At 54.1% G+C, this 61393-nt stretch overlaps 5 protein-coding genes and 1 long non-coding RNA gene across 20 annotated transcripts; 2 read left to right on the top strand and 4 right to left on the bottom strand.

Annotated features, from left to right (window-relative positions):
* Positions 1-9517: 9517 nt before the first annotated feature.
* On the bottom strand, positions 9518-14927 carry LOC147580531 (uncharacterized). The gene is made up of 2 exons (XR_015250915.1): positions 13444-14927; positions 9518-10325 (listed from the first exon to the last, which is right to left on the bottom strand). It is a non-coding gene; the product is annotated as an uncharacterized LOC147580531 (long non-coding RNA).
* A 419-nt stretch (positions 14928-15346) lies between these two features.
* RNF39 (ring finger protein 39) lies at positions 15347-20333 on the top strand. Its single transcript, XM_086706000.1, has 4 exons — positions 15347-15841; positions 17243-17265; positions 17458-17549; positions 19074-20333. Exons 1-4 carry the CDS (start codon positions 15479-15481, stop codon positions 19646-19648), a joined length of 1053 nt encoding a protein of 350 aa, XP_086562126.1. The 5' UTR covers positions 15347-15478; the 3' UTR covers positions 19649-20333.
* PPP1R11 (protein phosphatase 1 regulatory inhibitor subunit 11) lies at positions 20261-23681 on the bottom strand. Of its 4 annotated transcripts, none has more exons than XM_086706003.1 (3): positions 23579-23681; positions 22298-22406; positions 20261-21466 (listed from the first exon to the last, which is right to left on the bottom strand). In XM_086706003.1, exons 2-3 carry the CDS (start codon positions 22317-22319, stop codon positions 21264-21266), a joined length of 225 nt encoding a protein of 74 aa, XP_086562129.1. In that variant the 5' UTR covers positions 22320-22406; positions 23579-23681; the 3' UTR covers positions 20261-21263. The 4 variants fall into 4 exon arrangements, with proteins under 4 accessions (XP_086562129.1, XP_086562130.1, XP_025772860.1 ...); XM_086706004.1 differs by having other exon boundaries at positions 23624-23642; XM_025917075.2 differs by lacking the exon at positions 23579-23681 and adding an exon at positions 23337-23572.
* A 2133-nt stretch (positions 23682-25814) lies between these two features.
* POLR1H (RNA polymerase I subunit H) lies at positions 25815-28272 on the bottom strand. 2 transcript variants are annotated; one of them, XM_025917242.2, is made up of 4 exons: positions 27971-28272; positions 27772-27872; positions 27465-27574; positions 25815-26028 (listed from the first exon to the last, which is right to left on the bottom strand). In XM_025917242.2, exons 1-4 carry the CDS (start codon positions 28104-28106, stop codon positions 26004-26006), a joined length of 372 nt encoding a protein of 123 aa, XP_025773027.1. In that variant the 5' UTR covers positions 28107-28272; the 3' UTR covers positions 25815-26003. The 2 variants fall into 2 exon arrangements, with proteins under 2 accessions (XP_025773027.1, XP_086562133.1); XM_086706007.1 differs by lacking the exon at positions 25815-26028 and adding an exon at positions 26075-26244 and having other exon boundaries at positions 27971-28269.
* Positions 28273-28345: 73 nt separating this feature from the next.
* On the top strand, positions 28346-53659 carry ZFP57 (ZFP57 zinc finger protein). 9 transcript variants are annotated; one of them, XM_086705998.1, is made up of 6 exons: positions 28479-28830; positions 31263-31338; positions 46282-46725; positions 47572-47698; positions 48117-48200; positions 48847-53659. In XM_086705998.1, the coding sequence occupies exons 2-6, from the start codon at positions 31279-31281 to the stop codon at positions 50070-50072; spliced, it is 1941 nt and encodes a 646-aa protein (XP_086562124.1). In that variant the 5' UTR covers positions 28479-28830; positions 31263-31278; the 3' UTR covers positions 50073-53659. The 9 variants fall into 9 exon arrangements, 3 of the variants coding, with proteins under 3 accessions (XP_086562124.1, XP_086562125.1, XP_086562122.1); XM_086705999.1 differs by lacking the exon at positions 28479-28830 and adding an exon at positions 28837-28977; XM_086705996.1 differs by lacking the exon at positions 28479-28830 and adding an exon at positions 28984-31015.
* On the bottom strand, positions 50186-59407 carry MOG (myelin oligodendrocyte glycoprotein). 3 transcript variants are annotated; one of them, XM_086706002.1, is made up of 8 exons: positions 59177-59399; positions 57782-58129; positions 53882-53927; positions 52941-52961; positions 52705-52725; positions 51308-51424; positions 51083-51103; positions 50186-50805 (listed from the first exon to the last, which is right to left on the bottom strand). In XM_086706002.1, the coding sequence occupies exons 1-7, from the start codon at positions 59256-59258 to the stop codon at positions 51091-51093; spliced, it is 648 nt and encodes a 215-aa protein (XP_086562128.1). In that variant the 5' UTR covers positions 59259-59399; the 3' UTR covers positions 50186-50805; positions 51083-51090. The 3 variants fall into 3 exon arrangements, with proteins under 3 accessions (XP_086562128.1, XP_025772958.2, XP_086562127.1); XM_025917173.2 differs by having other exon boundaries at positions 53882-53995; positions 59177-59396; XM_086706001.1 differs by lacking the exons at positions 50186-50805; positions 51083-51103 and having other exon boundaries at positions 51286-51424; positions 59177-59407.
* Positions 59408-61393: the final 1986 nt, after the last annotated feature.

Below are 61393 nucleotides of genomic sequence, written 5' to 3' on the forward strand. Positions count from 1 at the left end.
CTATCCAGTTTGCAAATGAAGAGTATCTATGCTTTATTCTAGGATGACCCCCAGGATATATTAAGTGGAAAAAGAAACAAACTAGGCAGGGTGGAGGGGGGAAGATCCCTAGGTAGATGTAAATATACATATTTGTTTGCTTATACTTATTGATGAGGTTTTGGGTTGATGGAGGGTTCGTGGGGTTTGGAGCCAACAGCCAAGAAAGAATTGTTGAAAACGTCTTTACTGCAAAAAGGTGATTTTATTAAAGCGCGGGCCAGGACCCGCGGGCAGGGAGAGCTGCACTGGGGTCCTGTAGAAGGGCTGGTTATACGCCATGGACTTGGGGGAGGTAAAGTCAAAAGGGAAGTTTCCAAAGAGACTTTCACAAGCTCAAGACTTACCAGAGGCCTAGCTATGGTCAAGCTAAGGTTGTTTCTCCCTCTAGCAAAGCATCAACATTAAGATAGTAGGGGGTTCCTGGACTTCAGGCTGTGATGGGACTGCCTTTTCCTGGTAAACTGGTGGAGACTCTTACCAGTTTAATCATTTGTGTGTGTGTGTGTGTGTGTGTGTGTGTGTGTGTCCTTTCCTGTTCTTGGGTAGCTGGGAGTGTCCAAGGAATATCACATATGTCCCACCTTGGGGGTGGGGGGTGCTGTTAGCCTGCCCTCTGCCCTCAGCTCTCTCCATGATCCCTCATCACTTATTTTTTTTATATGTGGAAATATAATCGAAAGGCTAACAGTTGCCTGTGGGGGGAGGAAAGGGCAGGTGGAAGAGATGAAAGTCCGTCTTTTCCGTCTGTGCCTTGTCTTGTGCATTTGATTTTGGACCTCCCCCCCAACTGGCCTCCTAGATTTCACTCAAGTAAAATTGACTGTTGGGTGCCTGGGTGGCTCAGTCGGTTAAGCGTCCGACTCTTGGTTTTGGCTCAGGTCATGATCTCATGGATCGTGAGTTCAAGCCCCGCACCAGGTTTCACACTAACAGTGTGGAGTCTGCTTGGGATTCTTTCTCCACCCACCCCTCTGCCCCTCCCCCACTCACTCTTTCTGTCTCTCTAAAAAAATAAGTAAAATAATTTTAAAAACAAAACAAAACAAAAAAGATCGACTGTATGTGACAGTGCCCGCTCCCCATGCTGTGTGCTGTCTCCTTGACCAGCTCTTGTCCCTTCTCACAAGATTGTCCCCAGAAAGCCTTTCCTGACATCCCGCTAGGGTTGTTGACTGGACCGGCTCAGGGGCACCTCCTCGTGAGCATGTAGCAGCCCCCAGGCCTTACCTCAATCACCACACTATCTCCATGAATCACAACCATCTGAGAGGTTCCCCCAAAATCAGGACTCCCACTTTATTTGCCTCTTGTCCTTGGCACCTGGAACCATCTGTGGTGTGTGTGGGTGGCCCATAAATACTTGTTGAGTGAATGCATAACTGGTTTTGTCCCTTGTGACAGCACTTCTGGCCATCTTCGCCCACACGGCCTAGGTCCAGACCCTCAACGTGGATCCCAGAGGGCAAGAATGAAGAACAGAACCCAGGACGTTACCAATGTCCTCTCGCCAAAGACCTCCAGAAACACACCCGTAGTTAAACAAGCTGGGCTTATTTTTCCTAGCGGCAAGACAGAACACACAGCACAGGCAACTGGCCAGCATCTCTCCAGTGCAGGGGCCAAGGGCAGGCCGCCACTAGGTGGGCTGCTGAGGCACGAACGTTATCTTGAGTTAAAAGTCATCAAAACACAGCAAAATGCAGGAAAAACTCTCTTCCTGTCCTCACCTGCCTAAATTTACATGGGAAAGGAGAACTTGAGACTCCCCTTTATCTCAGAAACTTATCTGCTTGAGAAGGCAAACTTTGGTTTTCCAAATATCTACCGCCTTCCTGTGAGGTCCTTCCCCGCCTTGTATCCTCAGACCCTGACCCCCAACTTAGCTCACAGAAGCTCCATGTTGCCTCATCGTCGTTGGAGTTTGAATGTCTGTGTGGAAGCCCATTGCACACGATTGAATTTCGTTTTCTCCTGTTAATCTGTCTCGGGTCAGTTTGACTCAGTCCAGCCAGAGGACCTTCAAGGGCACAGGAGAGTCTTCCTCCTCAACAGGGCTGTGGGATCCAGGCTTTGTTGGGACTTGTCAGGCGGGGCTCCTCTCTTCCTCCTCAGTGGGGAGCAGGGAAAGGATGAATACGGGGCGGCTGGGGTGTGTGCGTGTCCGTGAGGAGTTCCTTTCAAGGTAAAATACCTTTCCAGTAGAGCAAGTCTCAAGTGAATCTGCAAAGTGTCTGACCCCCAACCCAGACCCTCTGCATTCAGCCGTCTTGGTCAGCACCACCACAGCCATGGGAGGGGACAGGGGACAGGGGAGGCCGTGAGCAGGGAGGCCAGCTGCCTTGGCTGCAGCCTGGGCAGGATTTTTGCTCTGCAGACGTCTCCCATTCTCCCAGGGCAGAAACTCTGCAGGCAGTCGGTCCTCTTGGCCAGAATGCTTTCTTTGTCATCCTGCCTGGTATCACAGCCTCCCAAATGACTCCCACGGCTACTCATTTGAGCCCCGAGGAAAACCTATTAGATATGAATTCTTTGTTGGTTTTGTGACAGTGGCCTCTGACCAGACAGGCTCAGCTCCCCGGCCCCCAAGAGCCTTGTTGTCTCTGCTCCCTGCCTTTTGGGGTGATGACCTCACCCTTGCCATCAGTTTCTGGGATCCAGTGACTCACTGCAGATGCCCGGCACCTGAGGTCTCTGGGGATGCTGTCTAAGGACACGGACCGTGACCTTTCGTCCTCCAGTCCAGAGCTTCTCCCTGTTAGCGATTCTTCTCTATCTGGGAGCACTCCCGCCTCCTTCAGATCAGCACTTCTGGTGACTGCCTCCTGCACTCTCCCTCTCTGCCAGAGCTGGGGTCTCTTCCGTTCGGGTTCCTGCCCCCCACCCAGCGCCAGGGCTCTCCTGCCCCCCTCCCCTGCCACCCCCAGCGCCAGGGCTCTCCTGCCCCCCTCCCCTGCTCCCCCCAGCGCCAGGGCTCTCCTGCCCCCCTCCCCTGCCCGCCCCAGCGCCAGGGCTCTCCTGCCCCCCTCCCCTGCTCCCCCCAGAGCCAGGGCTCTCCTGCCCCCCTCCCCTGCTCCCCCCAGCGCCAGGGCTCTCCTGCCCCCCTCCCCTGCCCGCCCCAGCTCCAGGGCTCTCCTGCCCCCCTCCCCTGCTCCCCCCAGAGCCAGGGCTCTCCTGCCCCCCTCCCCTGCTCCCCCCAGCGCCAGGGCTCTCCTGCCCCCCTCCCCTGCTCCCCCCAGCGCCAGGGCTCTCCTGCCCCCCTCCCCTGCTCCCCCCAGCGCCAGGGCTCTCCTGCCCCCCTCCCCTGCTCCCCCCAGAGCCAGGACTCTCCTGTCCCAGACCTTGTTCTCCTCCTCCTCTTCCTGGAGGGTTAGATCTGGGTTCTGCCAGTTGCACTTGCTTTAAGATCTTGAACAAATGACTTAAGTCTCTGGGCTTCTGTTCTTGCATCTGTAAACTGTGGGTAATGATAATTACTTTTTACTATGCTGTATGGATTCTTTTTCTGGTTTTGTTTCTTTACTGAACAAGCAATTAATGTATACATTCATTTATAAAGAATTTACACCAGACATGTAGAATGAAAGTCTCTTTCAGCCACTGTCTCCCTGAATCCGCGTTTGATGTGGTCCCTCAGGATATTTGTGCATTTACATAGCTATCTGTGTACATATGGAGATATGATGGAAATATGTGTGAGTACACGTATGTGTATTACTGAAATAGCCATAAAATGAGTATGGTGGAGATGATGAAGAGGTCTGTTTGTGGACCCGAGACAGGTCTGAGAGAGGTTGGTGGTTAACAATAAAGGCTGTCGTTTTTATTAAAACTAATCAATAGATAATGCTACAATTGCAAGACCATTTACAGCATTTACAGACACACAGGCAAACCCCACAAAGCAAAATCAACTAAGAGCTACAGTGGTGGAGATGGGGTGGGCTGCTAGTTTTTCTCCCTGGCCCCTCTAGTTAGTGGACTTTCTATGTGCATGTGTAACTTTGATTCACATCCTGAAAAATAACTGGTGTTCTGTGTTCCTGTTTTTCCCACCAGCCCCATGGAGACCCGCTGCCCACCCCTCCCTCAGAGCGTACCACACCCTCCCTTCCTCCCCCTTCCTCCAGTCCATTCCCACAGCCCAGCGGGTGCAGCCCCCCACCTCCCTGCCTCTCTCCCCCCTCCCACACTACCCCTGCAGCCAGACCACCTCTGAACCTCACCCAGGAGAGCCGGGCCAACATTAAGTTTAGAAGGACCAGCTCAGCATTCGTCTGAGCTGCAGCCCAGGGCAGAGGGCAGGACCCCCAGCCTCACTACACCCCGGATCTCAGCTTGCTGAGATGCCCGCGGGCTGCGGACACACCTCCTGGACCTTCCCAACTCCATGCTCCCTGCTCCCTCAACAAAATCCTCCCCGTGTGCGTGTGTCTTTAATACGGATCGCAGCTCAGAGCACAAAACAATTCTGCACTTGCTTGTCTTTTAAACATGGGTCTTAGAAATTATCTCGTGTCAAATAAGTCTTCCTTGTGTTTAACTGCTGCATGAATTAGATTTGGTAACGTATGCAAAAGCACTCTGCATGCTTCCCGGCACGTGGGAACACGAAGGGAATGTCTGCTTCCTTCCCTCGAGCTCCTATTCCTCCAGCACAAAGGACAGACACCCAGGACAGACGTTAGTCCTAAGGCCCCCTCCCCCCTCACTAAGTCCATCACAGCTTCACATTCACATCCCAGTTCACACAACCGGCTCCCTGGAGCTCTCGCACACACCCTCCTTGCTGGGTCTCACCCTGAAGCCCTCTCACACCCTGTCCTGCCACCCACTGGGGGAATATGTCCCTCCAAGACCAGACTCGTCACTTCCTGCGGGAATGCTGCCCCCACCCTCGCAGCACAGAACCCTGGGCAACCCCTTGGGCCCCCAGTGGCCCGGAGCAGGCGTCCGGGATCCCTGTCTCCACCCTGTCCAACACGTCCCCAGTGTAGGTGGTCCAGGTGGTCCGGGGTCCCTGCCTCCACCCCATCCCCCACCGTCCCGGTTCAGGTGGTCCGGGGTCCCTGCCTCCACCCGGTCCAACACGGTCGCCCACCGTCCCCAGTGTAGGTGGTCTAGGGTCCCTGTCTGCACCCCATCCCCCACTGTCCCCTGTGCTGGCGGTCCAGGGTCCCCCACTCTCCCCCACCGTCCCGGTGCAGGCGGTCCGAGGTCCCTGTCTCCACCCCGTCCCCCACCGTCCCTGTACAGGCGGTCCGGGTCTGTCCATCCAGTCTGGTGAGCCCTGCCGCGCCCTGATTCAGGGCCCACTTGTCTGCAGCTCCCGCCCTCTTAGGTGGGGTGAACCTGCACGCCTGGTTAAAACCCCTCCTGAGTCCCCCCTCCCTCCACCCCTCCCCCAGCCGGGCGCGGGACGTGGCGATGCAGGTGCGTGCGTCCTCCTCGCAGCCCGAGTGACGCTCAGCACCGGGAGGGGCTCCGGGAGGGGCTCCAGGAGGGGCCGCAGGACCGGGCCAGCTGCCCCCAGACCCGCGGGCGGGTGGTGCGTGCAGAGCCGGGTGGAGGGCTGCGGGGTGCGTCGAGGCTCCTCAGGAAGTCAGAGGGAGAGGCGCCTGCACTAATTGGTAGGCCGGGTGCCAGCAGCATGCCAGTGATGTTTTGGTGACAGGTCACCCGGGAAGAGGAGGGACAGCGTGTCACGTGGGGCCCCTCCGGCTCGGTTGGCTTTTCTGGGTCACCCTCTGCGGCTGCCTCCCTCCTGGTTTCCCCTGCCAGTTCCGCCGGGTGTCTCTGACTCATGGCCCCGGCCCCTACTCTCTGTGCCTCCATGTCCCTGGGGGTCAGCTGGGGGCAGAAGCACTGAGGCCCCGCCCTCTGGCCCAGTCTCTTCCTTGTGACACTGTCACACACGCTTCGGGAGTGGTTAGTGAGACCCAAGAATGAAGAGGCGGTGAAGACTGGTCTTCCTTGGCTCACGATGGCACGTGTTTACTGGGCGCTGACAGTTCACACTTGACCCCTGACGACCCAGCACGCAGCCCCGGCAGTGCCCTCAGTCAAGGGGCCCTTCCCTGCTCCCACATCCCACCTCCTGCCCCTCTGCCTCCACCCACACCAGCAGCCTCTTCCTGCCATCTGCCTCCTGAGCCAGGCTCGCCTCCCCTGGAGCCAGAGTCCTCGAGACCCTGCCCGCTCCTGCCCCCCCCACCTTGCCCCAGGGATCCCTCCTTCCAGCTCCAGCCACCAGGCCTTCAGGCTACATCCCACCCACGACAGTGTTGCCTCAGGGCCTTTGCCCCACCTCTCCCTCAATCGGCACCACTTTTCTCCTAGTGCCTGGCCAATCCCTTCACCTTCCTCAAATCCTTGCTCAAATACCACCCGCTGAAACTGTAACCTAGACCCACCTACACACTACTCCCTCCCTTCCTTCTCAGCTTCCTGTCAGGCATTTCCCATTTTTATCGACCTGTCTTCCCCATCAGAATGGAATCCCCATGAGGGCACATTCTTGTCTGCCTCATCCTCTCTGAGGCCCCAGCTCCCAACACAGTCTCTGAAACATTGTCGAGGCTTCATAAATATCTGTTGAATAAATGAATACAAATGATTTCCTTTGATCATTAAAACAAGTCTCTGACATCAATATAAATGTCTCCACTCTATAATCAGAAAACTGACAAGAAGTGAGTCAAATCTTGGAAATCCCACTGTTTCTGCATAGGGTGTGCATTCCTCCACACTGGGCAGGATCTTACCTAGTTTAGTCACAAAATGGGCAAAGATCCAAAATGAGGGGTCTGGACTGATGGGTTTCCCATCTGCTAGAGGATGTCTCCAACCTCCCTGGCTGCCTGAGTCCAGCCTTAGTCCTTCCTGGAACCAGGAAGAGATTTAATGGCTTACCGGTCCGCTGGGAGACTGTGGACCACACGGCCGTGGGAAAGCTCTCCGTTTCTGGCTTCTACACTCCGTCCACCGCACTGACTGAGCTTGATTCTGTCCAGGAAATGGGATGAGGACAAGCAGAGGGAGAGCAAGAATAGGAAAGCAGCTAAGGTGGAGGTGCGGACACGTAGGGAGGGAGAGAAGGACCAAGCAGGTAAGTGCAGGGGAGGGGGTGCTCTATAGAGAGACCCAGAGGAGGTGCCCTGGTGTCCCTCTGTCCTGGCCTCCTCTTCTGCAGTCCCATGTCAACACCCAAAGCTCACTTTGCATGAACCTAGTCCATTCCCAGAGCCAGGAACTCAACCTTGATTCCCCTGAGCCCCAGGGACCAGGATGGTGCTTCCATCTACAAAACACTTGAAGCTGGCCTGCTCCTTTCCGGGGTCACCGCCTGTCACCTAGATCATTGGAGCATGTTCTTTCTTCAGGACAACCAACCCACAAGACTCTGGGGGCCACCACCGGCTTGCAGAGGCCCTGGGTCACTCTTATTCCACACCTGTCTCGTTCAGCTCCTTCTAACTGGAGACCCTGTGTGGTCTGGTCTCTGCCTGAGTCTTCATCTACTGGCACTACCTTCACCTGAAGCTCACCTTATACCAGCTTTCCTGAAATCGGCCCCCATTGGCCCTTTCCTCAGAGTCTTTGTAAAGCTGTTCTCTGCCCCTGGAATGCCCTTCCCTCCTCTCTGTGCCTGACGAACTTCTATTCATCTCTCCGGTCTCCTCTTGAACGTTGGCTCCCCAGAGGGGCCTTCCTCAACACCCCCATCTAAACCAGAGCCCTGTGCCAGGTCTTTGTGGGCTCACCAGATTCAGCAAACAGAAACACAAGACATCTACTTAAATCTAAATCCCAGATAAATAATCAATCATTTTTTAGTATAAGTATTCCCCATACAGTATTTGGGAGATATTGATGCTAAGAGAATTCATTGTTTATCTGAAATTCATATTTAGCTGGACATCCCATATATATATACACATATACACACATATATATGTGTATATATATATATATATATATATATATTAATGTTTTTATTTATTTTTGAGACAGAGAGAGACAGAGCATGAGCAGGGGAGGGGCAGAGAGAGGGAGACACAGAATCCAAAGCAGGCTCCAGGCTCCGAGCTGTCAGCACAGAGCTTGATACAGGGCTCGAACTTAGGGACTGCGAGATCATGACTTGAGCTGAAATTGGACGCTTAACTGAGTCACCCAGGCGCCCCTGGACGTCCCATATTTTATCTGGCAACTCTAGATATGTGGAATGATGTCCCTCCCCTTCTATTTGGAGAGGTTGGAAAGTAAAACAAACTCTACTTCTCAGGAACTTTTGCAGCTAGGGTTTCCCCAGTTGGATGTAGTTGTATGACATTCAAGAGGCAAGAGTGAGGGAGGCCCCCCTCCTACAGCAGATGAGGTGGCCGAGCTCCAGCAGACACGTGGGAGTGGGGGCAGTGCTTCTGGGAGTGCTTCTGACTGACTGACCTTGAAACCAAGAGTCCAGCTAGAGCCTTGTGACCTTCCAGGCCTTTCCATGATTCTCTTATCACGTGGTTCCTTGTATTGAATCCCTTGCCGCCGACCAGACCAGACAGAGAGTAGTTTCTTCTCCCTGACCTGGTCCTCAGCACCTGCAGCTCCCTTCACGGCACTGTGTGGACATGCACATGACTGTCTGGTGTCTCTCTTGCTGTCCACAGGCTGTGGCCGTCATGCTGATTGTCATACATTGGTGTTAGTGTGCCTGGACCTCATCTCTCGCTCCTTCTACTCCTGGTCAAGCAGGGCCTCACCCTGAACATACAAGAGTGGTCAGTGAGCACCTCTTTATTTGAAATGAGTGTAGAAGAGACAGGCAGCAACCTTCCTGCACTCTTGAGGGATGGGGACTAGAAGGCTGGCCTGCTCGCACCCCAGCTACCCTGGATGAGCACAGTCACCCCTGTGGACCCCAGTTTTCTCATCTGCAATGTAAGCATTAGGCTACGTGGTGATAACGTCCCTGTCAGTTCTAACGCTCTACCCATCTGGGATTCTGTGACCTCAAAGTGTGAGAACAGAAGCCAGTTAGCTGCATCTGGTGCCCGGCACAGCATAGGAAATCGTCTGTTTGGAAGGCTTGATCTCACTGCGGGGGGTGGACATGGAAACGGATTCTCATCCCGAATGTGAGGGGGCAGAGGAGGACCAGACTTACAGCAGGAAGGGAGGTGAAGGCTGCTGGGTCTGTGAATGCACAGACCGACCCTGTAATCCTGGCTCTTAGAACACAGCCCAGCGCCTGTCACCTGCCAGGGCCTGTGCACCTCCTACCACACCACTGGTCACACTCAGAGCATTAAGAACTGCCCCCCTGCCCCCCAGCCTGGGGGCTCCCTCTCACCACCCAGAGCTTGGCTCACACATCACCCCTCGGAGAAGCGTTTTCTAACACCCTGTCAAAGTCGTGCACACCTCCTCCACTTAATTCGTCTTATATTACCCGCTTTATATTCTTCAAAGCACTTATCACATCTATAATTATCTTGCTCATTTATTTGTTTACTTGCTTATGGTTAGTCTTTCCCAACAGAATCTAATTTGCCAGAGGACAAGGGACCATGGCTGGCCTGCTCACCCTGTACCAGAGTTCCCAGCACAGTGCTGGACTCAGCAAGTGCTTGCTGGGAGCCCACCTGAATGAAGGAGCAAATGCATGGCCCCTAAGGGGACTCTGCTGGGGGCGGGGGGGGGGGGGGGGGGGGGGAGGGGGAGGGAGGCGGGGTGAGGAGGTCTGGGGACACACTGGAGGGAAGAATGAGTATGGAATGTTGTAGGGCAGTTTAAAGGGTGGATAAAGTGACATTGCTGTGGGGGGGGGGGGTGGTCAGAAGGACACAGAACAAATGAGCATCCAGGATAAAGGTGAGGGAGGAACCCCCCACACCCCCCCACCCCCCGCCACAGGCACCATTAGCCCTGAGCAGGGGCTTCAAGGAGGGGGACAGGAAAGAGAAAATCAAGTCTCAGAAGACAGGACATAACGCCTCAGGGAAAGAACACAGGGGTGGAGGCAGTGGGTCTGAATTTCAGCAGCTCTACCTGAAAGCAAATCCTTAACCCCAGGAATCTGAGTCATCCTCTCAGCTCAGAGCTGCTACAGAGCTACAGAGCGCGGGCTGGGAGGGTGCCGGCCTTGCAACTGGGGTCATGTCCATGAGTATCAGGTTGATCTGCTGGAAACTTCATCCTCTGTCTGCCTCGAGCCCCCTTCCCATCAGGGCTGTCTCCCCAGAGTATGTGCAGCAATTCTTGGGACGGCTGCACATTGTAAACAGCAGAGTCTTTAAAAAAAACAAAAAAACAAAAAACATAAGTCCTTATAGAAGCAACCGACATTGAAGAAAGTCTTGGACAACGGCACAGTGAGTGAGGCCTGAGAAAGAACTGTGCTTCCTTAATTAGGCTTCTTATCCCCTGAGATCTCTTTCTCCAGTTTTCTCCCCAAAGATGCTTCACGATTTTGGTTCAGGCTTTTCCATTTCTTTCCCACTCAACCCAACCTGCCCTTTGTTTACAAGTCACGGCCTCCAGGAGGCCTTCCTGAAATCATTCCCACTCATCCTACAATCTGTCAACATAATCCTCAGTCCACCTTTACAACTCAGTAATGACAGCTCTGGGTGGATGATGGGTACACCTTTGTGCACCGTCACACTCCCTAACTCGGCAGTGGTGGATTCTGGTGGATGAGGGACAAAGCTTCATCTGCCTTGTCACATTCCCTGAGGGCAAAGACCTGGACTGTCTGGTCCTCAATCTCCCAAACACCTCTCTCCGCCTTAACACCCCCTAAAGACTTGTGAACTCTTTGACCGGATGGGGATGTCATGGAAATGGAGGAGAGCCAGGCTGAAGAATAAACGAAATGAGAAAGAAGCAGAAGAGAAAGAAAGAAAGTAGCAGATGGGCTAAGGCCTGCCCCACCTCCACCACCTCCCAGAGCAGGTTCTCACTTTCCACAGTGAGAGGGGAGACCTCCTGGAAGCAGCTGGAAAGGGGTGGGGACTGGTATGAGGGAGGCGGGATCCAGTCGCGGTCAGTCGGCCCACAAAGCCAACCCAGCACATACCAAGGGTCACCTCCACCCATGTAGCTCTCTGGAGGTAGAATGAGCCCAGAACAGGGATCAGAGGGTTCAGGCAGAGTTGTTAGGGATTCTGGCAGGGGAGGGAGAAAGCCTTGAGAAGTGAGACATTTCCCGGCAATGCCCGTCTCCAAATGTCCACCCCTGCACTATGTGTCTGGAAGCCACTAGGTGTGGGCTCATGGGGAGCACCGGGTAGAGGCTGAGCAGAAGCACTGTTAGCAGGAGTCCCTGACGTTTGTTTCTAGAAGGCATGTGATGACTAGACCATGAGCTTCCGGAGCACAGGCTGAATGCCATGCCACATACTATGTGGGCGTCCCCCAGCACCATGCCTGGCCTCTGCCAGTGTGCAATGATTGCTGACCGAGGAGAGAAATATTGTGCACATTTAGAAGGTCTAAGCAGAGTTTGCCAGAAGACACTTCAGTTTGCCCAAGGGGTGGCAGGCAGTTCAATGGCTGGGTGTACAGTAAAACCTTGGTTTGCGAGTATAATTTGTTCACAATTATGCTTGTAATCCAAACACTTGCATATCAAAGTGAATTTCCCCATAAGAAATAATGGAAACTCAGGTGATTCGTTCCACAACCCATCATTCATATAAAAATGATTACAATATTGTAATATAATACAAAAAAAATCAAGAAAATATAAAGAAAAATAAACAAATTAACCTGCACTTCCCTTTGAAAACTTTCACGGCTGGTGTGAGGGAGGCAAGAGAGAGGAGGGTTCTTGTGTAGAAAGACTTTCACTATCACTGACAGAATCACTGCCACCTGTTGGCTCAACGGAATCTTTCTCTGCACGGGGGCCATTGTATACGCTCGCACGGATGTTGACTACAGTGCAGTGTCGATAAACTCTTGTCATATACTGTATTTAATGTAACTGGCGACGAGGCAGCAGAGGAAAGGGCCTATATCTGCAGGCAGCCTGACCTAGAATGAAGCAAAGCATTCCTAAGCTCACTTTTCTGGAAAAGCAAAGGACTGTCCACAGGTGCTTGGAAGTAACAAAAAATACACTAGTGCCAGTTACGGGCACCTTCCAACGTGCTGAAAAATCAGTGATTTCTGCCAAACACCTCGGCCTGAGACTGAGCATCCGAGCATGGGAGACGATCACCCACAACCCGGGGGGGGGGGGGGGCGCGGAGAGGGAGAGAGAGAGAGAGAGAACATTGGCTCAGTGTTGATCATGTGACATTCCACATCTCGTACTACTTGTATTGCAAGACATCACTCGTTTATCAAGTTAAAACTTATCAGAAATGTTTGCTTGTCTTGCAGAACAAGATACTCGCAGTCAAGGTTCTACTGTCTATTTATTGAGACTTGCTGAGTGCCAGGCACCTTTCCAGGTTCAGGGAAAGCATGGTGAACATAATAAAGGCTAGGTTCCATAATAAAGGCTAGTTCCTATAAAACTACCTTCTATTGAACAGAAACAGCTCGAAACAGATAAGCAGACCATTTCAGATGGTGATAAATACCACAAAGACAGTACATCTGGGTAAAGATGAGGAAAGCAACTTGAGATACAATGGGGGAAAGACATCCTCTCTTGAAGTGTTCCATGTGGCTTGAGCCCTGGATGACAAGACGGACACAGCCTCGTCCAGCTCTGGAGGAAGCGGGGCCCGAGCAAGTGCACACACCTGGCGGGGAGATCAGCCCGCGTATGCTCAGGGAGCAAACAATGTGAGCCCTGTGCCTAGCACAGCGAAATGGGGGCTGATTTGGGGAGGGTAGGTCCATCTGCACACTTCACCCTCATCACGTCACACTGTGGGGTCACCACGTGCCTAAACATTGGTATCTCCTGGAAAGCTTTCAAAACTCCTGATGCCTACCTCCTCCCCCCCATCCACAGAGATTCTGTACAGTTGACCTGCGGTGTCTCCTGGATATCGGGAACCTAAAAGCTGCCCAGATCATTCTCACGTGAACATGAACGGAACTGCAGAGCAGACCTTGCAGGCCGCAGCAGGCACTTGTGCTGTGAACGCCAGCTCTCTGAACACACTCGCGTGCCATTTCCCCACCTCTCCAGGCCCAGATCTGGAAAGGACCCAATGTCTGAAAGGCCCTGAGGAGGGGATGGAACCAAGAAGATGAAGCGATCCGAGGGAAGACAGAAAGAGAATGGGCAAGAACACCAAGAGACACAGGGAACTCTAGAACATGTGACAGATTGAAGGGGCGAAAACAAACAGGTGCAGAGAGTCCCCAAGGGTCAGAGATTTGTGGGACAGGGGAAGCAGAGCCTGCCGTAACAAATGATCACAAACGCAAATCGCGCACCCTTACCTCACAGTCCTGTAGTTCAGAAGTCGAAAGTGGGTCCTACTGGGTGAAAATCAAGCCATCCGCAGGACTGGAGGCCTCCTGGAGTCCATTGCCTTCCTTTTCCGGCTCCGAGGGGCCGTCCGCTTCCTCTGCACGCAGCCCCTTCCTCAGTGTTCAAAGTCAACAGTGTTAGGCTGAGTGCTTCTCACACGTCTCTCGCTGGTTGTTCTCTCCTGCTTCTGTCCTCCGCCTTTAAGGATGTTGTGGACCTTGAACCCCTGTGGATAATCTAGAGAAATCTCCCTGTTTCGAACCCAGTGATCAGCAACCATAAGTCCATCTGCAAACTTAATTCCCCTTTGTCCTGGAAGGTAACAGATTTACAGGTTCCAGGAATTAAGACGTGGACATCTTGGGGGACTGTGACTCCATCTTCCACAGCACGAAAGCCCGTTTTACAAAACAGGTTTGGGTCATATCTGTAGCTGTAGGTCTTATGAGCACTGAGCTGAGAGCTTTGTTCCAAGATAAATACACATGTGTTTATTTGTGAGGGTTTATCACGGTGTCCAATTTGAGTGTCTCCCTGGTAAGTGTGGAGCAGAGGTGGGGAGAAGGGTGCCTCAAGGGCTGCCCAATCTTTATTATGTTTGTCTTTGAGCTGCTGCTCCCCAAAGACCTACGGCTGCCGCATTGTTCTTATTGACAATAAAACTAATGACAGCGTCTTTTTGCGTGTTTTCTTTGAGTACGTCTCTGTGTCCCTGAGAAACCCTCGCTGTCCAACCCAGTGGTATTCAGTGTGTCTGAGACTGGGTACATCTGTGGCCTCTGCATTATGTGAACGCCTCTGTCCGTGGGGAATTTGGAAGTGATGGGTGAGCAGACAGGTCTGTACAACAGTGTGTGCGAGCACACTCGTGGACAGATGTTTACTTCCCCACAAACCCTGCAGGGCAGGCAGACAGACAGGCCTCCCGTGAGAGCGGCAGAGGAACTAGCAGGTGGAGGGCGTGGGAAGAGAGGAGAGGAGGGAAGAGCCAGGAGATGGATGAGAGGGGAGGGAGAGGAAAGATCAGAGGGAAGATTTTGGAAAGCAGAGGGGAGGTTTTGGGGATCTCAAATGAAACAGAGGCAGCGGGGCGTCACAGCTAGGGCACAGATCAGGGCTGGCTACGGCCCCGCTTCTGCTTATTCCCGGCCTTTGTGACCTTGGCAAGGCCAGCTCTCTGGGCCACTGTTTACCAAGAGACTTGAAATAGATGAACCCTAAGTACACCCCAAAGAAGGGTGAAAAGTGGAAATAAAAACCCACACCGGGAAAAACTGAAAGAAAGAACTAGAGACAGGTGGGGAGAGAGTAGAAGTAGGGGAGGCCCAGCCAGACGTAGAACTGACTCCCGGAGACCTGAGCGGGGGCGCCTGCTCCCCCCTCCCTTACCCCACAGCTTCAGAGGGTTCTTAAACCCTTAATAGGTAAGGCAGCAAGCAGGGAGGAAGGAAAGACTCACCAGCAGTGACAGCACACACCAGACCAAGGCCTGGATCCTCGCTCCCGCCTCCAACTCCGGGGAAGTGGGTGTGCCGGCCGCCTGGAGTGACTCACACCCCGGCGATGTGGGCGCACACGCCGAAAGCGAGCCCGGGCGCTCTGCCCACCGGCTCAGCACAGGCCCGGGGCGGATATGAGATTGGGGCGCCGGAGGGGTGACAAGGAGGCGACCCCCGCCCCCACGGTGCGGCCTTGCCCCCAGAGCGCCCCCTCCCGAGCACCCGCTCGCCCCGAGGACCCGGGCGCGCGCGTCCCCCGCCCTCCTCCCCCAGACCCGAGCTGGGAAGCTGGAGAACCAGGTGAGCTGTTGCGCAAGGCCCGGTGTTTACCTGCCGCGGGGGCCTCCTCCTCCCTATAAAGCCTGGCGCGGCGGGGAGGGCGGCGGAGGCCGCCACTGCTCGGAGAGGGGCCACAGCGCGCCCGAAGGTTCATGCGCCGGGCGGGGACAGGGCCCCGCGCTCGGCTCGCAGCAGGCGCGGCCCGCGGGCGGGGGTCGCGCTTCCCATGGAGGCGCCCGAGCTGGGCCCGGGGCTGGTGCAGCGTCTGGAGCAGCTGGCGACGTGCCCGCTGTGCGGGGGCCCCTTCGAGGACCCGGTGCTGCTGGCGTGCGAGCACAGCTTCTGCCGCGCGTGCCTGGCCCGCCGCTGGGGCGCCCCTCCGGCCGCCGGCGACCCGGCGCCCGCCCCCGCCTGCCCCCGCTGCGGCCAGCCGTGCCCCCGCCGCAGCCTGAGGTCTAACGTGCGGCTGGCGGTGGAGGTGCGCATCAGCCGGGGGCTGCGCGACAAGCTGGCCGAGGCGGGCGCCCGCGCGGGGAGGCGCAGGGGGGGCCGCATCCCCACCATGGGCTGCCTGGACCCGCGCGGAGAGGTGAGGCGGGGCCGGGGGCGCGCTGGGGCTGTGGGGGCCGAGGAACGGGGCGGGGTGACAGCAGTACGTGGGGAAGCAAGAAGGGAGCGGGGTCTCAGGCGCGCAGAGGAAAGGAGACTGGACGCGGAGCGCGGGAAATGCGGAGGGGCGGGGTCTGAGGGGAGGGGGACTGTGAGGTCTGGGGGGACGGCGGGGGTGGGAAACAGCCTGGGGGAGGGCGCGAGGGGGACGGCGGGGTCTTGGGAGGGGGACGGCGGGGTCTCAGGGGGAGGAGGACGGTGGGGTCTGGGGGAGGGATGGCGGGGGTGGGAAACAGCCTGGGGGAGGGCGCGAGGGGGAAGGCGGATCTTGGGAGGGGGACGGCGGGTGTCGGAACCAACCTGGGGTAGGACGCGGGAGGGGGGGGAGGAGGGATATGGTGGGGGGGCGGGGCGCGAGAAGCCGGAGCGGAGAGAAGGGCGGTCAGGGGCCATCAGTGGAGGAGGGCAGCGTTCGCCGTGCTGTTGGTGAGCGTCCTGCTCCACTCCTCCCAGGGCCCCTGGCCTGGAGAGGCGACGGCGGAGGCGGGGCCCGTGAGCCTGCAGCCCGGCCTCTGGCCGGGCCCCTCCCCTAACCCTAACCCTAGCCCTAACCCTAACCTTCCCTGCCCCTACTCCCTGCCCGACCCCCAGGCGTCCGGGACTCCTGACTGGCTTCTCCCCAGCAGCCTAGCCGGTCTCAGGTCTTGCTTCCACACTTTGAAGTCTACATAGACCTAATTAGTCCAGGTGTAATTGGCGTGATTAGGCAAATTGCCCCTCCCTTCGCCACCACACTGGGCCGCTCCAGTCATCCCCACTGGACAGTGAGGGGGGAGGGGAGTTCCTGGTGTTTGGAGGGCATCCAGCGCGGTGTCCCGAGCTGCTGGGCCTCCTGGGACACATTGGAGTCCAGCTGCCGCCTAGGCCAGGATAGAGACACAAAGCCAAGGGCCCAATAAATGCCACTGGGCTTTTATGGCAACAGGGGAAGCAGCTTTATTACAAGGCTTTTATACACCAACTCTTAGCCCCAGGGCTCGGGGGGTTTGGTCAGAGTGATGGAGGAGAGGGACACCCTCAGGAAGGTAAATTAGGAGACACAGAATGAGGCCAGGCGGGGAACTCTGAAGGGTGAAGGGGGCAAGTCCCAGGTGTGGATGAAGCTGGGGAAGGGGAGGAGGGCGGTGATGGAGGGGAAGGAGGGCCATGAAAGGACAAGGGAAGGCTGAGGAAAGGGGGAGCCCAGGGGTGAAGAGGTCACTGTGAGAGGTGCCGGGGCTCACCAACCGAGTCCCAGCTACCTGAGGGAGGGGAGGATAGGGAGGGCCGCCCAAGGATGAAGCCCAGAGCTCACATCCATGTTCTCTTCTGCCCATCCCAGGACACGAGGAAGACATGGAGGAGGTGAGTTCCGCTTTACTGCTCCTTCCTTTCTACCACCAGCTGCCACATCCGTCACCTTTTCCGTGGGCTCCTCTCTGTCCTCACTCACACACAGCTTTTCCGGGCCCCAGAGACGTCAGTGAGGTCGGGGTGGGGGCGTCAGAGGCAGAGGGTGTCTGCGGACTTCCTGACCCTTCTCCCTCATCTATCCAGACTTGACGCCCCAACACCCAAGGCATCTAACTCAGACGACGACGTCCCCGAAGATTATCCAGTGGTCAAAAACATGCTGCACAGACTGACGGGTAAGGGGGGAGGGAGGGATGCACTGAGTGACAGTCTTCCCTCTCAGACAAGATCGAGTCTCTTCTGGGGTCTGTGGGACTTCCCTGAGGCAGCACTAAGCAGCAGACGCTGAGGGGCTGGACCACAGAAACCCACCGTGTCAGCTCTGGGAGTCGAGGCTGGTGTTGGTGGGATGGGCTCCTTCCACGGCCCTGCCTCTCTCCCAGCCTTCCCCCTCAGATGTCCTCTCTGTTGTCTTCTCATTGTTTTCCTTCTGTGTTCATCCATCTCTGGGTCCAAACTTGCTCTTTTTGTAAAGACACCAGTCACATTGGGCCAGGGCCTGCCCTAATGACCTCGTTTTAACTTAATTACCTCTGTAGAGATTCTGTTTCCAACTAAGTTCACACTCTGAGGTCCTGAGAGTCTACAACATTTCTTTTCGGGAGGAACATAATTCGACCCTCAACGTCAATCCTCAGTTCTTCATATTCCAGCAATTCCCCCCTCTTATCTGTCGCGACCCTGGAAGGTCAGCTGCTTCCACCACTCTTGCTCTGTCTCTGCCCCTGGGGCTCTGGACCTTCTCTGCAGCCCCCCGGGGGGTGGGGGGTGGGGCCCCTGCCTTGCTACCAAAGCTGCCAGCCAAAGAGGAACCTGTCTGGCTCAGTCGATAGAGCCTGCAACGCTTTTGTTTTGTTTTGTTTTCAGTTTTGGGGGGGGAGGGGTAGAGGGGAAGAGAGAGAGAATATATCTCAAGCAGGCTCCACATTCAGTGCAGAGCCTGACGGATTCAGGGCTTGATCCCACGACCCTGGGATCATGACCTAAGCTGAAATCAAGAGTCAGCCACTCAACTGACTGAGCCATCACCCAGGCGCCCCCTCCCCCTCTTTTTTTTGAGCGTGCAACTCTTGATCTTCGGGTTGTGAGCTCTAGCCCCACATAGGGTCTAGACATTACCTACAAAAGAACTCTTTAAAAAAAAAAAAAAAAAAGCCTGCCAGGAAAGGTGCCCCACCCTCCTGTTACCTACCATACCCCATAACCCAGGATACTTCTAGCACCCCAATCCAGAAACCTTTCCTCAAAAGCAAACCATACACACAGGGCCGGGCTTGTTTCTCTCTCCTCCTCTGCCCCAGGCCACTCCCACTTTTGCCTGGGGTCCCAGCACCCCCTGCCAGTCCTCCTCCTCAGGGCCACCTTCCTTCCGCATCCTGCTGACCCAGTTCCCACGCCCCACCACCACCACAGTAGATGCGGTATCGGTCCTCACTCCTCCCTGGAAGTTGGATCAGCCCCACTCTTCTCCCAACCCCCAACCCAAGCAGCCTCTCCATGATCTTCGCCCTGTGCCGCCTTCGCCAGGCCGGCCAGGGCTTCTCCAGGACGGTTCTACGGAAGCGGCCCGTCCCTGCGGCAGTTGTCTCCTCCCGCTCTGGCCCCACAGCTGCCTCTGGAGCAGTTGGGAGGCCTCTTTGGTGCCCTCTGCTGCGCAGACCCCCCTGACCCTGACCCGGCCCCCCTCTTCCCCTCCGCAGCCGACCTGACCCTGGACCCGGGCACCGCACACCGCCAGCTGCTCATCTCAGCGGACCGCCGCAGCGTCCGGCTGGCCCCGCCGGGGACGCCCGCGCCCCCCGACGGCCCCGCGCGCTTCGACCAGCTCCCGGCGGTGCTGGGCGCGCAGGGCTTCGGGGCTGGCCGGCACTGCTGGGAGGTGGAGACCGCGGCCACCGCCGGGGACCAGGAGGACGGGGACCAGGACAGCGGCGAAGCCCGCTACGCCGTGGGCGCGGCCGGCGAGTCGGTGCGACGCAAGGGCCGCGTGGCGCTGTGCCCGGCGGGGGCCGTGTGGGCCGTGGAGGGCCGCGCCGGCCGCCTGTGGGCGCTCACGGAGCCCGAGCCCACCCCGGTGGGCGGCACGGGGCCCCCGCCGCGGCGCATCCGCGTGGACGTGGACTGGGAGCGCGGCCGAGTGGCCTTCTACGACGGGCGCTCGCTCGACCTGCTCTTCGCCTTCCAGGCGCCCGGGCCGCTGGGGCAGCGCGTCTTCCCGCTGCTCTGCACGCGTGACGCCCGCGCCCCGCTGCGCATCGTGCCGGGAGAGGGCTGAGCCGCCTCCCCCCGCCTGTGCCGGGAGCCGCCTCGTCCACACACACCCCCACCCAGCCACACTCTTTTCTCCCAAGCAGGAAGATCTTGGCTGGCCTCCGGCTTCCTGCCCCTCCCTCTGGGACGCTTGCCACCTGCCTCTCCACGGCTGCCTGCTACCCTGGACCTGAGCTGGGGAACAGGCCCTGCCCCCCAATACTGGGCAACGGTGGTGTCCACTACGCAGAGGCCCCGCTAGCCAAGCGTTCCCCTCCCACCCCTGCCTCTGCTGGTCTCAGAGGGCCCAGTGCCTTCTCCTCGGGCCACGGTTCCGACTTCCCTGCCCAATCTGGGGTTTATTCACCAGACTCTGGCCTGGGTCTCAGAGCCCTCCATGGAGCTCAATGCTGTTCTGGGGAGGGGGCAGGCCAGCTCTACTCCATGGTGACTGCTTCCTTTGCTCACAGCCTTGTCCCGTTAGGAACCTTCCTGACTCCCCCCCCCCTGCACACACAGTAAGCCAAGGCTGCTACCTCCCTTTCCTCTCCTCAGCAGGGGGGGTTGGCCCAAACACCCCAAAACCATCCCTGTACACAGCATCTCATCTTTCCCCATATGTATAAATGGGCCCATATTTAACACTTTTTGAGATGTTGGGTTATTTATTTTGTGCATCTGTGGCAATAAATGAGATCTCAGTGGTGGTATGATTTGACTCATCTCTGCAACTGTGCATGGCAAGAGGCCTAGGAAATGATCTCAAGATCCCAGTAAGGAGTGGGGAGGGCTGGGAGCTGGGCATCTGGGCTGGCAGAAACATCAAAGCCTAGGAAGGAAGGGGTAAGAGTGTAGTGTAGGGGACGTATCCCCCCCATCTCTTTGCTCCCTCCCTTTCGCTTCCTCTCCCAGGGACCCAGGTCCCTGGGACAAAGCTGGATCTGTCTCTGAAGCCACAAGATGCAGGAGAAGGCTGGCTCTAAGTGGCCAATCCCCAAGCCAGTTTTGTCAGATCCTGTATCACGTGAGAAGGGTGAGGAGAGGCCATCACTATGTCCTTTTCCATTAAAGGTGATAAAGCAAAGACCTCTCTCTCTCCCAGCCCCTCTGGAGGGCATGAGGGGGTAGGGTTGGGAGCCCACACATCCCACAGGCTTATATAAATACATTACTGGAAGAGCTCCAAGCCAGGATTAACAAGCATAGCTAGGGCAAGATTGCCCGGAATCTAACTGGGACCCTGGCAGTGAAAGCTGGGACTGCTGAAAACCCAATTTAAGTGTTTGGGACTCAAATAGAGAATGCAAGGGGCCAAGAGACCTGGATCCCAGGACAGGCAGTTTGGCAGTGAGAACAAAGGGAAGAGACTGGAATCAAGACGCCTGGATCCCAGGAGAACAGAGGATGAGGACCGGAAGGAGAAATGAGGGCTGGGAGAACCCAGAAGCCTGGGTTCTGGAATAGCAGCAAGTCAGAATTCCAGGATCTCTGTTCACCCTCCTCTCCTCCTCCCTCCGTCAGGCAGAGGAGAGGGCAGGAGGGGGCTGGAGAAGGGGTCAAACCACGGGTTTAGTCCCCAAATAGCCACATGAATACATTCAGGGCCAGACAGACACAGGAATGGTGGGGCAGAGAGGAATTTAGTGCTGCATTGGCCCTGGAGGAGGCTGGGAGGGGTCAGGAGGCTGGGGAGGGGTGCTGGGGCTCGGTCCTGGGGTTGCACGACGCCGTCCCTTGCGGTGGCCCCGTACACAGTGTGTATGACCACAGCCCTCTTCTTCTTCCTCATCGCTCTCAGTGGAGCTCTCGCCAAAGGCCCGAGGTTTCTCATAAATACAGCAGCCTGGATTTGGAGGGAGGAGCCCAGTAAAAAAGGGACAAAAGTTAAGATACAGTCAGTTCCTCACCCACCAGATCTCAGTAACAACTGCTTCCACCGTGCAAGACCCAGCTTCCCCAGGCCCACCCCCCGGGGACTCAGGCCCCCAAACCCTCCTCCTGTTGGCCAGGGTCTAAAGCCTCGCTTCTGCCCGCTGATGCCTCCTGATTTCAGGCCCTGGTCTGTCCCAGGACAAGCCCTCCCTCCTTTTTCCTCCAGTCTTAGCCTCATGTCCCCGATGCCTGGAATCACTGAGGCAGTGACAGGCCCCTGGGCAGGTGTGAACAGGTGTGAGAAGTAGACAGTGACAGGCTGTGGGCAGGTGTGAGAAGGTGGCAGATGGGCCTGTGGGTAGGTGTGAGCAGGTGGCAGACACGCCTGTGGGCATGTATGAGCAGGTGTGAGCAGGTGGCAGACAGGCCTGGGGGCAGGTGTGAGCAGGTGTAAGCAGGTGGCAGACAGGTCTGTGGGCAGATGTGAGCCGGTATGAGAAGGTGGCAGCAACAGGCCTGGGGGCAGGTGTGAGCAGGTGGCAGAGGGGCCTGTGGGTAGGTGTGAGCAGGTGGCAGTGACAGGCCCCTGGGCAGGTGTGAGCAGGTGTGAGCAGGTGGCAGACAGGTCTGTGGGCAGATGTGAGCTGGTATGAGAAGGTGGCAGCAACAGGCCTGGGGGCAGGTGTGAGCAGGTGGGGGGCAGGTGCGAGCAGGTGGCAGACAGGCCTGTGGGCAGGTGTGAGCAGGTGGCAGTGACAGGCCCCTGGGCAGGTGTGAGCAGATGGAAGAGGGAAACACTCACACTTTGATGAGCGGCGTCCCATGTGCTCGTTGTCCACAGTGTCACTCGTCCATTCTACCTTCTTCTCTGGCTTTCGTTTCCGTAATTTGATGGTCAGGCTCCGGTTCTCCTGGAAGGTTAAGAAGGACGGACAGACACAGCTAGCCCCCTCCTCCTGACCTGCCCAGCTCCCTCCCGGGGGCCCGGTTCAGTCAGTGCCCCAGACAGACCAACAGAGGAGCCGAGTGCAGGGAAAGGGCAACTGGAGCAGGTCTCTGACCTCAAGGAGACCCTTGGGCGGTTGCGACAACTGCTAGGACATGGGGAAGACACAGTTCCTGACCTAGGGAAGGTCCCAGCAAGTCTTCAAAGGAAAACATAATCCTCGCTGTTTCTCCATCTTCCTCCCCAAATCCTCCTCGGTGGTATTAGTACCTGAGCACGATCTCCTCAGTCCCCAGTACCTAACCCTTGACTCCCATAGAGAAAGAACCACGTCCTGATCTCTCCCATCCTCAAGCCCGGCGCTCCCCTCTTCTTACCTACCTACCTACCCCCTCGCACCCACGCGTCCCCCCATAACCCGGGGGTAACGACTACTACACCCTCTCTTTCTGAAAGCAACTCAACCCGTTCTCGCAGGCAGGCTACTTGTGTCTCTATTTCTCAACAGTTCTCCCATCTCGCCCTTCTTCCCGTGACCCCTGCACCTCCCTTCGCGCCCACCCCTTGCACAAACACGTGCTGGCAGCTGTGCTGGCGGCCAGCCTGCCTGCAGCCAAGCCTTCGCATGGAGCCCTTCGATCCCCCCGCCCCCCCCACCCCGACACCCCGAGCTCCGGTCCCTGGGTCTCCAGCCCCGCCCGCGCGCAGCAGCTCCTGCGCCCCGACTGTAACTCTCTGTCACGTGTCGCCTTAGTAGCCTCCGGCAGCATCTCCACCGCTGCCCAAAGCCCCAGTACTGGCGACTGTCCCCGGCCCAGGTATCCGACCCCACTCGGCCCACAGCCCTATCCCCTCCCTCCCGGTATCACCGCCCCCCCCCCCCCGCCTTTCTCACGGGCTCGGTTGTCACGGTAACCGTTGTCTCAGTGACGGTCTCACTCAGCCCGGCCCCTGCCTCGGCCATGGCTAAGGCTGAGGACAGGGAGGAGGGGAGGAAGGGGGACGACACGCCCTTCCTTTTCTCTGTGTCTCAGGGTTCTAAGCGGGCCGGGCCGGACTCAGGGTGGCAGCCACGATCCTCCACCTTCTTTTTTCCCCCTCCTCCTGGGCCTCCGTTTCCCCACCCCTGGGGAGAACCTGTCCAACCCCACTTCCGGCCCGCTGCTTCCGGGTGTGACGCACTCCGTAGTTCCCCTTCTCCCTTCCACGGCACTGCACGCGTCTAAGCGCAGGCGTCGCCGGATTAGTTCCGCCGTAACGTGACAGTGCGCAGGCGCCGCCAGCAGGAGCCACTGACTTGGCGGAAGAGGCGTCACTGCGGGTGTGGCGCGTGGGCGGCGGGGCGCAAGCGCTGCCGAGTAGCGCCAGGAGGGGCGGTCCGGAAGGGCAGAGCCCGTGGGGCGCCGCAGCGCGGGTGTGGGGATGCGGGATAGGGGTGCGGCCCCCGGTGCAGTGGGTGCGGATGCGGATGCTGCCCGGTGCAGTGGGGTTGGGGGTACGGGATGGGGGTGCAGGTGCAGGGGAGAACATCTGTCCTGGCGGTAGTAACCACCCCGCCTGAGCCGGTCTTCCGTTTCCTTGCCTCTGGGAATGGAGAATTGGGCCCCAGGAGCAGGGAGAAGCACTCGATCAGGAATGGGTTGTGGGATGGGGGGCACCTGAGTGGCTCAGTCCTGGAGCGCCAGACCCTTGATTACCAGTTGGGTCGTGATCCCAGGATCGTGGGATGGAGTCCTTCGTGGGGCTCCGCACTCACAGCGCAGACCTTGTGTGAACTTCTCTGTCTCTCAATATAAATAAACCTTAAAAAATAAAGTAAATAAAAGAATGGGTTCTGGCGGTCGCCCTGTGTGTGCAGGTGTTGGGGCAAGGTCCTTAATGGGGCCTTCAACTGGGATTGTTGCTGGCTCTGTGTTCGGCCTTACAGCTCCCAGCCTGATGGGGAAGCTGTAGGACTAACGTCTTAGACACTGAAAGATACTAATCTCTTCTGTGAAACTGAATTTACTTACTTCTTGCCAGCACGCTCTCTGGGGTGGAGGGGAGTACGATCAAGCACAGAAATGGTCGTAAGTTTGTGTGATGATAGAAACAGGTGCATGTTTCTAAGGAAGCAAAGAGGGGTAAAAGGAACTGGAAGGCGGCAAATGGCTTTTTGTTTGGTAGAGAGCTGTTTACAAATTCAGTGTGTGCGCTGAAGAAAACGCAGTTTTGCGTTGCTTGGGATGTAAGAGGAGTAAGGGATGTAAGGGGAGGCTTGGCAGGTAGGTGCGCTTTTGCAGGAGGTCCCGTATGTTGCTCAGAAACTTGGACCTTACCCAGTCGGTGTTATGGGCCAGGGGAGGCTTAAAATGGGGTAGATAAAACGGATTTGTTTCAGATTTCAGAAGTGGGGTGGGAAAGTTCGGATGCAGGGTGAAGTCTGCCCTGTGCATCCCTCCAAGTTGCTATGGGGGTCAAACAAGACAGGGTAGGGGCGCCTGGGTGGCTCAGTCGGCTAAGTGTCTGACTTCGGCTCAGGTCATGATCTCATGGTTGGTGAGTCTGAGCCCCAAATCAGGCTCTGTGCCGATAGCTCGGAGCCTGGAGCCTGCTTCTGATTCTGTGTCTCCCTCTCTCTGCCCCTCCCCTAGTCACACTGTTTCTCTCTCAAAAATAAACTTAAAAAAAAAATTAAAAACAAACAAGACAGGGTAAGTTTGCGAGCCCTGAACATACAAAGGCCACACAATTACAAGGTAATCATGGTTACTATCACCCTTTGATCACCATTTAAGCCAAGGAATGCAAAAATACAGATTTCCAGAGTAAATCTGAATATGTTGTGTTTGAACTACAAGTTTTTGGTTCAAACTGATAAAAATCAAGATACAACTCAGCATGTATAGTAAAGCCCATTAACAAAGACAGTATCTCTGTGCAGTGGGATTCACAAAAAAATACTCTTTTCTTTTTGCCTCTCTATATACGATTACGATGAATATGTATTACATTTATCTCAAGGGCAATAGCAAAACAATTTTCAAAGTGTCCATTGGTACCAAGTACATACTGTTATCCCTTGGTAACAGATGTTTTGTTGTCCAAATTCACATGTCAAGAGATCTGGTTAAGTTACCTGTTGAATATCCCACTCTCCCAACTCCTATGTTTGTTTCCCTAAACTCAGGAACCAAATACATTTAGTGATGGAAGACTTATAATTACTTTTTTATATTAGTCCCATTCTTGGCTCTTTTTTTTTCTTTCTTGTTCTAATTTATATTATTTTTTGTAGCTCATATACTCACTGAAAGAACAAATATATCTCTGTAAGTTCATTTAAATTCCTGTCAGAACAAGACATATTATAAATAACATACAGATGTCTGGCTTATATAAAAAAATATAACTTTAATAAGGAAAAATAGAGTAAGTGTACTCTGGGGACAATGACACATAATAATGTCCTATGGGAGCAAACCATTGCACCTAGGATGGACAAGGGATCTAAGAACCCAATATCCTTCACCTTCCAAGGAAGAGAAGAGGGAGGGATTGCTGAGTCGCCCAGAAAAAAAAATCAAGAGTCTTCTTTCTCCTGAAACCTATGGAGAAAGAAAGGAGTCATTATATTTGAGCAAAAGAAGAGGCTCCAGCATAAGACAAGACATTCAATTAAAAGATCAAAGGAGGAGGGACACCTGGGTGGCTCAGTTGGTTGAGCATCAGGCTCAGTTGACAGCGTGGAGCCTGCTTGGGACTCTGTCTCCCTCTCTCTCTGCCCCTCCTCTGCTCACACTCTCTCTTTCAAAAATAAACAACTAAAAAAAAAAAAGTTAACAAATGGGGCACCTGGCTGGCTGATTCCAGGTGCATGTCACTCTTGATCTCTGAGTTTGAGCCCCATATTGGGTGTAGAGGTCACTTAAAAATAAAATCTTAGGAGCACTTCCTAAGGTTGGGTGGTTCAATCGGTGGAGCATCTCTTCTTTTAAGTTTATTTGTTTAGTTTGAGAGAGAGCAAGGCGGGGGAGGGGCAGACAGAGAGAATCATAAGCAGGCTCTGCACACAGATCCCAACGTGGGGCTGGAAGTCTGGAACCCTGAGATCACGACCTAAGCCGAAATCAGAAGCGGGACGTATTAACTGGAGCATCTGACTCTTGATTTCGGCTGAGGGCATGATCTCAGGGTCATGGGATCAAGCCCTGTATTGGGCTCTGCGCGGAGCATGGAGCCTGCTTGAGATTCCCTCTGTCCCTCTGCCCCTCTCTCTCCCACTTGCGCTCTAAAATAAAATTTTAAAAATAAATAAATAAAGTATGATTTAGAAATTGGGAATTATTAATTATGACAGAAGATATTTGAAAAATAAGTAGAACTCAAAAAAAATTTTTAAGTAACAATAATTGGAATAAACTGAAGACAGAATTAGTGAACTGTAGGAGGCTGTAAGAATTAACCCAGAGGCAGCATGACGAGAAAAGGGATGGGAAAAAATGAAACACAGAAGGGGGCTTAATAAACTGATTAGAGCTCTAGAATGTGAAAGTTGAGAACATGGGGTAAAAGCGATATTTAGTGAGATAATGGCTGATAATTTTCCAAGGATGACGGAGGAAAATAATCCTGTTCTAGAAAGTCCAGCACAGGATCAAGAAAAGAAAGCACATCCTGATATACTCTGGTGAAACTACAGAACACCAAAGACGAAGGACTGAAGGCACACGCGATTAATGCTCAGAAAAGGAAAACTAACTCGAGTGTAGAGGAAATTCCAACATAACATGCGAGCAATACTCGCCTTCCAGTTTTCCTTTTGCTTTTACATATCTCAAAAGGGTTAGTTCACTGGCTATAAAAAGGCTAAGAGAAATGTAATTTTCAAAAATAAAACCCCACAAATCCCCCTATTACCTGAACTGAACAGAAATAAGGGACGGGAACAGAGAAACTAACGGTTTATCCCGCACAGGGAGCAAATCAGCGCATCAATGTGGTTAGCGAACAGAGAAGGGGCAGAAGGCAGCAGGACACGCACCTGCAGCTGGTGCAGGTGTAGAAGACGGTCTGCCCTTCGTCGGCTGAGCGCATCTGCCGGGTGTGGTAGGCCATTCCCTCGTGGCCGCATCGCGAGCAGCGCCGGTCCACCTGGCGGGTCAGCACGGGCGTGTCAGGGGGTCCTGGGGGGCCCACCCGGAACCAGAGCCCACGGTCCTCACACCACACGCTGCTGCTGCAGACACCCCGCTTCCCTCTCCGGGATCTGGGTCCCGATCTCTGCGCTCACGCCTGCATTTCCTCCCCGCGCTCCCTGCTGGGGCCAGTCCGCGACGTCGGTTACTTACCACGGGCCCCTGGAACTCAGGCCCCTCGTCCGCCGCCACGGGCACCGCCGTCCCCACCTTGTGGAACACAAACGTGGTCCTAACCACCTTCTGCTCGAAGTCTGCGCGCAGCGAGAACGGGTTATGGACATGGGCGGGGAGGGGGCGCTGACCCCACTCCCCGCGCCCGCAGGCTCCGGCCGCCGCGCCAGCCCCTCACCTCGCACGTCGACGGAAAAGCCACAGCGGATACAGGTGACCGTGTCCTCAACCCCGGGCAGGGGCAGGATGGAGCCGCAGTCCGGACAGAAGTCCAGGTCCGACTGGAAGTGGGAGCGGGAGCGCCCAGAGTCCATGAGCCACACGAGGTAGGGGTCTGTGCGCGCGCTAGCGGCCGGTCTCCCCGCCGGTCTCCCCGCCGGTCTCCCTGTCGGTCCCTGGACGTGGGCGGGCCTCGCCGGTGCCCTCCACCGAGCCCTCCTCCTCTCCGCCCGACCGCGACTGCGCAAAGCGTGTCGCGCAACGCGAGGCGAGCGCCATTGGTTGTGACGTCATACGTGAGCGCGACCGGCCTGTCCCCGCGACCCAGCTGCAGGCGCCATTTGCTGTGACGTCATAAGTGAGCGCGGCTGTGGCCGGAGGTTCCCGGAGCCGGATCAGGACATCTGCGGAGGACGTAGGGGCGCTGCCTTCCCCCTGGTTCTGCGGGTTCGGGAAACTGGGTAATGAGCATTGCGCCTCCGGTCGCTCCCTCCCTGAGGATCCAGTCCTGGGATAGTTGTTTTCTTGGATCAATCGTTGGGGCACTGCCCCTGAAAAACGAAGGAGCCTTCCCGAATACTTGATTTCTTGGGACTGTGCGGCCCTAGAGCCGGAATTTCCCTCTTGGGGCTGCGCTGAGGAGGAAAGCTCAGCTCGGAGTCCGGACCGTCAGGTTCCTGCGCTCCCGGGGCCTCCTGCCCCGCACGCCCGCCTCGGGGACTGCCCTGGGCCCGAGGAGGAGTGAGCGGGCTTCTTGAGGCGCAGGAGGTGCTGCGGGTGGATCTGGGGAAGCGGGACAGGTCCTGACACGCCTCCCAGGTGAGGCCACGGCCGTGGGTAGCGTTTCCCCATGCCGTAGGCTGACTTCGGGTCTGGGACCCACCTCCACCGGGGCCTCCGGCTCCTGTCCAGCCAACTGCGAATTGCCGGCGTCCACTGGGTAGACAGCAGACATTTCCGTAATACGTGAGTTAAAACACACAAGACCGAGCTGTTTTCATTCGTCTGTAACCTACAGTCTAAAGTAGAAACTCGTGATCCTGAAGGGACGGCCTCTCGTTGGCGGTCCTACTTCCCTCCCAGCCCACCAGCCCAGCCAAGCGGACGGCTGTGCCGAGTCCTTTACATACGGAGTGGTGGAGCCACCACTGTACCTTCTGGAGATGAGCTGTGATTCCCTCCTCGGGAAGGGCCCCGCTCCACCGTTTTCTGCAGTAATGGAAACACACAGTAGTGAAGGGATTGAAACTCGGAGCAAGCTACTGAGCAAGACAGGCCCCATAATTTCACTTACCTGGCTGTCACGTGGTCTTAAGGGGGTCTGGTGCTGAGCCCATTGTGTAGGCAGTTTCTATGTGTGTCCTTTGGAAATGGACATCGAAATGAGCTCTTCCCCTCTCTCTCTCCCTTTTCACTTTGACCAGTATTCAGTGCCCAACCACCGTGAGCTGAATACTGTCCTCATGTGTCAGCATTGTGAGGCGTGGCCCTTTCCCAACACAACCTCACTGATGAGGCACTTATGCCCAGTCTTTAGGCCAAGGCTGGGCTGCAAAGTTGCAGACTATTATCTGACCATCAGGAGCACAAAGGATTAGAATGCAGTCCGAGTACTGGGAGGGCAGAGTGAGAGTCAAGGACCAGCACAGGACACGGAAGTGCTTGTACACCTTAAGGGAGACTAGCAAGTGTCCCAGTGAAAAGGGAGATACGGCAGTATAGGGAATGTAAGAGAGGAATATGCCCATGTCATGTGATAGGGATGATCAACCAACAGATCATTTTGAGCACTTGGGATCACATACTCATGTTAGGTGCTGTGCTAGATTCTGTGTATGGAGAAATAAGTAAGGTGGTCATATTTTTAAAATATCAACATGGGTCATTGCAATGTATGTTACCTAAAAGTTAAATTAAAACAATATAAAAAGGTATTTATAGGCAAACAGGAATGTGCCTAAGAGGTCAGGGAGATCCAATGTTTGATACCAGATTCATTACAATAATATAACCACATTGTGTTTGTAGATATAAATTGTAGTTACACCCTTTAAGAGTCTAAATTTCAGCATGAAAATGTTAAAAATGATACAGGAATATGGGTGTCTCGGTGTAAACCCCAATTGGTTTTCAAATGAATCGTAGAAGTAGAAAATGTTAAGTGTTCAGAAGGCAAAAATCACTGTTACATAGAATCATCCAGAAAGACTTTATAGAGAGCCAGGGCTTGACCTGTGGAAGAGAGATGACTGCCATCTTATAGGGACTTACCATATGTCAAGCATTGTGCGAGGCTCTTCCATCTAAACCACCTTTGTTCTTTATGACCCCTGAGAAGCAGGTTTTTGTCTTACATCTCCATTTTATAGATGAGGAACCTGACTTAGAGATGGCTACTTGCCCTGAGTCACACACCTCAGAAGCCATGGAATTAGGGCTCAAACAGCTTGGGCAGGCTTCAGAGCCCATGCTCTTTACCATAAATAGCACAAACAGAGGCACAGAGGTGATGTGCCAGACACCCCCAGTGGCTCCACTACGACCTCATAGTGACTCAGACCAGGAATGACACATGAAACGTTGGCAGCCTTGTGTAGCCATCAGCCTGACCAATTACAAAAAGTCACCCCAAATTCCTATCCTAAGGGGGTTCAATGAGGAATGGTCTCATAATGGATCTGGGGTGAAGGATGAGTGGCAGTGTAAGGCCGGCAGGTGTGGAGGGGTGGGCAATCAGATGAGAACAGGGTTTCAGAACAAAAGGTTGGAAGGCAGAGATGCTGTATGTGCTGATAGAGGCGGAGAGGGCCCGGACCGAGAAACTGCGGAAAGAGAACAGACTCCTGACCCTGCGGTGTGGGACTGTCCCCAGAGAGGGCGGCTGGGACACTGAGCCGTCCAGCGGAGATGTGCCTGTGCAGCGCCTCACCAAGGAGCGGGTCTCTTCCCCCTCCCAGTCCCAGATTCGAGACTCAGAGTGGCTCACGTGGAATCCGCGGGACATGTGTGCCTTTTGTTTCTATGAGAAGATTTTATGCTCTTATTAAATTCTCCATCACAGGGATGCAGTGGTTTCCCATGGAGGACATGGCCCTGGAGTAGCCCTGCCTCTTAGCAGGTTTTCTCTTTCTGGGGGGACATGCCCTTGGCCTTGACCAAAACACTTCGGTTTTTTGGTTCAGTCAGTAAGTGAGTAGATATGTTCTGACACTGCTTACGTGCCAATCTACCTCTGCCTTTTTATCTTCCAGATTGTCCTGGGCTAAAATGTCTACAGACCCCAGGATTGCTACAGGTCAGCTGTCCCCACTGGAGAAGAAAATCTTGGTAAGTAATCTTCACGTCATATGGTTTGGAACTACTAGGAGAGGAGCCTTGGGTTTAAAACTCTGCCCAGGTAACCCCTGTCTACACTGGCAGATGTGTTTCACTATATCTATGCTTGCAAAACAAAATACTATGTTGAAAGCACCCAATACTATATTTTTAAAGCACTAGTTATTGATTTTGGTGGGGTAATTTAACTTTCAGAGCTCATGGGTTCACCTAGGAGTGATGGGAGTAGAAATCACAATTATTACACCCACGTATCTTTTCTGGCTGTCAGTAATGAGGGTATGCTCCTGTTTAAATGTGTTCAGAGTGAAAAGATGGTCCCATTATGAAATCCTCTACCTCACTTTGACAGAGTCTGGGTGGTGTGCATACAACAGCGACAAGACAACTGATAACTCAGAAATACCAGGAGGAGTACGAGACACTGTGTAGGGAGCAGGCTCTTTCTCATGACTACTGGCTTGCCAAAACAGAGTCTTACTATAATAAAAGAATAGTGGAGATGAGGGAACAAGAGACAGGGTGTGAAATGGAGAAGAAATTGAAGGGGGAAACAACCCAAAGCGTGGAGAGACAAAAACGGTATTATTTGGTTCCTGCGAGGGAGGGGGGACACATAGAAAGTCACATCCAGAGAGCAGGTCAGGTCAAAGAGGTTAAGAATAAGACATGTAGGCCATTACTACAGGCTCCTGGTGAAACCACCTTCCCCAGAATTGTGCCAGAGGAGCACAGCATCCTGAGCGCACAGAGGAGAAAGCAAGTGAGCCAGAGGGAGCAGGTACAAATTAAAGGTCACCAGGAACGCATGCTGCGGGGCAGAGAGCTGGGAAAACAGAGACTCAAGGAGGGAGTCTTGAGAAAAGGCCAGAACACGCCGCTGACCCATGGGAGGCACAGGAGAGCAAAGAGAGAGGTGAAGGAGTTTGAAAGCATCACTGCATATCCACTCCTGCAGCCATGCAGTAGAAGTCGGATCAAAGTGAATGTTCTCGTGGAAAAGAATAGAGAAGAAGGGAATACTGCCATAAAACCACATCAAAGAGAATTCCTAACTATGCCGCCCTTTTTGAGAAGCCAAGTGGGAAAAATAAAAGACTGTCGAGTTTCAGCGCTTTTAGAATAAAATCATGTCTCCGAAGTGGACTTTGTTTTTTGAACTATTTCCCATCTCTCCCCAGAGTTGGGTGAGATTGCATCTGTATCACATGGTTCTGGACTTGAAACCTGGCTGTTTTTAGTTGGCCTCTCTGCTCAGGTTGCTAATCCTCTGATGTTGTTTTTCTCCTGTGTTGGGTGGTTGGTCAATGATCTGAGTGAGGGGTTGTTCTCAGACACCTCCCACCTTGCCCCTGCCCCAGCCCTTGACGGGTGTCCTGATGAGACTGCTGAAGGTCAGTGTTGGGTCTTTGATTTCACATTCATAATTTTATCAGGGAGCCACTAATGGGACCCTACAGCTTTGTTTGTTTGAGGAACTTAATTCTGACAGCCTCCTATATGCCAGGTATTATTAGTTACTGGGAGTGAATGAAAAGAGGTCCCTGCCCTTGATTGGTTCACGAGTAATGGCATAGACCACTCCCCACTCACAACGTGGCCTGGGTGATGCTGGAGGCGTGCACAGGCTCTGTGCAAAGGAGGGCACCTGGCCAAGCCCAGCTGAGCAAGGAGGGAGCCCATGGGAGGGGAGTAGTTTCTCAGGTTGCCTCCAGCTGCACACGTGGCCATGAAAGCAACATCTTCCCAGCATTGGATCCACTCAGAGGTAAAGCAAACTCTCCCTCAAACAGATGTCCTCTAACACTCATTGATAACTCAGAAAACAAATTTATGCATTTAGTGGGAATTTCAGTAGCCAAGCAGAATGAAATTTATTGATTTCATTTTCAGTTCATTTTCTTCCCAGATACCTAAAAGTTGGGAAAGTAGGCGTTCAGAGGTGGTGAGTAGAGAATCAGAGACATGGAAAAGGCACACCGTGGGGAGTGTCACCCTTCGGCTGTGGGGGTCCTGATGCCCCCCTCCTGGGCCTGCCTCTTGCATCCCCCAGTGATGGGGCTGTCCTGCACTGCTGCTCCTCAGCATGATAGCCACCTCCCACCTGTGCCTGCTGCACACCGCCCTCGCCTTTTCTGGCCTTGCGTCACCATGTCCCAGTGGCAGACCCTCAGCCTTGTAACAGGGTGTATTGTCCAACTTAGAAACCCCAATCAGTAGGGCTAGGGTAAGCCCTTTGAGTTGAGTGGGACTGAAAAGCAACCTGGTACACAACTGTAGGGGCGCCTGGCTGGCTCAGTCAGTGGAGCAGGTGACTCTTGATCTCAGGGTCATGAGTTCGAGCCCCACGTTGGGTGTACAGATTACTTAAAAAAAAAAAAATCCAGGGACACCTCGTGGCTCAGTTGGTTGCTTAAGTGTCCAACTCTTGTTTTCAGTTCAGGTCAGGATCTCACACTTCATAGGATTGAGCCCCACGTTGGGCTCTGCGCTGACAGCGTGGAGACTGCTTGGGATTTTCTCTCTGCCCCTCCCCGTTCTCTCTCTCTCTCTCAAAATAAATAAACATTTAAAGAAATACATAACTGTAAGGGATTGTTTACCATGAAGGTTTTCAGCGCTAGCCACGGTGAGGTCGGCCTCCCTCTTTCTCCTCCAAATCTAGTGTAAAAGCAGCTGGTGATTGCAAGGCACTTTCACAGCTCATCCATCTCAGAGTAAAAGTCTGGTAAGAGGGTAAGTTTGGCCAGACCTGACTCCGTCATGTCTACCTCATAACTCACCTTTCATCTCCTTGAACGGTGTGTGAACAACCATCTTTACCCCAAGCAACCATGAATCATGAGTCACACTTAATGCTTTTCTTCTGTATTCTTTCGTCTTCTCAGTGCAAAGTGAATATACAAATGAAAATGTCTATGTCCAGGCACCCACTGCTGAGGCTGAGACCTGGAACCCCCTGTGCTCCCATTTACACCCCTCCCTCATCCCTAGAGGCAGTCACTGGCCTGAATTTTGTGGTAATTAACACCTTTCTGTAGTTTTCGTCATCTATGTATGTATTCCTAAGTGACATAATTGTGCATAGTTACCTGTTTATGGCATGTATATAGATGAAAATTATATAATTTACTTTTGTTCATTAATATTTTTTAATTCACCCATGTTGATGTGAAACACTATTTCATTTCCTTTCTTTTTTTCCTCTTTGAAGCACGTCTTTTAAAAATTTTTAACGTTTATTTATTTTTGAAAGAGACAGAGCATGAACAGGGAAGAGGCAGAGAGAGAGGGAGACACAGAATCTCAAGCAGGCGCCAGGCTCCGAGCTATCAGCACAGTGTCCCACGTGGTGCTCAAACTCACCAACTGCGAGATCATGACCTGAGCAGAAGTCAGATACCCGACGGACTGAGCCCCCAGGCGCCTCTGATTTGCATGACTTCCTGTAACATGTTCTCCTGGGTTTTCTCCAGCCTCACTGGTTTCCCTTCTGAGGCTCCTTGGTTGTCCTCCTCCCCTCCGCAGTCTCCTGGTGCTGGGGGGTGCGTCAGAGTGACTCATCTCCACGAGCCTCACGAGCTCTACATGGTCTGTTCCCTGAATCTCCACCATCTAAGTGTGTACTTCTTGGGTGGTTCATTCCATGACATGAATATACCACATCTTAATTACCTGCTGTATTGTTGAGGTCATTTCCAATTTTTGGTTTTGTGGGGGTTTTTCACGTTTATTTGAGAGAGAGTGAGTGGGGGAGGGGCAGAGAGAGAAGCTCAAGCAGCCTCCCCAAGGTCAGTGTGGAGCCCGACCTGGGCTCAGTTCCATGAACCAAGAGATCATGACTTGAGCTGAAATCAAGAGTCGGACGCTCAACCAAGTGAGCCACCCAGGCGCCCCTGTTTTTGTGTTTTTTATTCTACAAATAGTACTTCTGTAAACATTTTTGTTTAAGCGTGTTTCTGGGGCATAGTGTGCAGGAGTCTCCAGGGCATCTAGGTTGTGGGACCTTCACATGACAAGCCTGTTCCTGGGGCTTGTTTTCATTCCACTGGTTTTGTGCCCGCAGGCTTGTTCTGTAGAGTCTGTTCAAATATGTGTTGAAAGAAGGAAGGACATTTGTTAACTGCTGGAAACAGCTGTGTCCAAGAGGGCCAAGCCCCCAAATACAGGAACAGTTGATGATGTACCACTTTACCTTCTTAGGTCCTGTCCGTGCGTTAACATAGTCTTTCTTTGTTCTTACATTTTATTTGAGGTACTAAAATACCTTAATTTGTTTTTTAATACCCGTCAGTAACATTCATGATTTTATTTATCCCCTCTCCAGAACTATCTTTGATGCCTTCCAGACAAGGTCACCCCATTTTCTCTTCTCAAGGCACCTGGCATCATCATAAAGTTTCACTGAAGTCTGCATAAAAGGGTTCCCAGAGGAGGAGGACAGGGAGCTCACATCCCTGGAGACACTGGTCAGGACCTCTAGCAGTTCTCTGTTGTCTGTGGGACAGGAGTCCAGCTTTCCAGCCCTGAGCACTCCGTGGCTTCAGAGGAGATGCGAGACACTGGAGGCCCATTGACTGATTCATTCCACACGTGCTGAATCTTGTTAGTCCACACTGTGCTGACTGACTGATGGAAGGGTGGGTAGGGCAGGGTCCTCCTCATCGTGTGAGCTTGCAATCTCATGGTCCAGATGGGGATCGATAATCCTAGTACAGAAGTAATAAAGCTAATAGAAACATCTAAGTGCCTCAGAAACTGTGGAGAAGGACTGGCCCTTTGGACTAGAGCTAAAGAGCCCCTTCGTGAAGGTTTACAGCTTTACGGAATAGGTGGATGCTCGTGCTGAAGGGGAGAAGTTTGATAAGCAGGTGAGAAAGAGCACGTGGGCCCAGGGAACAGCAGGTGCACAGGACCCACACGTGAGTGGCTCTGGGTGAAGGCTAGGGCGGTGCCTGCAGCCAGGAAGAGCTTCCCTGTCTGGACAGGTGGGGATTGTGCAGCAGCAGTCCGGCTCAGTTGGGACGTGCGGAAGAACAAGGATGGGCAAAAGAACATGGAGATTACTGAATTAATACAATAGCATTAAGAATCTGCCATTCAGTGTTTGTGCTGATATCACTGGCATCCACCCTTCATTAAAATAGGCTTGGAGGGGCACCTGGGTGGCTCAGTCATTAGTTAAGCGTCCAACTTCTGCTCAGGTCATGATCTCACAGTTTGTGAGTTCCAGCCCCGTGTCGGGCTCTGTGTTGACAGCTCAGAGCCTAAAGCCTGATTCAGATTCTGTGTCTCTCTGCCTCTCCCCCGCCCCCAAAATAAATAAACATTTAAAAAATGGGCTTGGAAATTGAGGGGAAAAGTTGAGTTTTAACAAGATGAAAATGGATCAGGAAGTGCCACAAAGAATATAGCTGTTGGCACAAAAAGGCATGAGCGTACAGTTCTCATCCAGCCAGAACTATTCAAAGGAGAAGTCACCAGAAAACAGGCTGGAGCCAGGAAAAAAAAAAAAAAAAAAGTTGATAGGGATGTGTACTGGTACATCTCTGATGGTAACCAGCCCCACGTGGATCTAAAGTGCAGCTGGTTGAGAAGCCTCCCCAGTCCCTTGCACATGAGCCCCACTCCACTGTCATTATGGGGTGATCCCTTGCACAAAGGATGCAGGTGTCCCCTCCCAGCCGGGAGCATTGCTATGGAACCTACATCAGCTGACATGACATAAACAAAGAGTAAGCCCTGTTTTCCAAATGCTCCTGTCACACCACTTGGTTTTTACAAAAGACCTGCGTGAGCACTTGTTCTCCCTAACTGAAAAAAACCTGAAGAGGATTTTGGCCTTTATGAAAACAGTCACTACTTGTACTTACAGGCCTTTGCTAACAGGGAAGCAGCCTGATGCAAGCCTTCAGAAAGTGGCAGAAGCATGCATTTTGTTGGGAGAACAAGGAAGACCGGTGGAGTCAGATCTTGGGGAGGTGGCCTTTGATCACCGTACCCTCATGGTTTCTGAGTTGACAAGCAATTGCCGAGAGAGGGCCACTAAATAGTTTGTGAATGTTGGTATTTTCCAATACTTGGGTAAGTTTAGCCCAAGCAGCAGACTTGGTGGCTGTGTGCAGACGGTGTAGTTGCAAACTGTTAGGGTTCTCCACGTGATTACGTTTTTACAGTGATAATTTCTCTCCAAAACCAAAGACGCCCGACAAATGCATCAGATGGATTGATAAGTTGTATCTCAAGAAGATAAGAAAACCAGGAAACTTGTTACTGGAGGAGTACCCCCAGCTGATACTGTTTTCCCCCCAAGTTTTCCCCATGCAGATGTGGCAGAAATTCCAAGGAGGTAAGGCACAGGGAAAAAATACACATATGTGAAGAAAGGTGTTTCCTTCACATGGCTTATTTTCTGTGTGTAGCAGGAGGCCAGGTGAGCTGTTTAGAGAGTCTTGAGTGGTGGGTTCCAAGTATACTAGGGACTCTGGAGTTTCTTATAATAAGCTCAGGTCAAGAGTCTGCCCTGTAGAAATAATGTTGGTCACAGGGATGAAAGCACAGGGAATATGGTCAAGACTATGGTAATAGCATTGTATGGTGACCAGTGGTGGCTGCGTTTGTGGTGAGCACAGCAGAAGGCATAGGGTTGTTGAATCATGTGTTGTACATCTGAAACTAATGTACCATCGTGTGTCAACCATACTCACACTTTAAAAAATAATGCTGGGGGGCGCCTGGGTGGCGCAGTCGGTTAAGCGTCCGACTTCAGCCAGGTCACGATCTCGCGGTCCGTGAGTTCGAGCCCCGCGTCAGGCTCTGGGCTGATGGCTCGGAGCCTGGAGCCTGTTTCCGATTCTGTGTCTCCCTCTCTCTCTGCCCCTCCCCCGTTCATGCTCTGTCTCTCTCTGTCCTAGAAATAAATAAAAAACGTTGGAAAAAAAAAATTAAAAAAAAAAATAATAATGCTGGAGGCACCTGGGTGGCCCAGTTGGTTAAGCGTCCACCTCTTGATTTCGGCTCAGGTCATTATCTCACAGTTCATGGGATTAAGCCCCACATCGGGCTCTGTGCTGACAGTGAGGAGCCTGCTTGGGATTCTCTCTCTCTCCCTCTCTGCCCTTTACCCCCCTCAAAATAAGTAAATAGAAACTTTAAAAAAATAATGCTGAAAATTTTGATGAGTTGAAATCAGCAATGTCATGGTCAAATTTTCTTGCTTGCAAGCCTTAGAAACTTACTTGGGTGAGTATAAAGAAAAAAAAATTCAGTAGAAAGTATCTTAAATTTTTAAAGTCTCTCAAACCACTGGGCCTTACAAGAGACTAGAGCGAAGGCAGTAAGCATACCTGCCAACTCTTGTTTCTGCATCTTTTTGTGTATGTGCTCATTCTCTTTTTCCGCTCACTGTTGCTCGCTCGCTCTCTCTGTTCTCACAGTGGAAAATGGCATCTCTGCGTCCCCACAACCTCAGGCTATCACCTCTTCTTTCTCTCTCCTCTATATCCGACTGCTCCCTCCCAACTGGATCACTCTGAGTGACCTATAGGTACCCTCAGCTCTCTCCCATCTAAGTCAGCTGTGCTTGTCCTTTGCAGTCCTTCAAAGCCACATCCCTTAAAAAGTCTGTATCAGCTGCCTGCATTCTGGCCTCTCTGCCCATCACTTCACCAGGCCCCCTTTCACTGAGTCATCAAAGAGCTCCATGCAGCTAAATTCAATGGACATTTAAGGGTGGAGTGGAAAAAAGGGAAGGTGCCAACAACAGACACAAGACCTGACAGGCATTGGCAGCAAAGACAGCATGGAAGGAGCATCGACACCTTGAGCGCTGGAATCCTGTCCTTAGGAAACAGGAGGGCAAGGAAATCAACAATCCTGAGGAGTAGGAGATGGGCAGGGAACCAGGGGAGCCCATTCAAGGAACCAGCGTTGGGGCCAAAGGAACCAGATCAGTGAACAGTTGGAATACTCAGGATAAGAGACCAGACTAAGAGTAGAAAGGTTGACAAAACTGAACTGCCATCTTGGATTCCACCAGGGATGGGCAACCAACAGTTGAGAGTTAAGGAAGCCCAAAACAGAAACGGGTTGTAAGGTTACAGGGGCAGAAGACAAAGCAGACAATTACAATAACCCTCCTACTGAGTCAGGTATATGAAATAAGACTTTGAACTCACTGAAGCATGTCTGATAGTGACTTTAGCCATGAGGTTAAAGTGCTTCAGGATGTAAGGTTTACAAGATTGGCGTGTTGTTTTATGTGGGTCTAATTATAAAGCCTTCCATTGCGTTAGCATCACAAATCAGAATAAGGCCGAACAAGGGTACATCCCCTCGAGGAGGATGGTAAGTAGGTCAGCAATGCCGTGCTAGCATAGGCTTTCTAAAATTTACCTGTTACCTACTGCCAATTCAAATAGTGAGTAAGCTGTACCTCACCTATCAAAAATCATGTTTTTGTTGGTAACATCATAGAGACTAGAAGGATAGTGGTGCAGGGGAGATATAACACTTATTAAGTGTCTGCCATGCATCAAACAATTTTTTCATTTAATCATGAACACTTATTGAACCCAGGGTGATTAATATATCCTGACTTAGTTAAGAATGAACTATCTAAAGTCTCCCATATTGACATAGAATTTTGTTGACAGGAAGAAGAAATTTAGCCAATAGATATTTCTCAAACTTTCTGGGGTGCACATGTAACATATCCAGATATTCCTTTATGTTTATATACATATTTTATACATGTAAAGTTGTGTTCTGTAAGTGTGGGGGTCTGTCCCTTTTTGCTTGTCCAAGCTCTCTTTTTCCGGTAAGCGAAATCCCACCCTCCTTGTCTTACACAGTTGCTTCCCCCCAGTCCCAGCCAACTGTACCACCCTACTCTCTTGGAATAGTGATTGACATCAGTGTAGCCAGTGGTAGGCTACAGTGGTTGGCATGTGACCTGAATGGCACCAATCAGAATCCTTTCCTGTTTCAACAGGAGAAACAAGAACATTTTTTTTAAATGTTTATTTATTTTTGAGAGAGAGAGAGAGAGAGCATGAGCAGGGGAGGGGCAGAGAGAGAGACACAGACTCTGAAGCAGGCTCCAGCCTCTGACCGGTCAGCATAGAGCCCAATGCGGAGCTCAAACCCACATGCTGTGAGATATGACCTGAGCTGAAGTTGGACACTCAACTGCCTGAGCCACCCAGGCGCCCCAAAACAAGAACATTTTTATAAAATGTATGGAAATCCATTATGTGTGTGTGGGCCTTGGGACTTAGTGAGCAATGTATTCAATCAAGCGGTCATTACCCTTATAATCTAGGACCAAGTAAATCCCAGAATCCTAGTTTAGTACTGAGCCAGAATAAGTTTGAATCTCTTAGCGCCTCCCCTCCCTCTTTTGGCTGGGCTGCTGCCAAGGGGAGGTACCAGCCTGGCCAGCCTGGGGGTGTCATTAGGCTGTGAGGGAAAAGAAAGAAGCATCGTGTCCAGGAATTTCCAAAACAGGTCTATATAACCTGTCCGGATCATTACTCAGGAAGTAGTCAAGACGAGATTATGCTTTTAGGGGGATAGGAGCACAGGGCGACCAAAGCTGCCTTACTAAGGCAGACTAGGAGGAGGTGAGGGGAAAAGACTAAAAAACATCCCTTTCAGTCAACTTTTGACAAGGCTGTTCAGCCTGTGAATGGTGTGGTAGGAAGCATGAAAGATCCACTAATTACCTTAAGTATCAGCCCACTGTCAAGAGGCTTTACAATAAAAAGCACACCATTGTCAGACTAAAAATGGTATGAAAAGCCAAAACATGAGGCAGATTAGTTTCAAGGGCCACAGTGCTATTGCTGGAGTAGGTTGATTGGACCAGAAAAGAAATATGTACCCTAAAAAAGTGTCAGCAGTGGTGAGGCACCACTGCTCTCAGAGAAGGTCAGAGATCCAATCAAGTCCATCTGCCAGGAGCAGGTGTGGAAAATGCCCCTTGCTATGTGGCCTCCCTCCTTGCGAGACAAATGGAACAGTCACAAGCCCAAATCAGATCCTGACCCTTTACTTCGTGCCCAGTCGATGATGGTGCACGTCTTGCTGCATCCGGGATGATGATGGATCCAGGCAGCAATGGGGGTGATTCTCCCTCAGCACATTGATTCCAGGCCCGTCTCATCAGACAACAGGCTCCTCAGATGTTAGGTCAGCAGTTGGCTTTATTTCTCTCTCCAAGGAGATATTTGTAACCAGCGTAGCTTTCCAAGTGCCCGACCGAATAGCTAGGCCATTGGCACAGCCCAAGGGTCAGTAGAATTACAGGAAGGCTGATCTGTTGGTGAGAGCCATGACAATGGCCCTGAGTTCTGCCCCCCAAGTAGAATGACAGCCTCCATGTCCGGCTGTGAGTAACTGGCTCTGAGGCTGAATGTCTGCATCAGCCAGAGACAGCACTGGGTTCTAGCTTCACTGAACCCCAGTGGTCCAGGTCCGGTGACCTGAGAGCGCTGCTGAGCCAGCACTTTGCTTCAGACAGCAGACTGGGGGATAAATCCTCCCCAAAGGGACATCTGCCACTTTTCCACGTAGAACTGAGACATTTGGGCCAGGCCAGCTGCACCTCTAAATGTACCATCCCCCTGTGACAAGCAGGGCTTATCAGATCCCTCCCACTTGGTGAGAAGTTGAGTCCAAGTTGACCAACCCGCAAATGTGACTATGAAGCCAAAATGTCCAAGCTTCCTTGGGTCAGGTGTTTAGTTTCAACAGGAGCCCAATAACAAAGTGCATCTTCCTTTCAAAAGGAATGTATCCAGTGACCATGTCAGGAAGGTGGTGGGTCCAAAACTGAGGGTGCCACTGTTGGGTTAGAGCCTTTGTCAGCAAGATCCTCAGTCACAGAGACTTGTTGCTGTTGGTTTGAAACCTCAGGAATTTTCCTCAGTGGGGTGGGGGTGGGGAGTGGGATCTGAAACAGGCCACCATACATGGAGGGCAAGGAGTGACTGAAGAAAAAGGCAGGCCACTCCAGGTTGGTAGGTGGCAGTTTTAATAAGCAAGGGACTCACATATGAACTTAGTATTGGGTGCCCACACACCTGTCCACCAGAATCTGAAAGTTTATATAGAGACCTTGACTAGGTTTGGTCATGTATTCAATCCACGTGGTGTCAACACCACCTGCTCCCTCAAGACTGTGTCCCTGAAACAGCCCCCCTTGTGAGTGCATCCCAAGGACAGAGAGCAAGTGAGGACCCTCTGATTGCCCAGGGCCTGCTCTCTGGTCAGCCATTGGTCACGTCCTCTGGATGAACTTCTCCAACAGTGGCTCCGTTGGCAGAGTGCTTGCCACAGCTTGCTAGATCGGTGCAGAGGTCTTTCACTTTATTGCCTGTGTGTGAACGAGGAGGTCGGGCAGTGGTTATAGACCGAGAACCAGGAAGTCGGCACGGGCCTTTACAGTTTGCAAAATCTGTTTGTAAACATGGCCTCCACTAAATCCTCAAAGGCGGCTACCAAAATGGCGTCCTGGTTGTTGCTAGATTCCAGACCAGGGTCTGCATCACCAGGCTGGTGCTCAGCTCAAGGGTTTGTGTCGGTGTTTGGAACCACACAGATGAGAAGCAGAAGGGTTTCTCCCTTGTTCCCTTCTCGTCAGCCTTCAGTTGTACCAAACCCAGGCTCCAGGCTCCATGCGCAGAGGTGGCCCCAATTCCAGTCCTCCTCCCAGTCCTTCTCTCCACACCTGTTGAACCTCAGTGTCTGCGTCCTATCTTGTTCCACATTGCTGTTGCCCCTGTCCCACCCCTCCCCACATTTCAGAATGTTCCTCTGCCTCTGTCAGCAGAGCTAACTTGGTTTCCCCTACCTGGTTTCTTCTCATCATGGTGCATCCGGTGCTGCTCTCTGTCCAGGTTATGCACTCCTGCTACTCAATTGAGCGTCCACAGCACTGAGTGCTGCTGGTGACCAAGACTAGGGCTCTCCCAACCCCCTCCCCAAACCTGTGGTCCAGTGCATGTTGAATACACGCACGGCACGAACTCCCTATTCGTTCGTTCCCTTGTCTCCTTGCTGACCCTCAAGACTTGAGGATCAGATCAAAGTGGCAAACTATGGGGTCTGGGGTCCAGCTGCCTTGTTTTCCAAATGAGGTGACGTGTAACCAGGTCTGGGATTCGAGCAAGGGAAGAGAGGCATGTCTGTGCACGTGCAGGGTCAGATCCTGTCTATTGAAAGGCTGCTTTTGTTTTCTCAGGCTTAATGGAAAGCACCCTGGGCAGCCCTTCCCCTGGCCTCAGGAAGGCCGCAAGTCCGCAGGAGCCCCTCCCACTTTCCCTCCCGCCCAGCCCCCACCCCCAGCAGCCTATCTGACTCTGCAGGCAGACTGGGATGGTGTGTGCCCAGGGGCTCCTAGAAGAGATTTAAGGCTGGGCGCCTGCCAGCCACACAGTGCTGGCCCTGGAGACCGGGAGCAAGGCGTCTGCTTTCAGGCCCCATGCAGCGGCAGGCGGGCTTTGGGACCCTTTCTCACCTGTACAGCCAGAGTAACTAGTCTACCTGAGGGGATTTTTTTTTTTTTTAATTTTTTTTTTAATTTTTTTTTTCAACGTTTATTTATTTTTGGGACAGAGAGAGACAGAGCATGAACGGGGGAGGGGCAGAGAGAGAGGGAGACACAGAATCGGAAACAGGCTCCAGGCTCCGAGCCATCAGCCCAGAGCCTGACGCGGGGCTCGAACTCACAGACCGCGAGATCGTGACCTGGCTGAAGTCGGACGCTTAACCGACTGCGCCACCCAGGCGCCCCATGAGGGGATGTTTTAAGGATTCAGTGGAGGAGGCCATGTTTACAAAAGTACTTTGTAAAGCCCGTGCCGATGTGAAACATAAAAGATGATAGTAATACAAAATGGAATATGGGGATGTTTTAAGGATTCAGTGGAGGAGGCCATGTTTACAAAAGTACTTTGTAAAGCCCGTGCCGATGTGAAACATAAAAGATGATAGTAATACAAAATGGAATAAGTGCCAATCGAGTGGAGAAAATAAATGTGGTATCTGTTGGACTGATTGCAAAAAAGAGAGATACCACTTGAGAAGGTTGAACTGAGTCAGGGTAAGTGGCCCAGGCCAGCAGAGTCCCACCCCACAGGGTCCTCTGCTCCCCGGGCTCCAGCATTGAAGTCCCCATGTGTGATCTGCCCTTTGCCATCATTGTTCTTTTTATTTTATTATTTAAAAATCTTTTTAATGTTCATTTATTTTTGAGAGAGAGAGATTCAGAGTGCCAGCAGGAGAGGGGCAGAGAGAGAGGGAGACACAGAATCCGAAGCAGGCTCTGGGCTCCGAGCTGTCGGCTCAGAGCGCTACTGGGGGCTTGAACTCACGGGCTGGAGATCACAACCTGAGCCCAGATCGGATGTTCAGCCCCACTGATCCTCCAGGCACCTGGCCTTCATTTTTCTATGATGCTGTTTACCTGTGTTTGCACCTCTCCTTCTGGGGGCCTGTGGGTCTCGTTTTTCTCCTTTGGGCTCTAGATGGTGGTGGGAGGTTGTGAGTTTTAATCAGAGATCATTTAATCCTCTTTTTTCAAGAGCAAAGGAAGGTTGGGAATGAGGCGAGGTGCCGGTGCTGGGCGGGACCAACGGTGACTGCGGGTGGGAAGGTGGGCTGCTGAGGGGGCGGGCTCTCTTCCTTTCTGGCTTCTCAGACGGTGAACCCTTGACCTTGGCTGGGCCACCAGGCGGTGGGCTTGTGCAGCCTGGCTGGGGGAGCGGGGCGGCGGGCTCGGAGGCGCCCCACGCCCCGGAGTCCCCGTCCCCAGTGCGCGGTGGGTGAGTGGGGCGGGCGGGTGTGGAGCCCGCGTGAATAGAGGCACATGCGGGGTCTCTGTCCCTCACTCGTCTGCCCAGACCTCAGCGGGCAGGCGGGCATCGCGCCCCTCACCCTGGAGGAGCTCCGCACCGCGGGGACCCCAGGGTAAACCTGGGTGTCCGGGTGTGGCCCGCGGTGCTGGGGCATCAGGGCCTGCTCAGTGCGGTCTGGGTGGATAGGGGGACCTCCTCAGCCCCTGCCGGGGGGAGTTAAGGGGACACGCTGTGCCACATGGCGCTGAGCCTTCTGTGTTGTTCCCCGCTGGTGGGAGGCTTCACCCCGAGGTCGCAGGGCTGGGCAAAGGCCCGAAAGGGTTCTGGAGGGCCGAGCTGGGGGCGCATGCAGGGGCGGGCAGTGGGGGGATGAGTGCAGTTGCGGGGGGGGGGGGGCGCGGGGCGTGCAGGGGCTCTGCCTGCCTCGAGGCCTCAAGGGCCCAAAGCTCACCAGCTGTAGCTTGGTGGGTGAGTCCGGGTTTGGGTCGCTGGCAGAATTGCTGTGGGACAGACAACGGTTTGGGGGTCGAGAGAGAGACAGGGTGCAGCCTGGGGATAGGGAGCTGGCGACACTTCCCTTGGGGGATCTGCCTCCTGGGAGGGCAGGACCCGGGCCGCGAGGTGTGCTGAGCCTCCCCCAGCCGGCCTCTTTCCCCTCCGAGGGTGTGGATGTGGTCAGTGCTGGGACGATCCGGGGGCCTCTTCCCTGAACCCCAGCAGATGCTGTTCCCACCGCTCGTGCAGCGCAGGGAAGCCAGGCCTTGCCGGTGGGCTCTGCTGGGCCAAGGGTGCAGTCGGGGGGGTGGGGGTGGGGAACTGGGGGCCGGGGGCTTGCACAAGGGGTTTGTGACCCATCCAGAGCTTGTGCTGCCCAGGAACCATTTCCTCAGTGGTGCAGAGGCTTCCAACACAACTGTGCTGGGGCCAAGCTTGCAGGCACCTCTGGGATTCAGGTTCCTTAGCGTGGGTGATTGTCACATCCCGGCCATGTGGAGAGGGTCCTGTGGTCCAGAGAAGACACTGTGGTCACTCAGTTCCCCTCTTGCTGCCTCGTCTTCTTTCCCTCTGACCGCAGGTTCCTAGAGGTGGGCGCCAGCCAGTGACTGGGAGCAGGAACCGAGGGCCGGTGTCTTCGGAGCCTCAGCCTGGTGTCCCCGGACGCTGGTGGCTGAGCCCTGGTGACCGGCCTCTGAAGCCTGAACCAAAGGTGCGCTGCGTTGTGAAAGAGGGGACTTCACACCGGACGACAGCCCCTCGGGGCAGAGACCTTGGCCTTGGAGAAGCCATGCCGAAGCCGGAGGCGTCTGCAGAGCCCCTCCATCTGCTGCGTTTCCCGGAGACCAAAAGCCCCGGGAAGGAGTGCGGCCAGCCTGGGGGGCCGGGCCAGGAGGGGAGAGAGCCGGAAACAGACACCATGGAGAAGCCCGTCCAGCGTGTGCAGAAATTGCTCCCTCGGGTGGAGGAAGACGCCCAGCAGGAAGCCGCACGGAGAGAGTGCAGGTGGAGGGCATGGGTGCAGGTGAGGACCCCCAGCTGGGGAGGGCGGGGCTGTCCTGGACCCTGGAGCACTTCTGTCTGTCCCCAGTCTGTGGTCTCCATCTGTGGTCCCTGTCTGTGGTCCAGTGGAGTTTCCGACTGTCCCAAGCTCCACAACTCCAGGACACGTGGCTGCCAGGACTGTCTGAGCCTCCACCCCACCCAGGAGCCCTTCCTAGAAATCGGGGAGTGACGGCCCTTTTTGTCTACGTTCGCTTTTTTTGTATATTCAGCGTATGTGCCCCCTACCCCCCCACACACACATCTTTTCTTCCCTCCTCTCTATTCTCTCCCTCTCTCCCTCTCTCCCTCTCTCTCTCTGTCTATATATATATATATATATATATATATATATATATATATATATTTAATTTGAGAGAGAGCATAAGAGAGCATGTGCACCTGAGCAGAGGAGGGGCAGAAAGAGAGGAGAGAGAGAATCCCAAGCAGGCTCCTCACTGTCAGTGCAGAGCCTGATGTGGGGACTGATCTCACCAACTGTAAGATCATGACCTGGGCCAAAATCAAGAGTCGGACACACAACCCATTGAGCCACCCAGGGGCCCCGCCTTCCTTTCTGTTAGATCAATGTTGCTGGCTTTGCATTGGGCTTTTCCTGTTTCTGCCCCCCTTCCATGGTTTTCTTTCTTTCTTTTTTTTTTTAAGATATCTCTGCACCCAGTGTGTGGTGCAAACCCAGAACCCCAAAATCAAGCGTCACCCACTCTCCTGACTGAGCCAGCGGGCACTCCCCTTCCCTCAGTTTTTAAGCCTCGTCCTTGGATGCCTGTCTCATTACAGACTCCCTGAGTCTCTCCTGCTCTTCCAGAAGCCAGTCACCTTTGAGGACGTGGCAGTGAACTTCACCCAGGAGGAGTGGATGTATCTAGATGCCAGTCAGAGGGCCCTGTACCAGGACGTTATGTCAGAGACCGTCAGAAACCTGATGTCTGTAGGTGAGAGCCTGGGGCTCACAGGGCTCTTGGGACATCTGGTTTCCCTCAGCAGGCAGCTCCCAGTTGGCTTTACTGACCCCGTATCTTCCTTACCTTACAGGTGTGAAAGGTGTAGGTCACTAAGCTTGGGGTAAAAGAAGAAATAAAAGCCTTTATGAAGGCAAAGATAATACTTGTAACTTGATGACAGTTGGAAAATGTACCCATTTATCTGAGCAGTGTTGACTGAGTTGCTCCTATAGTGTGCCGGGGACTTTGCTAGGGGTCTCCTCACCTAAGTGTCCCACATTGTGGTCCTTAAACCAAGGATATGGAAGGAGGTAGCCTGTTGTTCCCATTGGATAGGAAAGGGCCAGGCCTGGGGCCTCAACCTTCTCTCCTTCCCACCCCCGAGTCGGCATCTTTCTGTCTAACCCAGATCTGGTCACGAAGCTTGAAGAAGAAGAACAGTGGAGGATCGAGCTCCAGCTCCAACCCCCAAATGGAGAAGGCCTCCCTTCAGGTAAGTGTGGCAAAGGTGAAGGCGGGAGGAAGGTAGGGGCCAGGACATGCCCTGGGTGGCTGGGAAGCTGACCCATGGCGCCAGGGTTCAGGCACCCTCCCCCGGCCCGCATCCTTCCAGGAGAGCTGGGGCCATTCGCTCACGCCCGTGGCTCCAGAGGAATACCTAAACTGTTTGGGACAAGCGAGCATCTGGAGTCTCTAGGATTGGGCCATACATAGACTGCTTACGCTCCTTCCGAGAGAGCAGACAGGAAGGGACATGAGCTCAGTGCTGAGCTCATGCAGGGGACACTTGTGCTGACCGCATGCTCCGGCTCGCGCCTCTCATCCCAGCTTGAGTAGTGAGGGCACCACCCTTCGCTTTGGTGTCCCCATTTATATGACACATGAGGTCACCTATAGGAGTCAGTGGGAGCTTCTGGAAAGTGGATTTCCAGAAATGTAGGTGTAGCCCAAAGTTCTGATCTCTGATCTTACTGGAAGATTCCACTTTAAAATTTTTATTTGCTTTGAATTTGGAAACCCAGACATCTGCTCTGGCTCTAGCCTGTGAGGCCCGGAGTAGGAGAGGGAGGGAGGGCGGGCCAGGGACCCTCTGGTGAGTGGGTCTTGTTAACCTGCCCCCCCCCCCCCGCCCACTGCAGGAAGCAGGAAGCAGGAGCTTCCAGAAGGGAGTCCAAGCCGCAGGGGCAGAGATGAGGAGGTCCCCCTTGCTTGCAAAGGCTCAGGACGACCCTGTGCCCCTGTGGGTTCTGGGCCCAGGGCCCCTGAGTGTTCAGCCCCCCAGGCCGGGCCACCGTTCACCTGCCACGTGTGTGGCAGGACTTTCAGGAAGCGCTCCAACCTGCACAGCCACCAGTTTGTGCACAATCCCCACAAGACTAACAGCTGCGGCCAGTGTGGGAGGTCGTTCCGGAACCCCAGGGACCTCAGCTACCACAGGCGCATGCACCTGGGGGAGAGGCCCTTCTGCTGCCCGCTCTGTGACAAGACCTACTGCGACGCCTCGGGGCTGAGCCGTCACCGCCGTGTTCACCTGGGCTACCGGCCCCACTCCTGCGCCCTCTGTGGAAAGGGCTTCCGGGACCAGTCTGAGCTCAAACGCCACCAGAAGACCCACCAAAACCGGAAGCCGGTGGCCAGGGACTGGAAGCATGTTGTGAGCTCTCCAGGCTCCAGCGCTCTGTCTTGGGAGCCCCTGGACAGGAGCCAGGCGAGCAGCCGGGAGCCCGCGGCCGGGACCCGAAAACCTGTATTTGGAACCAAGGGTCCTGTAGCTCAGACCCAGCCACCTGCAGACAGGAAGCAGGCGATCGCTGTGAAGCCTCGGGCACCGGCCACGGCAATCCCGGGGCCTGAGACCGGGACCCAGGAGCCTGACACCAGAGCCCCCTGCCTGGACACCAGTCCCCCAGCGAAGCCTTCAGGACTCCAGGTCTCCTCTGGCCCTCGCTGCGCCCCGACGCTGAGCGGGAGAGCCTGTCCATCCAGCCACCACAAGGCCCACGTCACTGAGCCACGCTGCTGCTTCCGCTGTGGCAAAGCCTTCGGGTCCCTGTCGGGGCTGGCCAGACACCAGCACACACACTGGAGGCAGCAGGTGTACCGCTGCCCCGCCTGTGACGTCTGCTTCGGGGACAAGGAGGGCCTCGTGGGCCACTGGGGGGCTTCCAAAGGCAAGGACCCGTGTCTGGGCAGCCCCCACGCGTGCCGGGCGATCCTGGCCCAGTGGCTTGGCTTCTCCCGAGACACCTCCCCTTTGGCAGGAAAGGAGCCGGTTGTGCCCCGGGATCTGGGCCCTGGGCCCCCAGGAGAGGGCAGGGGGGAGGGGAGAGGGGATGCAGAGCCGAGAAAGCAAGTGAGGCCGTGAGGGTCTCGGGACATGAAGAAGCAGCCGTTCTGTGCACCTGCGTTTCCTAGTCCTGACCTCCGGGCACAGGAAGGGGTGAGGGGTCATGAGGGAAATGCAGAAAGGAACAGGGGTGAGTAGTGGTTCACGGAAACCTGTATTATCATTACTTAGCACCTGCTTGTTTCTTTGTGTCTGACAGACCATCAAGTAGTAATTGTTGCAGAAAACAGTGGAGGCTCTGATGGACGGGAGGGAAGGGGGCTGCGGGACATGTCCGGGCTCCCCAGGGTCTCCAGCAGCTTGCTCACTCAGCTCTCATGGTTTGGACCCTCCCTGCCCCTTCCCGCAGCCCTCCACCTCTCTGCCCTGCCCCTCAGGACTGGCATCTTGGAAGAAACAACCACCATTTTCGAGGTTAGAGCACTGGAATGTGCAACAGGGGGGTCCTGGTCACAGTCCGAGGCTGAGAGCCTGCTGCCTGTGTCGCTGTCCAGCTCAGGTGACCTCATCGGGGAGAGGAGCGCCCGCCTGGCTGTGGCCAGAGGGGGCTTCCAGACGGAAGACAGGACAGGAGAGACGAGGGGACAGAAAGGCCACGACAGAAGGAAACGCAATCCCATTGGCAACTCCGAGCATTCCTGGAAACGCAGATTGGAAAGTCCCTGCAGCGAGGAGGCCAATGAGTGTTCAACATGGGGGATCTGCATCCTGAGGGCCGGTCCATGGGCCAGTCCAGCTCAGAAGGGGTTTCCTGGAAAGAGGAGACAGTGACTTGAAAATCTGTCAGTGGTTACGATCACCAACCCATTAAACCCGAGGACAGGGAAAGCCCTGGCGAAGCCTCTCTCCTCCATGGTTGGTCTTGGAGGTGAGGTGCCAGGTGGCTGCTGGACAGTGTGGGAATTGGGCAGTGCGTGGGAGAGGCCCCTGTCTCCCCCTTGGGGTCGCTCAGCTGCCCCCACTTCCTTTTTCTGCCTTCCTGGCCTTTGGTTCTCAGCTTACAAAAGGAAGAAAGGAAGAAAACTTACTTAGCTCTTCAAGAAATTGCCCTGAAAAAAGAGAGAGAAATGGGTGACCGGTGGAAGATGACGGGCCCCCTCCCCACATAGTCCCTGAGGAGCCTGGGGTTGGCCTTGGGGACACAGGGGCGACAAAATCCGGTTCCCTGCATCTTAAGCCCTGGTCCCACTCTTTCCCTGTTCGGGGATGACCTGGTGCCCCATTGCTCTGGTCACCCTTGTGGCCCTGTGCACCTGCCAGTCTCCGATGCAGCCAGTTGTAGCAGATGACCAGGGCAAGCAGGGGTCCGAGCACCGGCACCAGCGTGAACAGGGTGATCTTCCAGCAGGGCACCCTCAGGAAGTGCGGGTCTGGGTGGGTCACAGAACAAACGGGATTAACGACTGCGTGTCCTTTGAGCCCCACCCACCCGCACTCCTTTCATTGTCGGCATTCTCAACCTGGGCTCCAGGAACCCACAGGGGTCTGCAGAGAGCTCAGGGCGTTTGTGAACTTCGGGGAGAAAAGCAGTATGTCATCAGCAGTGCCTGTGCCTGTATCGCCGGTGGAAACCACAGATGACTTTCATTCCCATTGGGGTTGTTGCTGAATTCTCAAAATGTTTGCCAGTGTTTTGAAATTGTAACTTTTAGACCTGCTGCTACATTCTTATTTAAAGCATTTTTGTTATTTAAAGAAACGTTCATTACTATATTACAGATCACATGTTACAATGTGTTTATATTTTGCAAATGTGTTTATATTTTGATACCTGTATTTCAATTCAGTGGTTCTCTTTGCAGTCCTCTGTGTTATGGTTTATGTGTACGTTTAAAAACATTTTTCTGGAAGAGGGTCCCTTAGACTTTGCCAGAATGCCGAGGAGATTCACGGGACAGAAAGAATCTGCGTGAACCCTACAAAACAAAGATCTTGGTCCTCCCTGTTGGGTTGCAAAGATGCGTCTGTGCGTGCACGTGGGCGTGTGGCCTGCACGCTGATGCGATGCCCTGGATGCTCACAATTGCCCGCTCGCGGCCGCGAAGGCTGCTCAGAGCAGGGCCCTGTGCTTTGCTTATGGCATCTTCCAATTTCTGCACCGTCCACACAACTACTGTCTGGGCCCTTCTGTTGCAGGCGCTCTCCTGAGGCCCTGGGCAGCCTGCAGTGGACAGAAAGGACAGAGACTGTTCTTGAGGGGCCAGCGTTCTGTCAGGCCTTGCTGGCTTCTGTCTCCCGAAGCCGTCAGGTACGGTGGCTTGTTCTGTGCTCTGGAAAGCTCATTTCCACCGTGTGAGCTCAGGCAGTGACACATAAGTACTTTGTTCTCCAGTCGATTCTGTCGCCTCCCCGACTAGACCTCAAGTGTATGTACGAAAGATCGGCTTACCTCCCCTCTGTAATGTCTGAAAAGGGAAGTGATGTGCAGAAAGTCCCTGCGATTCCTACAGAACGGGTTAGCACGGAAGGCTATTAGCACGTTTGGGACAGAAATGTAACAGAAGAATTTGCTGTCAGCACCAATCCTACATGCAGACAGATGTGACTTACGCAGAGAGAGAAGGAGAGGCAGAGGGCGGACACGAGGCCAGCCAGGAGCCAGGCCTCTTATCACCCGGGTGACCCGGGGAACCGGGGCCCCAGCACTTACCGAAAGTCCGGTGGAGATTCTCTGAAAGGGAACACATGAGCCTGTGTTACTTAAAACTGTTTCTAGTGATACAGGGAGGGACTGCCTCCACCCCGGCTGACAGCAGGTTGGTGAAGCCAAGTTGGCGCAATTTAAATGCCACAGCCTTTCCGTGGGAAGGGGGCACTGGGAGGATATCAGAGAAAATGGCCAAAACCAAAGGGAGGGGCGGCAGATGGAGCGAGACTGAAACTCACCTATCTCTGCCCGAAGTTTTCCTAAAACAGAGAAAGGCAGCATTTTTAGTGCCGGCGCTGGCATTGGACGGGGCCCCTTTGGCCCCTGGCAGCCGGGGGGGGGGGGGGGGGGGGGGGGGGCCTGGCTTTACTGTCGACCCTCCCCCGGAAGGTTCTCCGTTCCGAGGCCCCCTTGGCCCCTCAGGGCTGTCACTTTGTAAATCTAAAGCCACTTCCTGTCTGAATGGGGACGGGAGGAAGGAAACCTTCAGGAGGACTGGTACTTAGAGGCGGGGTCCCAACTGGACGCTTTGCATCACAATATCCCCTGGGGCGGACGGGCGGCTTCCACCCCAGGCTGTTCCTGCTCCGCCACGTGAATGGAGGTCACCGGGTACCCAGGAGAATTCAAGGGGACAGAGGACCCCTTCATTGCTCCTGCCAGCGTGCCCTCCCCAGGGGTGGGAAGGGGGACAGGGCCCTGTGTGTTGGCTTTGAGGACACCTGGAAGAGAAGGCTCTGCACGGACACTCGGGGCACAAAGGGACTTCTCGGACAGTGTTGGACGGAGAAGAAGGAGGAAGTGTCTTGAGCATCTAGTACGCGGCGGGTCCTTACTAACCCTCCTCCAGACACAGACCCGTCCAACCCTGCAGCTCAGTCTCCCGGTGTGGTTCGGGTGAGGCCAGCTCTGCCCCCTACAAGGCAGTCAGCCTCAGTAAATACCGAAGCTGTCCGGGCCTCAGTGCGTCCTCTGTAAAATGGGCCGTCCTACATCGGGCCTACCTCAGAAGGAAATGCAAGGTCCTGTTACACAAACGAAAGCACCGGGCAAGACGTAAAACTTGTCATCGTGGAGTTTTGAACCCAGAACTCACTCAAAACCACACATCAGCCAACCAAGCTCTAGAGGCCAGCTGGGTTCAGGGAAGGGTCCCAACAGCCCACCGTGCAGCCTGTACCTCTCAGTCTGTGCTGCAGGCAGAGGTAGACGAGGCCCAGCGAGATCTGCAGGAGGAGCACGGGGAGGACAGCCATCAGGACCAGCACCCCGGGGTTGATCCAGTAGAAGGGATCTGAAAGGCAGAACCAGGCTGCACGCCCAACACCAGCACAGCACCTGCGTGCGTCCAGCGGGCCAGGAACAAGCGTCTCCCGGGGTCAAAGAAGATGGCAGAGCTGAGCTTGGCCTCAAAGGAAAGGCAGGTTTGCTTCCAGGAAGGGCTGGTTATTGGCAGGGCTGTTCCCTAGGCCAGTCGCAGAGTTCTGAGAACCAGCTAAGACTCGGGGCTGGGCCTCGAGGCCGCGGGGGTGACATAGAGAAAGGTTAAGAACCCATCTTGTGGAGGGTTTGAGAAAGTAGCACCCACAGGGTTTATGAGTAGGGATGTGGTAGGACCGTAGGAGGGCCGGCCTCTGGCTCCCACCTACCATTTCCTTCCTGGGATCTTGTTCCTTGGGACCCTTTGGGCCAGGCTGATCTCAGTGTGCCCAGCTGGGGTCCAGCCCTTTTCTTCTTGCTACCCCCTCTGGGGGGCCAGATAAAGACCCTGCTGTCAAAGGTGGGGCTAAGTCACTGCAGGCAGCTGGTCCAGGAGGCTTCTTAGGAAGAAAACCCTTGGAGCTGCAGGTTAGGCTGCGCAAATTGCTACGCTGACCAGAAGGAAGTGCCAGTCCCTCTCTCAAAGTTCTCGCCAGCAGCCACCTGCAGTGGTTTAGTTAGCAGCTTGTGCTTTGCCCACCTCTGTCCCTTCCCACGGGGTTAGAACCACAGACAAGAAAGGGAGTGATACCAGCCTTTCTGAAGTGAAGCAGTAAGGACTCTGAATGCCTGAAAAATTAAACCGGAATCGGAGTGAACTTCCCTGGTTCACAAGAAAAGCGCAGGCAGACCACGTGATGAACGGTGTGGGAGACCCCACAGGACACAGGCGAGCGGTGGGTCCGTTGGGGTCGGACTCAAACTAAGCAACATGAAGATATGTTTGTGAGGCAGTCGGGGGAATCCGAACACAGAGTGGGCATTGATGATGTTAAGGAATTTTTGTTAATTTTAGAAGATATGATAAGAGTATTGATTTATCTCTCATTCGAGTGATAGTTTTCCCCAGGTGAACTCCACCTGCACGTGGGGCTCACGACCCGAGTCACGTCACGTGCTGCTCCCCTACTCCATTCTCCTACGTTCCCGAGCCTTTGGCCACGGGATGAGAATGCCGCCTAGGATCCGCCTGGGGTGGGGGGCTGAGTGGGGTCGTGTGAAGCCGGCCGATTCTTGCCGAAAGGTGGTGCGGTCACTGCAGTATTTGTCTGCTTCGTGTGCCCCCGACTTTCAACACTGGAGAGTTCAAAGACAGGGTCAGAGACAAGTAGTAAAACCACCAAAAATGACAAGAAAAAAATGAAGCTGGAAAGAGAGATAAAAGGCTGGAGAAGGAGGGGGTTTCCTTTCAGTCCTAGATTCTCAGATTCCTGGCTCCCCAGGCGAGGCAGGCGGCCCGCATTTACTTGTAAATCAGTCTTTTTTTAGACTCTGAGGCCTGCGGACTCTGGGCTGGGAGAGGGGGCTGGAATGTGAGGATCAAAGGAAAACTTTCTCCCCCGGGGCAGTTTTGGTTTGTCTCCTTTCCCTTCTTTTCTCTTCTTTCTTTCTTTCTTTCGTTCTTTCTTTCCTTTCTTTCTTTTCTGTCTGTCTGTCTTTCTCTCTTTCTCTTCCTTCCCTTTCTTTCTCTTCTTTCTTTCTCCCTCCATTCCTTCCTTTCTCACCCCCTTCTCTCTCTTTCTTTTCTTCTTTCTTTCTTTCTTTCTTTCTCTCTTCTTTCCCTTTCTTTCTCTTCTTTATTTCTTTCCCCCTCCCTCCCTCCCTTCCTTTCTCACCCCTCATCTCTCTCTCTTTCTTTTCTTCTTTCTTTGTTTCTTTCTCCCTCCTCCCTCCCTCCCTTCCTCCCTTCCTTTCTCACCCCCATTCTTTCTCTTGTTTTCATCCTTCCTTTCCTGTGGGGGAGGCAGACAGGAGGGGGAAGGATGGAAGGCAGCAGACTCCCCTTCCCTGCAGGTACAACCCCCCAGTAGACCAGCTGTGTGCACAACAATCTGTGGCTCACAAAGCCATCTTCACATCCCTGCCTCTTCTCCAGAAACAGTGCTTTGTTATCACGCATACAATGCCACCTCCTGGTCCCGGCACAGCACACAAAAGTAAACGATTGTCTGAAGAGCCGGTGGGGAGGAGGGGAAGGGCCTGAAGCGCGGGCCCTTGAAACATTTTTGTTCTTCAACAGGAAAGCCCCCTCTCTCTCTGCCTCACCCTGTCCACGTCTTCACCAGCCTGTGATAACGCCAGAGAACAAATGCCGAGTCACCCGTCATACAAATGGGAGAGGAGGCTCTGAGGAGGGGTCGTGCTCAAGGCACGGCTGTCACTTCCTGGGGTCGCGCTCACTTCGTTTGCTTATCCACCTGGACCACGTTTGCCAAGCATGGGGTTTTCAGTGATGTTCCTTGTCTGAGGAAACACCACAAACACATCCACTGAGGGATTCATTCTACTAGGGTTTGGTCATTTTGACTCGTTAGGAATGACGCCTTTGTTTATAACAAATGCAGGAAAACATTCCAAACACTCGGACCAACTTCCAGATTATTCACAATCCCATTTGGTGGCACGAAATAATCAGAAATGAATTATTTTGGATTTTGCTGCCTCTATTTCTCAGGTTTTTTATTTTGGGTTTTCTTTATCTAAAAAACTTTTCTTTAGGGGCGCCTGGGTGGCTCAGTTGGTTAAACGTCTGACTTCGGCTCAGGTCATGATCTCATGGTTTGTGAGTTCAAGCTCTGTGTTGGGCTCTGTGCTGACAGCTGGGAGCCTGGAGCCTGCTTCAGATTCTGTGTCTCCCTCTCTCTCTGCCCCTCCCCTGCTCACACTCTGTCTCTGTCCCTCTCAAAAATAAACATTAAAAAAAGTTTTCAAAAGGGCTTTTAAAAAACTTTTCTTTAGGGGTGCCTGAGTGGTTTGGTTGGTTAAGCATCCAACTCATGATTTTGGCTCAGGTCGTGAACTCACAGTTTGCGGGATGGAACCCCAGGTTGGGCTCTGTGCTGACAGCACGGATCCTGCTTGGGATTCTCTCTCTCTCTCTCTCTCTCTCTCTCTCTCTCTGCCCCTCGCCAGCTTGTGCTGTCTCTGTCTCTCTCAAAATAAATAAATAAACTTAAAAAAACTTCTTAAATTTTCTCTCTACATACCTACATACTAGAAGCTCTTTTATACGGGTGCATAAATATGATCATGTGGAAAATTATGGTCTCCCCTTTGCTTGGATCTCACTGTGTTCTCCCTCCTCTCCCCTCATCCCCCAAAGTGAACCACATTCCCTGAACTTTCTTATGGGTTTTCTCTCATATCTTACTGCAATGCATCTGTATCTACATCTACACTCAAACCATGAGGTCCTGCGTTTGTTTCCTACATTTCGTAGCTTGCTTGTATCATTCAGCAGTACGTAATGGCCTCAAAGCCAGCAGCGTGGTCCTGAAACAGTATTTTCTTTTCCTTTCTTTTAGGTTTATTCAGTTATTATTTTGAGAGACACAGAGATAGAGTGAGAGGGGGAGGAACAGAAAGAGAGAGAGAGAGTCCCAAGCAGGCTCCGTGCTGTCAGCGGAGAGCCCGACTTGGGGCTTGAACTCACAAACTGTGAGATGGTGACCTGAGCCCAAGTCAAGAGTGGGACGCGTATCCGACTGAGCCTCCCAGGCACGTGATGCCTCTCCCGGGACTGAGGCGCTTGGTTGGGGGATCTCATGTCAGCTGGGAGGAGGACTGGAGGCCCCGCCCCGGCGGTTGGGACGCCACTCACCCTCCACTTTGAGCTCCATCGCGGCCTCCTCCTGGTAGGAATGGTCCCGGAAGAAGCAGGTGAAGCCTCCTTCATCTGAGAACCTGACCTTCCGGATCCTGAGGGTCACCTTGCCCTCGCCCATGTTGTCCTTCAGCAGCTCCGTCCGCCCTCGGTACTCGGGGGCCTGCTCCGCGTCCTGATCCCGGCCGTTGCGGTAGAGATGGACCACCCTGGAGAAGGGGGGCCGGTACCACCCCACCTCCATGCCCGTGGCGTTCTTCCCCGGGTGCATGCGGCACGGCAGCTCTGCTTCATCCCCCACCAGAGCCCGGATGGGGTGGCCGGGTCCCAAGACCCTGAACTGTCCTGTCCAAGACACCCAAGAGAAGAGAGTGGGTGTCAGAGGGAACCGTGACGCACGGGCCAGTCTCGGGGGGCCCCTCTGCAGCACTGAGGGGAGACGCCGGCTTTTACGTGGGATCCTGGAAGCAGGGAGCCGCGGCCTACAGAGGAGCCCGAGGGGCCCCGGGCGGGAGGGACGTTCTGGCGTGTGGTCACCCTCCTGCTGGCATGGGCATCGTGGACTCTCGAGCCCGGCCTGTGGGTCCCGTCGCGGGCAGTGGCCCAGCACCTGGCGGTTTCCCTCTCAGGAGGGGGGTGGAGAGCCCTCTGTTTGAACCAAACTAAGCTGTCCCCACTCTCCCCTGGAGCGTTTGCCTCCCCCCGCCCACTGCCTCTCGGTCCTGCGTCCTTGTCCACACCCTGTGCCCAGAGCTGGTTCCATGGCCTCCCTCCGGTCTGTGCCTCAGCCCACGCTCCCAAACCTCTCCCCTTGGAAGGTGTCAGCCAGCCTCCCAGCTGCTGCTTCCTCCACGACACACGCAAGGACTTGGCCAGGGAGAGCAGGACTGGGCCTCCCCGTTGGTGGCTCCCTGAGGTCACGCGTCTGTCTTCTGTCTCTCTATTTCTGCCAGCACAGGACAGCCGGGCTCCGCTATAAACCCCGGCCAGCGCCCAAATGTGTGCAGGAGGGTTCTCGAGCACGACAGCAGCATGCCTCTGGACACTGGCAAAGATTTCTCAGGGGACGGGAACTACTGTGTCATATTCCTCATCGGGCCTGGACAGCAATCCAGGAGCTGTTACCAGTGTCTGCCCATTCGGTTGGCAAGAGAGCCCAGCTGGAAAGTTGGGTCAGAAAGAGGTCAAGGAAGGCCCGAGTGCAGGCCGCGCTGTGGGCTCTGGGGTCTCTTCTGAAGCTGCAGCCGGCCAGAGAGGCTTTCCAGGGAGGGGGCCGGGTCAGCACAGCCACGCTGGACAACGTGAGGATGACTGAAGGAGGTGAGCCCCGGGAAAGCAGATGTTCTGCTGTTGGTCTCCCTGGGCCTCCCCAGAAAGAAAGAGAACTCTTACCTGCATAGCCGAAGGACAGCTGGAGGAGGAGGAGGAGGAGGGAGGGAAGGCTGGGTGGAGGGGAGCTCCATGCGCTTGCCATCTGCACTGTGACTGGGGACAGAGAGCCCCTGCAGAGAGGTGTCCCCTTCCTCTGACAGAGCCCAAGGGGAGGACCCGGCGGGCGGCCCGGAGCAGCCCCGGAGTCGCCCCTGCCAGGCACTTACACAAAAGGGCTACTGACCAGGGGACGCCAGGGTCAGCCTTCCCCACCCCTTCCGAGCCGCGGAGCAGAGGCTGCCTGGTACTGGGCCTCTGCCTGCCCCTCCCGCCACAAAGGCTTGTCCGCAGGCCAGTGAGGCTCCTGCAAGCCCCCTCTTCCTGGCCAGCAGGGGCAGAGGGTTATCATTGGCTTTTGGAAAAGGAAGGACATTTCTGCTGCCTCATGAGGTCATGGCCAGGCCTCTCTCCCTGCCCTCTCAGCTCCTCTCTCCGACACAAACCCAAGCTCCTGCCTCACTCTCAGGTGTGTGCCCGACCCGTTCCCAGAGAATATGTTTTAGAAGGTCATGAACGAGCGCCATGAAGGTGGCCTGAGCTCAGAGAGGCCGACGTGGAAGAAGGAAGTTCGCGGAGGTCGGTGGCCGGCAGTCAGCGTAGCCGCCCAGGACCCGTCCCCCAGGCTTGGCATCATGCTCTGATGGCCTCTGTGCCACTGGGGAAAGGGGAGACGTTGAATGGAAATACACCTTTCTCCTTACCCTCAGAAGCAGCTGCTCACTGAAGGGTGAAACTAGTATCATCACTGATTGGAGAACAAAAACAAGAGGAAAAAAATTCAACTTCCTTACAATTGCAGCCCGTCGACAAGTACTTGAAACAGCCACCTTCCTCTGGAAGCTCAGCGGCCCCCAGGTTCCTACTTTGCTGGAGGCAAAAGGCAACCTTAGCTGGACATCAGCCAACATCCACTTTGACATATAAAATTCCTTTGCGAACCTCCTTTACCTCCCCCCCCCCCCCCCAGGTATATGCCTGCAATCATCCTCCAGGCTTATGGCCACTGATACACAGCGGGAGGGTCTCAGGACCCAGGTTTCGCTCCACTGTTGTCAGTGACCTAACAGCAGCTAGCCCCTCAAGGCCCTGGGAACCTTGCTCCCAAATTCCTTACAGACTTACGCTGTCCCTGACCCCCTCCCAACCTGAGGGTATGTAACCTGTCACTCCTCACAACCCCCCAACCGCCCACGGGTCCTGTCCTCGTTCTTTCATGAAACCATCTTCTTTTTTTCTTTCTGGACTGTTCACCCCTCACCCCAACATTTCCACATCAGTCACCAAATTTGAAAAACATATTTGCCAATCTTGAAGCAAGGCTGGCTCACCAATAAGAAAACAAGGTCAGGAGGGACAGTTCAAAGCCATGTTGTCCAATACAGTAATCACTAGCCACAAGTGGTCATTCGAATTAAAATGAAATAAAATTTAAAATTCAATTCCCTGATTCACTAGCCTTGTTTCAAACATGCAGCTAGTGACTAACACATCGGACAGCACAAATAGGGACTATTTCCATCATCACAAAAAGTTATATTGGGTGCGCCTGGGTGGCTCAGTCAGTTGGGCGTCCGACTTCAGCTCAGGTCACGATCTCACGGTTCGTGATTTCGAGCCCTGTGTCGGGCTCTGTGCTGACAGCTCAGAGCCTGGAGCCTGCTTCCGATTCTGTGTCTCCCTCTCTCTCTGCCCCTCCCTTGTTCATGCTCTGTCTCTCTCTGTCTCAAAAATAAATAAACGTTAAAAAAAATTTTAAAAAAGTTATATTGGGCAGCACCGCTTTCTGGTTTTGTGGGAGGTGAGCCCCAGGAGCTGGGAGAACAGACTGGTAGGGGGTGGGGGAGGCTGGGTCCCTTCCCACTGCAAGGCGGCTGGATTGGGCTGCTCTGGGGCTGGGGGGGGGGGGGCGTGAGAGTCCAGGGTTGCAGGGGTGAGTCAGATGGGAAAAGGAGCCTCTGTGCTTGCCCCACTGCCTCCTCAGTGGGGTTCTCCCTTTCTGAAACCAAAGTATCCTGCAACAATGCTCTTCCTCCTGCACATCCGGGAGGCAGAGCTGAGCCCAAGCTCATTCCCAGGGCGGAGCTTGGGGTCATGGGGTGCCTGAAATCACCCGCTGTCAAAGCTGGGTGGGAGATCAGGTGGGCTGCAGGGTCTGGAGAGCAGAGAAGCCAGGCCATC

The sequence above is a fragment of the Puma concolor genome, chromosome B2, assembly GCF_028749965.1.
Source record: "Puma concolor isolate L17-30 chromosome B2, mPumCon1.1.hap2, whole genome shotgun sequence".
In the NCBI taxonomy this organism is placed as follows: Eukaryota; Metazoa; Chordata; class Mammalia; order Carnivora; family Felidae; genus Puma; species Puma concolor.

What these genes read in the sequence shown, in the direction of transcription:
- RNF39 (XM_086706000.1), top strand. Translation starts at nt 15,479, where the DNA reads ATGGAGGCGCCCGAGCTGGGCCCGGGGCTGGTGCAGCGTCTGGAGCAG. An exon ending in GCCTGGACCCGCGCGGAGAG is followed by an intron (nt 15,842 to 17,242) that starts GTGAGGCGGGGC and finishes TGCCCATCCCAG; the next exon opens with GACACGAGGAAGACATGGAG. An exon ending in ACGAGGAAGACATGGAGGAG is followed by an intron (nt 17,266 to 17,457) that starts GTGAGTTCCGCT and finishes TCATCTATCCAG; the next exon opens with ACTTGACGCCCCAACACCCA.
- PPP1R11 (XM_025917075.2), bottom strand. Translation starts at nt 23,405, where the DNA reads ATGGCCGAGGCAGGGGCCGGGCTGAGTGAGACCGTCACTGAGACAACG. An exon ending in TTACCGTGACAACCGAGCCC is followed by an intron (nt 22,407 to 23,336) that starts GTGAGAAAGGCG and finishes TTAACCTTCCAG; the next exon opens with GAGAACCGGAGCCTGACCAT. An exon ending in GGGACGCCGCTCATCAAAGT is followed by an intron (nt 21,467 to 22,297) that starts GTGAGTGTTTCC and finishes CTCCAAATCCAG; the next exon opens with GCTGCTGTATTTATGAGAAA.
- POLR1H (XM_086706007.1), bottom strand. Translation starts at nt 28,106, where the DNA reads ATGGACTCTGGGCGCTCCCGCTCCCACTTCCAGTCGGACCTGGACTTC. An exon ending in CTGAGTTCCAGGGGCCCGTG is followed by an intron (nt 27,575 to 27,771) that starts GTAAGTAACCGA and finishes CTGACCCGCCAG; the next exon opens with GTGGACCGGCGCTGCTCGCG. An exon ending in TACACCTGCACCAGCTGCAG is followed by an intron (nt 26,245 to 27,464) that starts GTGCGTGTCCTG and finishes TTTTTTTTTTAG; the next exon opens with TTGTTTATTTTTGAAAGAGA.
- ZFP57 (XM_086705996.1), top strand. Translation starts at nt 30,789, where the DNA reads ATGCTGTATGTGCTGATAGAGGCGGAGAGGGCCCGGACCGAGAAACTG. An exon ending in ACGTGGAATCCGCGGGACAT is followed by an intron (nt 31,016 to 31,262) that starts GTGTGCCTTTTG and finishes TTTATCTTCCAG; the next exon opens with ATTGTCCTGGGCTAAAATGT. An exon ending in CAGAAACCTGATGTCTGTAG is followed by an intron (nt 47,699 to 48,116) that starts GTGAGAGCCTGG and finishes TGTCTAACCCAG; the next exon opens with ATCTGGTCACGAAGCTTGAA.
- MOG (XM_025917173.2), bottom strand. Translation starts at nt 59,258, where the DNA reads ATGGCAAGCGCATGGAGCTCCCCTCCACCCAGCCTTCCCTCCCTCCTC. An exon ending in GATGGAGCTCAAAGTGGAGG is followed by an intron (nt 53,996 to 57,781) that starts GTGAGTGGCGTC and finishes TCTGCCTTTCAG; the next exon opens with ATCCCTTCTACTGGATCAAC. An exon ending in AAAACTTCGGGCAGAGATAG is followed by an intron (nt 52,726 to 52,940) that starts GTGAGTTTCAGT and finishes GTTCCCTTTCAG; the next exon opens with AGAATCTCCACCGGACTTTC.